At 38.9% G+C, this 72089-nt stretch overlaps 3 protein-coding genes and 1 long non-coding RNA gene across 13 annotated transcripts; 1 reads left to right on the forward strand and 3 right to left on the reverse strand.

The window, feature by feature from the left end:
* Positions 1–1330: 1330 nt before the first annotated feature.
* Positions 1331–9777, reverse strand: etsrp (ETS1-related protein). 2 transcript variants are annotated; one of them, XM_023837125.2, is made up of 8 exons: positions 9640–9777; positions 9210–9291; positions 5826–5933; positions 5170–5244; positions 4818–5015; positions 3499–3684; positions 3022–3140; positions 1331–2557 (listed from the first exon to the last, which is right to left on the reverse strand). In XM_023837125.2, the coding sequence occupies exons 2-8, from the start codon at positions 9289–9291 to the stop codon at positions 2267–2269; spliced, it is 1059 nt and encodes a 352-aa protein (XP_023692893.2). In that variant the 5' UTR covers positions 9640–9777; the 3' UTR covers positions 1331–2266. The 2 variants fall into 2 exon arrangements, with proteins under 2 accessions (XP_023692893.2, XP_023692892.2); XM_023837124.2 differs by having other exon boundaries at positions 3439–3684.
* Positions 9778–13670: 3893 nt separating this feature from the next.
* On the forward strand, positions 13671–38122 carry fli1rs (Fli-1 proto-oncogene, ETS transcription factor-related sequence). 3 transcript variants are annotated; one of them, XM_023837161.2, is made up of 10 exons: positions 13671–13850; positions 19934–20121; positions 20336–20505; positions 26067–26270; positions 27080–27151; positions 34290–34358; positions 34999–35061; positions 35261–35308; positions 36105–36188; positions 36388–38122. In XM_023837161.2, the coding sequence occupies exons 1-10, from the start codon at positions 13833–13835 to the stop codon at positions 36909–36911; spliced, it is 1440 nt and encodes a 479-aa protein (XP_023692929.1). In that variant the 5' UTR covers positions 13671–13832; the 3' UTR covers positions 36912–38122. The 3 variants fall into 3 exon arrangements, with proteins under 3 accessions (XP_023692929.1, XP_023692931.1, XP_023692930.1); XM_023837162.2 differs by lacking the exon at positions 13671–13850 and adding an exon at positions 14011–14405; XM_023837163.2 differs by lacking the exon at positions 36105–36188.
* Positions 23002–27822, reverse strand: LOC111856872 (uncharacterized). The gene is made up of 3 exons (XR_002841248.2): positions 27750–27822; positions 23423–23507; positions 23002–23109 (listed from the first exon to the last, which is right to left on the reverse strand). It is a non-coding gene; the product is annotated as an uncharacterized lncRNA (long non-coding RNA).
* A 25241-nt stretch (positions 38123–63363) lies between the features above and the next one.
* On the reverse strand, positions 63364–67963 carry LOC111856858 (zona pellucida sperm-binding protein 3-like). Of its 7 annotated transcripts, none has more exons than XM_023837137.2 (9): positions 67718–67963; positions 65832–65944; positions 65662–65765; positions 65392–65566; positions 64972–65083; positions 64802–64890; positions 64577–64644; positions 64099–64382; positions 63364–64006 (listed from the first exon to the last, which is right to left on the reverse strand). In XM_023837137.2, the coding sequence occupies exons 2-8, from the start codon at positions 65939–65941 to the stop codon at positions 64168–64170; spliced, it is 873 nt and encodes a 290-aa protein (XP_023692905.2). In that variant the 5' UTR covers positions 65942–65944; positions 67718–67963; the 3' UTR covers positions 63364–64006; positions 64099–64167. The 7 variants fall into 7 exon arrangements, with proteins under 7 accessions (XP_023692905.2, XP_023692904.2, XP_023692898.2 ...); XM_023837136.2 differs by lacking the exon at positions 67718–67963 and adding an exon at positions 67443–67658; XM_023837130.2 differs by lacking the exon at positions 67718–67963 and adding an exon at positions 66016–67424.
* Between the last annotated feature and the right edge of the window lie 4126 nt (positions 67964–72089).

Consider the following 72089-nt stretch of genomic DNA (forward strand, 5'->3'; position numbering starts at 1 on the left):
ATAATGGCAAGCAACACAGGCATCAATACAGCGGCCTGTACCTTGATTCAGCAATCATGGGGGAAAATGCTTCTCTTCTTAGCTTGTCGCCATCATGTACATGAAATCATCATCAGCAGCATTTTTGATACATTTTTTGCATCCAAAGGGCCTGACATTAGCCTCTTTGCACGGTTCAAGGCACACTGGCAATTACTGGACCGCAACAACTACTTACCTCTGGAGCTAGAAGCACTCACAGGAGCAGACTCTGATGTGACTAAAGCAGAGAGAAAGTGGCTGACTGAAACTCAATCCAAAATGGTTGAGTTTCTCAGTCATAAACTTTCAGGTGTGGACCAGCTAAGGGACGACTATAAGGAGTTCGTTGAACTCAGCCTAATCACATTAGGTGGAGTTCCTGCAACAGAAGTCTGCTTTTGCGCCCCAGGGGCTTGCCACCGTGCACGGTGGATGGGAAAGGGGATCTATTGTTTAAAGATCTATCTTTTCAGAAAGCAGTTCAAGCTTACTCCTGAAGAGCTGGATTCCCTTCGTCGCATCAACATATTCGCCTCCACCATTTAAGTCAAGCACTGGTTAGAGTCTTCAAATGAAGATTCTAACCATGTTTAGGATATTAGCATATAAACATGTGCAGTCTATCATCTTTCTCTGCTTCTATTATAGATCAGGACACAAACAGATGGAATAAAATGCATCTTCTAAACATACAGTATGATGTTGAGTCAGAGTATAGGAGGCTAATGTAGCTTAACATTAGCAAGACAGTTTTTGGTGGATTTCTGAAGGGAGGAGGAGCCACTGAGATCAGTCACAATGTAATGTGAAGAAGGGGTGTCCTACAAGAACTTGAGCAGCAGACAGGATTGGGCATGAACAAAGCAGGCTAAGGCCTGTTCTTTATGAGGAGGATCAGGTCATTTTATGTGTGCAGCAAGCTGCTAGAGATGTTCTACCAGTCTGTAGCAGCCATTGTGGACTGGTGGGTAAGCAGCATCAGTTCAGATAATGCCAAGTGTCTGAACAAAGTTATCATGATACCCAGATCTGGCACAGAACTGGCCATGCACCCAGTGGAGTTAAAGGGAAGAAGATGGTGAATAAAATCAGAGAACATCATGAAAAATTCTACCCAGCCCCTCCACAGAGTACTCTTTAGCTACTAGATTATCCCACCCACTAGAGTGCACTAAAAACAGTACTGGGGATCTTTTCTATATTGAGCCATTACACTTGGGCAATATCACCAATGTCTGTCTGTTTGTCTGTCTGCCTATTCTGGTAGTGTTTCCTTTTATCAAAACAGGTAGATAAAGTACATTGGATCTGGAATTTCCACAGTTTTTATTATTTACTGAAAGTTTTCTACTTCCAATACATTTTTGAAACAGATTATAACAAACAATTCTTCAGTTTTAAAATACAATCAATACAGCCAGTTGATTATTAAGTAAACATATAGTTAGTGCATATCTATGATCCTCTTTTTAACTGGTTCTTTGTCAAAGATCAAAATTGTTGATGCTGTTAATATCACTTCATAACTTTATACAACAGATATAAAAAGGGTTTACAGTTTACAGTTCTATCAGTTCTATTTGTGCTTCAGCAGAAGAGTTAGTAAGCTAGAGTTCAGACTTCAGAGTTAGGTGAAGTAATTTGATCCTAAACAGTGATAGGTACAGTACCAGTCAAACATCTGGACACACCTACTGAAAATAATTTGTTTTTCACCAAGATAATGTCCCTAAGCACACCTTGAGGTTATGTAGCAAGTATTATCGTGTGAACAAGGAAAGAGATGGAGTGCTGTGACAGATCACCTGGCCCCCACAAGAGTCTAATATTTGAGAAAAATTTAACGTATTGAACACAGTTTTTTTGGTCGTTACAGTATTTGATTTGCATTACGTCGTCACCTTGAGGCCTTTTACCATAAGGTGAATAACATAGTTAAATATAAAAGCAGGTGTGACTCACCTTTTGATTGTCACTCTAAATTTGGACTGTCATATGCCACTAACTCAAATTGCTTGGGTGAAAATGATTATGTTTCTCCCAATTTGTGATTCTAAATGCTATGTAAGTGATCTGACATAAAATGTTGATCCAGGGACCCTCTGAAACACTGAACACCATGGGGGCAGGTGGCATGCACTAATTTGACAGTTTCAGTAAGGAAGTTCCAGAGCCTTCATCAACTTCATTTCTAGAAATCACATGTTCTGCTGACCCTAGTAATTTAATAACTGTGATTGTGTTTTCATTCTACTGGGTCAACCATGCTTTCTCTGTGTTCTTCTGTCTCATGGTGTGGGACAGCAGGTGCTATATATTGTGAGGGCAGATTTACGGGTGAAATATTTAAACAGTTCTGAACTTCCTGAGCGGTTTTTCCCAGCATGCCCTGCACATCACATACAAAACGATACACATAGCGCTTTCCTGCTGTCTTGTGGATGATGTTCTTGTGGTAGTAGTAGCGTAGGCCACGGCTAAGCTTCTCATAGTTCATCTTGGGCTTATTTTTGCACTGACCCCACCGCTTAGCTACCTGGAACAGGATGAAATGGGCAATGGTATGAATATGACAGATAAAATGGCTGGGTAAGTGTGACATATAGTAATAAGATTAGGATAAGATACAAGGGTTATTGACTGGATAATAAAGCTGAAGAAAGACCAGTAGTTGTAATTATTGTTAATTAATGTAATTATTGTTTATGGAGAAGGAACAGCAAAATTCATACTTCAGTATGTTGGTCACATTTTTCACATATTATTTTGAGATTAGCTCATTTGTTTTGTAATCAGTGATTATGTTAATTGATGCTAAAATAATCTGATATCCAACTATAACAAGGATATTCAACATCATGTCTAAATCAGTCTACTCATGGACAGGGCTGGTCATTCCTACAGGCAATCTAATCTGAGGGGACGCCAGGTATCATATTGGAAGATGCTACTTGAACACAAAAAGACCTCTTGCATCTGGGAGAATTTTGGATTCCATACCTCAGCAGGGTCAGACATCTTGAATTCCCAGCCATCTCCTGTCCAGCTAATGAAAGAACGGCAGGCAGAGTCCAGGAGGAGTTCAAGCAGAAACTGCCACAGTTGCACTGGCCCTGAGCCTGGGTGAGTAATGGCAAGATGATCATAAAGATTCCATTTTCTCTGATAAATGCTTTATGGTAAAGCAGTATTTTTACACGTCATAATTAGTTATTTTTAAATGTAAGTAGTTGGAATCATCGAGTAAAGATTAGTATTTGGAAAGGAAAAATACAATTATCTTTACTCCTTTCATTTTTTACTTTTACAGCTGCAAACCCCAATAAAACTTGAAATATCATATAGAAACATGCCATTTCTCTGTATAATGGACAAAACTGACTTCCTTTGTAATGTACTGACAGGCTACTATCTAACCTGTGTAAGCTGACATTTCAGTCATTTCAGTGTTTGATTCTGTTTTTAGAGAGGCTGTACTTCTGTGCTTCACCACTTGAGGGCAGTGTTGATCAGAGGACTGAGAGTCAGCAGCCGAGGTACAAGATGGAGGTAGGCCTTCTGGAGGTGGGCAATAGCTAGGAGATGGATAGTCAGCCCAGAAGCATTTCTGGTGATCCGTCTCAAACCTCGTGGTACTACAGTGAATGTGGGTTCTGTCAGGATCTGTATAGATAGAAAATGATCAGCAATGGTAATGAATAATTCTGAAACCTATGATCATCTTACTTATTCTATTTTATGTAAATTCTAAATTGTCGACCAAAAAGTCTTTCTAAATTTGGCATATCATGCTGTGCATTACTGATTTATGCTGATATTAAACTTTAACATATTACAGTAAAATCCCGTTATAGTGAACTTGCTTGTAACGGAATAATGATCAGCAATGGTAATGAATAATTCTGAAACCTATGATCATCTTACTTATTCTATTTTATGTAAATTCTAAATTGTCGACCAAAAAGTCTTTCTAAATTTGGCATATCATGCTGTGCATTACTGATATATGCTGATATTAAACTTTAACATATTACAGTAAAATCCCGTTATAGTGAACTTGCTTGTAACGGAATATCGTCTATAACGGATGAGGTCTGCTGGTCCCAGCCGCGCGCCTTTAAGAACATGCAGAAAAAGCATTGGATATAGCGGACTCGCTTATGACGGAATTTCGCTTATGATGGACAAACAATTTGGTCCCTAGGGCCGCTTTTAGCTGTAGTTTTGTTTGGCTATAACGGACATGCAGGCTCTGCCTACAAGGCGCGTGGCATGCCGGTGATATCCAGCGCAGATACGTAGTTGGAATTATTAATAGTCACGCATCTGGTCAGTTAAAGTTGGATTACTACATGTACAATATAATAATGTAATATAATAATACCACAAATGTGTCTGCTGGGGTGTGGCATGAATAAATGGTGCCTGTAATTGTTTTCTGGGCATACGGCAACTCTGGATATAACGGACTTTGGATATAACGGACTGTTTTGCCAGGTCCATTGAAGTCTGTTATAACTGGATTTTACTGTATTTCCATTACCATTAACACTACCAAAAGTAATATTGATTAAAATGACCTGCAATCAAGAGCAACCATATAGGACATTTATTTGAACAGTTAAAGTGTATTGTTTTTCTTTGTAAATGTAATAAAATCACTGATTAGCAGCAACTATGTTTTATAGCTGAAAACCTTGTATTGTTATGTGTGTTGCATTCCATATTCTAGGCATGTATGGTACTTTTCTTTGTGTTTGTGTTAAGTATATTGCACATTTCTCACTCTTCCTCACCCAAGTGCTCCAGATTAGTCATGCTGTTGGCTTCCTCTTGGTAACTTTCTGTCCCTGGACGGTAATGGCCTTGTTCAACCACCACTTTGGAGCTGAACCCCCCCCCATTCTGTGTTTGAGGACAAGGCGGCAGCAGATTCTGATAGGTGGGTCCAGACCCCTGAAATCCCACTTGGAAGTTGTCCAGAGTTGTAGTACCTGAGGTAATATAATGATGATGATGATGATGGCAAAAACTATTATTATTATTATTATTATTATTATTATTAACAACAACAACAACAACAACAACAACAACAACAATAATAATAATAATAATACTTCATATCAATAACACAGGTTTAGAACTCACCATTTGTACAAGTTGCCCAGTAGTTGAATTCAGAGTATGGATCCAATCTGAGTGAAGTGGAGTTACTGAAACCAACTAAGAAAAAGAAAATAGATTTGGATACATTCCTGTTTTAGCTGAAAATACATTTTGTTACAATGAAAACATATCATAAAGACATGGCATGGTGGCCCACTCCTCCAAAACTGAGTGACAAATCCCAGCTGTGCTCCTGCGTTGTTCTCCCCATGTTGTTCTACCCGTTTTGTTCTCTCAGTGTTGCACGGATTTCCTCCAGTTATTCCCATTTCCTTCCACAGCCCAAAGACATGCACCAAGGCTCATTAATGTCTCTTAGTTGCCAGCAGTGTTTATCTGTGTGTGTGTGTGTGTGTGTGTGTGCGTGTGTGTGTGTGTGTGTGTGTGTATTTGCCCTGGTCATTATGGCCAGAGAGTAACACTGCCTTCTGCCTCGTGTTGCCTGGGATGGGCTGTGAGGGCCCCAGTGACACTGACCATAATACTTTGTTAGAAGATAGATTTTCATAGTATATACATGACAATAAAATCTCTTATATTCAATGTAATTATTGTTCATGAGGAAGTAATGGCAAATAACACATGTTCAGGATTATTGAAACAATATTTAGGCTTAAGGTTGAATATTTCCTGAATACCTTTATGGTCATATGATCTGAGAACTTTTGGATGTTCCCCATGGCTCATTGCATACTGCTGCTGCACTGACCCATTGGTATCTATCAGCAATGAGAGGTCTTCACCATCTAGAAACAGAAGTATGCACATATTGTATACACTGTATTCCAAGAGTTATATAATGACAATACCAACTTAATAGCTATTATAGTGCTCAAGATAGCATAGGGTGACCAGATAATCCATGTCAGGGAGGACACTCTGAGATAGGACAGGAATTGTAAATGACCATTTCAATTAAACTGACCTGGATTTCACTTGAGCACCGAGTTCTTGCTGTGTGTTGATTGGTCAGTCTCCTATAAGCATGCATGTGTCACTAATGCTAATGTAAAACAGCTGGATGAGTCTTTCAGTCAAGGAAACAAACCAGTCAAAGCACAAGAAGAGCTGAACTCTTTAGCCGAGCACAGGAGCCTTTTAATTTGGAAGTAGTTTGTAAAACCCGAAGTAGCTCAAAGTGTCCTCCCTGACATGGATTATCTGGTCACCCTAAAATAGCAAGATAGCAGTCAATGCCACCATTGTACACAGTTTTGAATCACCTATCATTACTCCTTTAAGCGCAAAAGAAAAAATGCCCAGTCTCGATGACACACATATCTATCTTTATGAAACAGGGTTATTATCGTTCACGAAAACTAACGAAATAACGGAAAACTAAATGATAAAAAACATCAACAAATTAAAATAACAACGAGGCTTCACGAAAAAACAATAACTGAAACCGTATAGTGTACATTTACAAAACAAACTAAAATAAACTAAAATTACAGAATAAATGTGTTCAGTTTTCATTTTTGTCAATGTATTTTATACATAACTCTAGGTGGATGATTTCCACCTGCTGTCGTCTGGCTTGAGAAACAGAACCGCATATGTGGAGCATGGTATGTGAGCGGAGCAGAACGGGAGCGAAAGTCATATTTGAAGAAAAAAACAGGAGCGTTACCTTATCTCTCGCTCTGACTCGCTCCACTTTCGCATACCATAGCGGTACCGGACCCACTCACAGAATGATTCTGAAGCATGACTGACCCAGAATCTATCTGTGTATTATTAGGTTACCTAGTGAGTCAGTGCCGCACCCATGTGTTAAGGGCTTTTTTGGAGCAAGCGGTGAGCGATTTCGTTGAGCATTTCGGGGAGTGATAATGAGCGGAGCGGTCTTGCAGTACTCTGTACATCGCGTTTTCCTAAAGATCAATAAGAAATTGTTGCTTGACTGAAGTACACTCGTCTCTCTCTCTCTCTCTCTCTCTCTCTCTCTCTCCCCTTTTATAGTTGTTCTGTTGTGGATGGTTGTTCATCTGTCTGTAAATACATTTTTGAAAACGGTGTACTTTGTTGAGTTTTATTACACATTTTTTTCTAACCTATTTGAATCGTGCCATGACAAATACCTTATATTACAAAAAACTAAAACTAACACTAAAACTAATCAAAACTAAACTAAAACGAAACATTTTCAAAAACTGAACTAAACTAGCAAATCTTAAAAGCTAATAAAAACTGAAAATGAAAACAAAACTGAAAATTAAATATAAAAATAAAAATAATGAAAAATGCACAAAAAATGGTGAAAAACTTTAAACAAGCCTTTTCTCTCTTACATCAAATCGCACTTACTGTTTATTAGATTAGATTGGTTTAAGATGTTATCATGATCCTGTTTGTGGATGTCAATGTAGCCTTCAACTGTATCACAGCAGAATTCTTTTACATCTAATTCTATAACTGTGGATCACCAGCTTCCTGAATAATAGGAAATATGTGTACCAGAGTTGTCATCTATATACCACAAGGTCATGTGATCTGCCCACTAATGTTCTTCGTCTATACAAATAATGGTACTCCAAGAACCTGTCAATCACAAAACTTATAAGTATGCTGAAGAGATCACTCTTGTAGACCTAATCACTAATACCCCTCTTGCCCATTCCCAGAGTCAAGCGTTTCTTTAGCTCATATTAAATTGACATGTTATTGATTTTAACATATTTATTAACCTAATATTCTATGTAGTATGTATACAATTCATTGCAAAATATTTATTTGTTGTCCATTAATTCTCTGCACAGCATCTCTTTGTGAAGGCAGGCGTCTGTATATACACTATATATATAACTTAGGAAATAGATCTTGCCAAAGTAACTTACAGGGGCTACAATTAAGGTAACTTACAAGAGTATTACAAGAGTATTAACAAGAGTTTGAATTGACAGATAAATCCCAGTCTGTACTGCTTTGATTACTTATAAAACATGAGGCTATAGTCCAGCTGGGATCCAGTTGAAATTCTAGCAAATAAATTTTCTTTTAATTAAGGTTAATTTGGATTTTAATTAAGCAGCCTATCCCAGGAAGCAGAAGGTCCTATATAGTGCACCCAAGCCTGAATACACAGAGCACTTGTAAACACTAAGGTCAATTTAAAGAACCAGTTTACCTAAACAATATATTCTCAGATGATGGGAGGAAAGAGCATGGAAACTCCACAAACATACAAAGCAAGGGCATGAATCCCACCCACAGCCTTTTTAAATGCTAAATATGTATAGGTATTGCCAAATATTATGCTAATTAATAAATATCAAAATGTGTTATGTTTTACACCATGTTTTTAGACTTTTCTTGTGTTTGATATGGAAAAAACATGAAACTGACGGAAGAACTGGATTGTTTTTGGAGAGGAAATAAAAAAGAATGCCCAAGACATTTACCTTAAAGTTGAATAAATAAACAACTGAAGCTAAAATGGCCATCCCACTGCTACTACAATATACTTTAATGGCTCCACTTCTTTATCTATTGTTATAACCATGCTTCATTTTTATGTGATATTTAAGGGCTAACAAAGAACCATTTTCATATTGATCAGGTTAATACAGCTTTAGTAAAACAAATGTTCCACCTCCTTGTTTCGCTCCTGAAACATTGAACAAATTTGGAAGTAAGAAGGAAATGATAGCAGAGGGACAGAGTTAGCATTGGGTGGAGAGGGGCACTCAGCAAGGGGAAGCAGGAAGCCTGGCGGAAGGGATTAGAAAAGACAGAGAGTAAAAAAGTCATCACCTTGACTGTCCTACATTTCTGTCTTCCCAGTTTAGATAAAATCCATTCTCAAAAATGCTTATTCCATAAACTACCGCATTACAGCCTCAGTGGAAACTAACAAGCAAAAATCTATTTTTCGGTTTTGCCACATCAAAATTCTGTCCTTTTCTGTGTAGGACGCAGGACGTATGATAAACACAGGCTAGCACAAAACAATGATTATGTTCTATTTGTGGTTAATTGTTTGTCAATTACAATACTATTGTATCGTTTTTCTCATTTCTTACCATATGACCCAAAGTCAAATCCAGCTGGGACTTCCTGCATTCTGAAATCCTCCAGGTTAAAGTCGGCCTGGTACATGTTCATCTGTCAGTCATCAGCGGAGGGACAGAGTGATATTAGCGCAATGACATGTGGACGATATTCCTTATCCTAAAATACTACAACGCAGCCCGTTCAAATGCATTCGCTCCCGAAAAGTGCATTCTTTTTTTCCAAAATCAACAATAGCATAATTAATAGTACAACTCACAATACTAAAATAAACATTGTATAACAAACAAGAAAAAGATTTTCTGTCTGTTATGACTTTTATTTTTAAAAATGTTTAAATTCATATGGGTATTGATGAGCGTTTGCCCATCCGTCACAATAGTAAATAATATTGTGCTAATACATTACAATAACAAGCAATGCAATTTCAACTTTTATTACCTGTGACTTTCTAATTATAACAGTTCTGACGATGTATATGAAGATTGCAGTCCGGACGCTGAGGTAGGAATTTGCTGCCTGTCTCTCTCTGTTTCGGGACAGTTATAAAGAGAAGGCGCGCGTAGGGGCGTAGCCAGAGCCACCCAGAATGAATGCGCACTGCTTCGTGACTTCTGTCCCCATCGTCTTAATGTTTTATGACGTCAGTTGTGTAGGTAGCCTCTATTACTATTACTTAAAATACTCCAACTAATTAGAAATACTAACACGATAGTCATTGAGATACCTGTATAGAGCATGTTGCATACTCAGTGTTGAAAATACATGTGTTGTAGTAGTTTGAATTAAAAATTTCGGTGAATGAAGATTTCCAAAATTTAAGCCTGTCTTAAATTCCAGATATCTTGAATAAATTATATTATCATTGTTGACTCAAGTAATATGTATGTTTTATAGCTTTAAATATGTATTGAGAAGTATATACAATTTTACAATTGTCATAATGGTAATCACATCCCACAACTGATCACATCACAACTGAACTGTAAGAAAAAACTAGGTTTAAGAGAAATCGTGATACTGCACATAGATATATCGTATATTACAATATAATGTAATGTAATGCAGAAACGAATACTACAAAACATAAGTAGTAGGGAAAAACATAAAACTTATATAAAATTTAATAAATTAGGAAAGGGTTTTAATCATAAGTCTCAAAATGACAAAACGTATCAATCTGAATTGTCAAAATCCTGCATGCTTTAAAAGCCAAGAAACAAAACAATGGAGAGCTGGACGAGTATACAACTATGAAATCACAGCCTGAGTGGCAAGGGTAGATAACACTGGTTCAAAGACCTTGTATAAACAAACTGTCTCTGAAGAAAAAAAACACATCTGGAAAAGTTTGTCTTCATGCGGAGCTCACGGCACAAGAGACTCGAGTCGTGATTGACTGAACCCCCCCCCCTCCCCCAACTCTCGAATACGAGGCACTTTCCGGATTACTATTGATATACAATAAAGAGCAGGAACTTTATTCTGTTTTTTTCTGTATAGTGTCCTTGTCAATACAATTATCTCACAGGTCTTAATTATTTAGCAATAATAGCATCCTTGACTTAAAACTCCCTTAATTTTTTCCACTGTAGTCAAAAAGATCCAGAGGATAACGTCGAGCATATATGGTAGACATCCCCAGGTCAATTAATTAATGAAGTTGTAGATGTTGCTGAAACTTAAGAACTGGGCATCTGAGAGGGATAGTCAACAGTCGGTTAGGCCGAACAGTTCAAAGGCATAGAACGAAACTTCTTGATGTCTTGATACCTTGCGTGTTTAGTGGGGTGGGGGTTCCAGGCTGATTTGGTCCCTGCCAAATCAAGTTGAAATCCAATTTAAGCCCGTGGACCATTGAACGTAGAGTTAATCTCTTCGGGTACGCAGTACAGGAAAGGTTATTGCTCATACCATGGGCGTCGCCGCCATTAAATCTGAGGTGGACGTGTCCCCCTCACATTTCATAATTATTCTTTTGGACCCCCCCACATTTAATATAAAATTTATGTTATGCTTATGTTATGTTATAAAATGTATGCCAGTGCACCCCCCCCCCCCCCCCCCACACACACACACACACACAAACACATTCAAAATGCTTCTGACGCCCCTGAGGCATAGCAGACACGCATGAAGTCATTCTGCAGCGGTTACTACAGGACCAGCACCGATAACGTAAAGTACAATGACGTGATTACAATACTATAATGAAAGTTAACAACAAGCAACATACGATAGAACGCTAAAAAAGAACACCATTCGCATAAATGCAAAGGTTATTTTAACTGGAAAATAATATATTTTGTAATATATTTTTAAATCGGTCCTGGCTGCAAATATTTTGCCATAAAAATAGAAATAATATAATCTTACAAGCACGACTAGAAAACAGAATTACAGCACAAATAAAATAACAGCAAACGAAGAGCACATTCGAATAAATTCAAAGAATAAATCTAGTCCTACTCCTTAAATATAACGGTGCCTTATTCGGTGCCTTATTCGAAAAATCGGTTCAAATTATGGACGTGTTAAAATTGTTAATATTAGGGACGTGGACTTTGTGCGTTTGGCAAATGATTAATTAAAACAGAAATGCCGTCCTAAATAATTCTACATTAGGGCTTATGTCAAGCGATATTTAACTGTTTAAGTATTTTCGGAAATCAAAATAATATGGTTATAAGAAAATCAACTTTTTGCGCCGTTTTATGCACGCTTCACTTAAGAAATTTTAAGTAGTATCATGTGTGATTGTTGCAACTTTTATAAATTAAGGTAATAGGGCAAATTTAAGGTAATAGGCCTAAACATTCGCCTATATTTATCTTGTACAACAGTTTTCGTTCAGCTTAGTTCTCATAAGGATTCTATCCATCAGGAATCATCATCAATGACCCCGATCGGGAGCGTTGTGCAAACCAAATTTGTGGGTAGGCATCATTTCAAAACCACACACAAGACATAAAAATACACATACGCAGATATTATTGTTCTTATTCTTGAAACTTTAAGCAACTATTATATGTAATAGTTAAATGAAGTAAGCTAGTTAACGTCAGCCAGAAAATAATTTGCTAGTTGTGTTCAAATACGTGTTCAAGTGACATGGAGATTGAAAAGGCTGTGCTGCATTGGTGTTTGTGGCTAGCTGGCAATACTGAAGGACAGTGTAATGTGTAGAAGCAAAACTACAAACTGAGTTGGTCTGCCTTCTCTCGTGCTGGCTAACGTTAGCTAACTAACATTAACGTACGTTAATAACGCAGCTTCACAGTATATCTGCGCTAGGACAGATTACTTACATGGGGGTAAACTATAGGGAGGGTGAGTGTTTATAACCTCAAACCCTCCAATGCTCAACCCAATGCCCTGGATTACAGCGCTACCCAAGCATACATGTGTGTGATATATTTTGACAGTTTTAAGCTAACGCAACATGTCTGCGGAACAAAAACGCAGAAACAATTCTGTTTTATAGGCCTACTAGCAGTGACACATTTACTTCGCTAGCAATTGTAAACTGCTAACGATTGCTAACTTTGTTCACTGCCTCTGTGAAGTGAGATGTGAATGTCACGACATGATGCAGAGATATCGGTAAAAGACTGGAATGATGAGGGATGGGAGGGGATTAAGAGATGCGAATTGACGGAGGAAGCTCGCTTATTGGCCAGATTACCCTGACTACAAATTTACTGTCAGTTTAACGACGTGTTATTTACAGTTATGTATGGACGTTATTCTTATAATTTGTTATTGTTGAATAATTTACACGTGATGTTTTTACAAAATATTGGGTAGTGTATGCCTAAATTGATTGCCACTGTTCGAGACAAAATGCTTAAATTGAAGGAAAAAATAGCTTTGTTGGCTACGTTTTTAAAGTCCATAGTAAAAAAAAATGCAAGAATCTGAAAAAATGCCAAAATATCCGTCAGAATTCTCCATTGTGGACCCCTGCCATCCATCCATCTATCCTTCCATCTATGCAAAACTATCCATCCTTCTGACAGCTTATTCTGGTCAGGGCTGCGAGGATTAAGATTCCAATCTTTATTAAAGACATTTATGATTAATACAGAATAACAAAAAAAGAAAGAATAGAAGAGAAAAATGCGGAGCTTGCAAGTAGGGTTGGCTGAGTCTTTGATTTTAAGCATCTTGTCCACTAGCGGAGTTCTTTCTTATTATAATGGAGTTGTTGAAAATGGATGGACACGTTCTATTAAATTAATCTATATCAAATAATGTATGTTTGTGTGCATTTAACCATGTATAATTATGTCCATTGTCCACACAATCTGTTTGTTTCAAGACAAGTGTGCCTTGAAAATAAACAAAATAGTTTGTGATTTTCTAAGAAACTAATATGACTTATTCACCAATAAGAAACTAGCTTAGATGGTTAGTGTGACTTCACTTCCCAATTTTAGACGACAGAGAGCGAAAAAAACATCGTCATCCGGTTATGGTCTTAGCTAGAATTGTTGCTGCAATGGTTTGCGCCGAAGCTTAAATGCGCCTGTGCAGAGAAGTCGATGTGGTTCACACTGGGCATCAAAGCCAATTAGGTATAAAGGACCAATTAAACCTGATACATGAACTACACAAACTGAGTGCCTGCTGCAATGGACTGTACGATTAAGGTAGGCGGTCGATGTGGCTGTGTTGCTTTTTAATGTCGCTTCTGAAAATGAGTAGAAATGCATATCCACCCACTGAGTCGGTTAGCAGATCTGTCTGCAGAGTGAGAGAGACGAGGCGGTGATGCGAGGTCCCCACTCTTTCCTTCTTGTACAAAATTTCCTCTTCCTTCCCGTTCGTGGTTGTATGTCGGCTCTTTAATAACACAAGAAACCACTACATCTTTTAGACTCAGATAAAAACTAAATGGTGTCCAGAACGTCTTTAGAATGGGATCCTTGAATTTCTTGTTCACGTTCGTTTTACTCAAGTTACTTTTCGGGATCAATTGGAATTAGTGAATTAATTTGACAGACTAGTTTTAAACTGTAGTTATTAAGTCTGCAACGCGTCGAGAATAGCAATTTTATAAAGAACGAAATGATATTACTTATCATTAAGCTGTCGCTTTGTGAAACTCAAGGGCGCACCCGAAGCAGGTGGCTCCCGCGCAACACAACTTGTGCTAAGGAGATTAATTCCAAAAGACTGGAGGATCTTATTCTGCGATATGACGGGTACATGTGTCTTGATTTTCCTTATATTTTATTCTGAACAGAAAATGCTAATGTGTTGCTGAAATGAGTTTTATGTTTTGTGTCCAAGATAATGAAACAATAGAATTACCATTCATTATAGTTCTTGGATAAATTCAGTTCGTAGACACAACATAGATTGCATTGTATTATCCTTGTTTAGAACTTTGTCAGTTAAGTACGCAGATTTCTTGTTTTTTTTTTTATTTAAAAAAACTAAAAACTGCACATACATTTACACATCTACACAGTAAACGCTTCTTTATATTTGCTTGCTTTAAGTTGATCGTGAGTAAAGATGAGTAAAAAAATGACTAAAAGGAAAAAAGCAAATTTATATGAAAATGCTCCTAAATTAAATTATTTCAACGCATTAATATCACGAACGATCAACTTTTTTTGACGTTGTTTATCACGTAATTTAATAGGTTGAATTTAACTCATTAGCTTTAACAAACTTACTAATCTTCACCGACGTTACTTCAGACAACTTTCTGTTATAAAATTTTGAACTAAAATGAATTAGTTTAGTTGTATCGAAACATTAATGTAACTCGTGATTATGTCGTTAAACAAAATTCACGAAATAAACGTCTGTATGACATTATGAAAAATGCTTAATAAGGCAAATCACCCAACTATCAAAAGTATGACGAAATATAGCCAAAGTATGTAAAAGGCTTTTAATAATACCAATAAAATATTTCTGAGCGCCGCAAACGTTATAAGCTTAGTAATACCACGATGGCGATTTCCTGTTTTTGAAACCTAGCTAAGCCCTGTTGCTCTACAAGTGTAGCTATATATAAAAAGATATCTGAGTGCGCGCGCGCGTGCGTGTATGTATCGGCAGGCTACTTGTTTATACAGGTGTGGCAATACTAATATGTGCAAAACAACTGGGTAAAGGGAAAAAAACTGCGGAGATGCGTGCAGGGTGGGGTCATAATTAAAGAATTCTTACAACTTCTCTCTTCGTTGTGCGCTGTATATAATATTGTATTTTATCCCTAATAAAATTTCTTTTGAACATATTACGACTGGTTTAAGGAAAGTTGGCACTAACTGTTTATCACCATTAAAATAGGTGTATGATTAAATGTAATTATTGTACTTAATAGTTCACATAGGCCTACACTGTACTTCAAATAGATGTAACTATTTCGAAATTTATATATGGAGAAATATTACATTTCGAATCATAAACTTTAACTGGATGTCGTGCTTTAAAAAATCCTTTTAGACCTTTATCTGACGTAGGCTACTATTTTTTGGAAACGGTAAAATGTTACTGTACTGCATTTAGTAAGTTACATGTTAGAATTAGTGTGGCTGTATTACCAAGAACTTCATAAAACTATGTATTATATAATGTATAACGTTTTCGTGTTGTGTTTCTAAGCATATTCAACCCTGTTATGAAAGACATTAATGCATAAACTAAGTTTTCAGAAATTAAACGAGCGCGTCACATTGTAATTAGGACTACATGACCAAAAAGTTTCGTTACTTATCGAATAAAGGAACAAGTCTGTTTAAACGCTAGTTAATTATTGTTTTGTTTTGTAAACATATTATCTATTTAAATTCTGACGGGTAGGCGTAAATGTCGCTGACCAAAGCATCTAGATTAATTCATGGCAGTGTTGTATTTACTTGCAAATAACTGTCACGTGTTTTTGCTGTCACATCCAGCACTGCTTAAATTGCGACCCGCTACCTGACTACGCGCTGCGTACAAAGGTTCGGTCTGGCCCATAGTATTCTTAAATATGTATAATTATATTGAACAGCGCACGTCCGTACTTCATGCCAAACCAAATATTCAATAGTTAATGTTTATAGATTTTAATTTAACTAAGGAAATTAAACCTTTGCATGTTTTTCGAGTGTCTGTTCAGAAAATAAGTAATACGTGTTTTTTTAACTACAATATGTAGGTACGACTACCACCCCACTATGTTCAGGGGCAGGCAGAGTTATTTAAAGAATAATTTGTACTTTATAGTGCTTGTCAGGTGTCGTTATCTTAACTCAACAGGCTTCCTGTTTCTAAACCTCAGACTTTCCGCACACATTTCCTCCCCTTTCAAATAAAAGGGAAAGAAAAAATAAAATTAAGAAATAAGACAAACACATAGCCTACGTACACAACCATATATACGGACATCATATGTAAATAAAGAGCAAAAAACGTATTAACGCCGTCATTCTTTGCAAAAATTTGTTTGTTTTTTTGTCTCTAAGGAGCAACCCGCGCTTTTTTCACCACCGCTGCTTGCTGCATGCATGAAAAAAAATTGTGAAAACCACATCATGTTTTTGCAGTTTAGGGTGCAGCTGCTCATCCCTTTGCAGAATCAGTTCGACCTTTTAATTTACTTCTGCTTTCTTAATGCTAACATTTCTTTATCCACTAGGGAGACTAACAGCCAAAAGCCATAGGTCTAATGATTAAGCTCATGGGCGTCGTTAGGTCCGATCATTCAGGGCTATGGCACCGAATATTTTAAGCGTAGCCCCGAGTATTTTAGCCCCGATGCCGGTTATCTTCCTTCCTAAAAAAGTCTAGCCCCAGATAAACTTTCAATAGCGTGAAACGCCCCTGTTTAAGCTAAATATTGCCGGTATGATTAAAATTAAATATCCAAATTATTTTTTCTGGAGCATAATGAAAGAACTTGCAACTAAAGGGAAAAGCAATATTCTCGAGGGTGACCTCATCAGCATACTGCATGAATGCTAAGTGAACGAAAAATAGTGTAAACAACCAAAATGACATCAACTTAGAAAAACAGAAATGCCCCACCAAAAACCAATGAACACTGAAACCTTTAAAATAAGCTTGTACATCAGTATCACACTAACAGTGGTTTTATATAATGAACATATGTAAATGCCCTGGCATAGACTTGAGCTCCACCAAGATAGTGGGTTATATAACTACCTACACCAAAAAGGGCAAATAATTTGTTTTAATGGCAGAAGCTGTATATATATATTTTGTTTGATTCATAATAGCTACAGGTAGAATCATGCTGGTTAACACATGGACATAAACCTGCCACTGTCTGTATTAAATTCTCTAAAGGATACTGATGCTCTTAGTGAACAGTAAATAAACTGAGATGAATGTATCACATATCATTTTGGCTCAGGTCATACATATTTTCTTACATAAGAAGTTAATTTTTCTGTTGCAAATTTAGCAACATGGCCTTGCTGTACAAGAGCTTCATAAACATTAAGTGCTTTATCCGAGGGATATTTGCATGATGAGTGATTTTAAGGAGCTGCCCAAAAGTCCATAAAAAATCTAATTTTGAAAACTGCATGCTCAGTATCGGGGTGGGGTGCTGGAGTCTATTCTGGCAGCATAGGACACAAGATTGGGGAACATGTTTTACACAGTGCAGGTCTGCAGGCAGGGTGCACACATACACTATCTGCACTTTAGGGAGAACCTGATCCCCAAGTTCAGAAGTAACCTTCAAATTCTGCAAACCCAGTAATTAAACTACAATACTAATTATATGCATAAATACATCATGTTCTCACCAATATGTATGCTTGTACTTAATTACTGATTCTACTATGTATACAAAAACCATACTAAATTATTTCATAAGGAAGTAATTGCTATTATTGTGTTTCAGTCCATTTGTTAGGTAGGTACAAAAAATGGATGGAAGAATGAATAGACTTTATTGCATAGAGATTTGCCCTAAATTATTAATAGGGAGATTAGGTCAGCCTCCCATGCTGAAATTTAGTACTATCATTGGTGACTATTTAAAAATATAAGGTATATTTTAAAAATCTTAGTTGAAGCTTAGTTATGTTGAATCTTAGTTATAATTGTATAAAAATTAAATGACTTTTAGGAAAATACCTACATTTGATAAGATTTTGTAATCTACAGTCTCATATTTAGTTTTTAAAACGCTTATATGAATGCTGTGTTGTTTCATGGTAACAACCATTCTTCCAAGAAAAAAAAATCAATTTCATGAAAACTTTGGATGTTTAATCCTGGTTTTGTTCAAGCTACTATAAAAATCTCATCTCATTTGCAGAATATGTGCCAACTGAGCATACAGTTGTCATTGTCGGATAACTGGGACTGATGTGAAACTCAATGAACAGGAAGTCTGTTGTGGTAGTGGTGGCCAGGCTTCAATTCTGCATGTGTATTTCAGTTTTAGAGACAGCGAGAAAAGAGGGGCCGAGAGTTTGTGTGTTTGTGTCGGTTTGTGTGTGTTTATCTGTGGCTGTGGTTAGGTGTGCACATGTGCAAAGATGTGACTGCTAGTGCATCTCCAGCCCAAGAACTATTCATGCTTCTTGCAACAGAATGTATCGTTTGTCATATGAAACAATTTTTCCCTCGGACTTCAAAGTGAGCTCAATTTGTGAAGTAAAAAAAAAAAACATATATATTAATTTGGGTAAGGAAAGAACAGAGCTGCTACATTGCACTGAGCATTTATAGCACCCACTGCAGTTTCACCTCTGATAATCGTACCAGATTGAAGTCATTGTGTTGCCATTTTCTTGGTTGTTTCACTTCTCCAATAGGCGAGGAAAAGGGCAAATCAGCAAATGAGCTATTTTAGCTTGACAGGCACATGCTAAAATGCAAGTCTAAATATATTAATTAATTTGGATTGAATGTCTTGTATTTTGATGCTGACCTTGTTGTGGTTGTAATACACATTCTGTTGAATTATAGCATATATTGTGCATCAAGCCAAGGTCTTAGGGTTGTGTCCATTTAGCAAGTTAGCTCCACATATGCTTAAATAACAATGACTTGAAAATAATTAAAACAATGAAGTAACACAGCACAGACTTTAATAAAGGCTGTTTCCTTTCAAATCACATAAAACAGCCCCCACAACCAACCTATGACCTATTCAGTACAATTTTGTTTTCCAATATTATATGACCCACATTTCCCAACCCCTGCCCTATTCCAAAAGGTTACTGTGCACAAAGAGCTGGAGATTTCCTGTAGGACTGTAGAATGTCCACTTGTGACATACAGGCATTAAAGACAATATCAGACACTCCAGCACCCTTCACAGCACATTACACATAAGTGTGCTACTCCTTCCCTCTACCCTAACCCTCACACAGATAACAGCTAGCAATTTTAAAGACAGGAAGTTGCAAAGGAACGGTTTCTACAATCTTGATTTAAGTCCACTGGTTCTTACCTTCATTGCAATCTCCTCCAGAGTTTTGCCTGTATTTTGGGCAGGTTTTTTTTTTTTAATAGAGTTTGTTTTGAGTTTTTTCCAGCTCTAAGTTTTCAAAAGACAAAGATCACTGTGAGAACCCATGTTGTACACAATGGAGCTCTAGCGGGCATGCTAAGTACAAAGTGAATGCTAAGTGAATGCAGACATATGTCTGCCTACCCAGAAAAGTTCATCCCTTACTTTATGCATCACCACTGTCCATGTCTACCTGTAACACTTAGCCCATTTTTGTGTGCATGTCCACAGGAAGCTCTTTCTGTGGTAAGTGAGGACCAGTCCATTTTTGAATCATCCTACGGGCCCCCAGCAATGCACATGAAAGAGGAGATGACGTCTTCCAGGGAGTTTAGTCAGACCTCTAAGGAGAGCCCTGAGCCCACAGAGCCAGAGTGGAACCCTGCCAAGACTGAAGCAGAGCACATGAATGGCTCCAGGTATGTTAGATAAATACCCATCCATACATCCATCCATTTTTCATACCTGTTTGTCTTAAGTTTTATAAGAATATAAATATAAAATGCTTTAAATATGTCTAATACTTTTATATTTAACAATGCATGCAACTAAATATATTAATTGCATTGGGTTTTATCTGCTTGACGAATTACAGATTCATTTTTTCCCTGTGTGTTTCTTCCAATTCTATAGCAGAGAGTCCCCTGTAGACTGCAGCCTTACCAAACGATCCCGGCACATAAGCGGCAGTGAGGCCGGACAGCTGGCCTACCAGGCCTCATTTTCTGACACCCGCACCAGTCCCCAGACAACCGCTGCTCATAACAGCACCACTGATGAAAAGAGAGTCATTGTGCCTGCAGGTATGTCATGCAACTGCAAAGTACGTGTAAAAAGGTGTTACAAAATAAATGGAAGAGTGGTTCTGCACACCTTGCATATTGATAGTTAAATAAGTAAATGTGCCAAAGCAGACTTTAGTGTTTAAAAACCACAATTACATGAGTGTGTTGAAGTAGAAAGTTTAACTGCAGTTTTGAACCACAGCATTGTCTGTTATATTAGGAAACTAACATTTTGTTCTTAATTGTGCTATTAATAGTTATTTTGCGATAGAAACAAATATAATGAATATTTTAAGAACTTAGAGGCACCCTCCAAGGATTACATGAAAATGTGAAAAATACTATAGCTTTTTTTTCTGCAAGATTTGTTTATTTGAGCATTTGAGTATAAGGTTATGTGGCCAACACCAGTGTTATGCAAGATACTGAAAATTAGTAATTAGTTACAGTTGCCAGTTATTTAATTGAAAAGTGATTCAATTACTTTACCAATTACTACATAGAAAAAAAGTAGTTACTAGGAAAAGTAATTTTTGCATTACTTCTATTCTCTTGTTAATGCATACATACCCAGACAGCACACAAACATTGCCGTGACGTTGCTTTAAGATGGGAATGTCATTGAATTATTTCAATCCAATTTGTCTTAACAATATTTAAATTATTAAATATGTTAAAGTGAGGGGCGGCATGGTGGTGCAGTGGTTAGCACTGTTGCCTCACACCTCTGGGACCTGGGTTCAAGTCTCCACTTGGGTCACATGTGTGTGGAGTTTGCATGTTCTCCCCATGTCATCATGGGGTTTCTTCCAGGTAGCCCAGTTTCTCCTCACAGTCCAAAGACATGCTGAGGTTAATTGGAGTTGTTAAATTGTCCTTAGGTGTGCATTTGTGAGTGAATGGTGTGTGAGTGTGCCTTGCAATGGGCTGCCCCCCCCATCCAGGGTTGTTCCCTGCCTCATGCCCATTGCTTCCAGGATAGGCTCCAGACCCCCACAACCCAGTAGCATAAGCAGGTTGGACAATGGACAGATGGATGGATGTTAAAGTGTATTTCAGCACAATATATGCTATAGTACAACAGAACATGTACTAACAACCACAACAAATTTAGTATCAAAATACAAGATATCTAGTCCAAATTAATTAATATGTTTAGACTTGCATTTCAACATGTGCCTGACAAGCTGAAATAGCTCATCTGCTTTTTCGATACTTGTTTTAATCAGTTCAGTACAAGTGTCTATTGTTATTTGTTCTGTCATGGCAATATTTAAAATAAACATGTTTTAATCAGTCAAATTGTTTGTATTGTGGGTTATACAACTTGATTGGGAAAAATAACGGGAGGCTAAAGGTGACATAGTAATACCAAGATCATTGTCTTGTTGAAATACATTGTGCAGGCATCAGGGGAATGTCAAATCAGTATTTGGTAGCAATGTCTCAGCGATATTGCCAGTGAACAAATGACCTCAGAGATGCTTTGCCAATGGACTTAAAGCATCATTGAGACATCATGCCTATGCATCCGTGTCTGGGTAGTTCTATTATTTTAGTGTTGCTCCTGTAACAGTGTGAGACAACGCAACTGTCAAATTTTATCTATCACTGTCCCTAATATCACCCACTCATTACAGCAACCATAAGGTCAGACGACATTAGACTATAAACAGGAAATTAAGGGAATAGGCTGTACTTGTCCGTGAATATTTTCAAGCAATCCAATAGTAATGGAACCATTTAAAATTTCAGTACTTTTAATTGCATTTTTTTAATTTGAAAAGGTAGTTAGTTATATTACTGGTTACTTACAAAAGTAGTGGAATTATAGTAACGAGTTACCAACACTGTCTAACATAGGATAGCATGCTTGGCAAAAATGACTCATATGAAACACATTGCTGTGCATCACCAGCAGATCATGACATATGCTTTCATTCCATGCATTTATGAATGTAAGATCTGGACTTTGTGGTTACTCAACTCCTGCTGTAACAATGAGGAACACTGAGCCATAGAGTGAGAACTGGCTACCGTACTTTGGTGTATCACCTGTACTTTCATTTTAGATCATTTCTTTTGTCAGTTATAACATTTTACTAGAAAGTACATTTTGTGATGTAGAAGTCACAATTAATTTCAATTCAATTATTTAAAACTAGTCTTAGAGTAGATGTTTACATTTTTCCACAGTGTTTCCCCCAGGTATAAATGGATTATAGCGGTTAAAATACCAATGTTGAAAAGATCATAATTATATATGGTGGTGATCAAAATTAGAGAACAAGAGATGTTTTTATAATATACAAAGTCACCACTTATCCGAATTAAGTTATTCTAACATGAAGAGATGTATTTTAATCATATTTCATCAGTGAAAGCTATGGCACAAAATAAATGGTTTCAACAAGAAATCTGAAGAAGGTATGTGATTAAAATGATTTGTTATACTTCAGTTTTTTTTTATTTAATCTGAAATATCTTGAAATATCTGGCAACCAAAATCTATTTGGCAACACTTGTAAGCATTTTGCATGATGGTGGACCTCTCCAAGGTGCCTGAAACCCTTTGACGACAGGTTATTCAGAAGAAGGCTAATGGGATGACCCTCTTAGCCACTGGAAGAGAAGAGGAGAACTGGTCCAAAGTTAATTTCAGTGATGAAAACAAGTTTAATTTAGTTGGCACATTATTTGTGGCATTGATTTCAGGAAAGACTCCACTAAAAGTGTGCGAAAGTCAGAAAAGTTGGGAGGGCTAAGTGTCATGGTGTGAGGTATGTTCTCTGCCACTGGAGTCAGGCCTCGCATATGGCTACATGGTAAGGTGAATGCTAATTAGTATCAGAATCTCCATCATCAACATGTGGTTGATTCCTTACAAGCATTACCAAGTCAGCCAGTCATTTTTGCACAAGATAATGCCCCTTACCTTACTGCAAAATGGGTGAGGCAATTCCTCAAAGCTGAGAACATTAAGAAGATGATATGGTTAGCCCAGAGTCCTCATCTGAACCCTGTCAAAAATATTTGGAAGGTAATTAGTGACAAAATTTATGGCGAACAAACCTACTACAGTTACCAAATTGTGGAAGAAACTGGAAGAAGAGTGGAACAAAATCAGAGCAGTGTGAGAAATTGGTTATGTCTTGTAAGTGCCGATGTGCCAATCATTGAAAGCAAGGGCCTCTATGCTTCCTATTAATTTCCAAAAGTTGCAATCATCAAAAGTTGACAAAATTAATTTGTAGGCTTCTTCTATTACAATAAACAAACCACTCTAATTTTGATTGCATGCCTTCAAATTTGCTTAAGCAATTTATTCAGTGATGTGGCATACTTTTCACTGATGACATGATTAATACACATCTCTTCTATTCATGATAGAATAACTTTGAATTTGAAACTTTGTACATTACAAAAACAACCCTTGTTCTCCAATTTTGATTGCCATTGTATCTCTTGTTCTGAAGAGTTGTATCACTAGCCTATGCTGACTTATGCTAAACTCATGAGAATAATGGATACACTTTTATAGTTGAATTGTCTGACTAAAAAACATTTCTAACAAACATCCCATGTAACACCATAAATACAATGAATTTTTACCAAGTTTGTTTAGAAAATAGCCTGTATATGTGGCTCTCCATTTCAAATCCTGTGGTCGGCAGAGTGATGTGACCATTAGACCCTTGAGCAAGGCCCTTAACCCCAATCACTCTATGGACTGGCAGACCCTGTATTCTTAATAATATATTGCTTTTGACAAAAATATCTGCCAAGTAAATAATTGCTAGTCTCTTACTTAAATACAAAGCAGATAATGTTAAACAAGCATAATAAGCGCTATTTTATTTATATATGAGCAATAGAGAAACGTCAGCCTTACAGACATTCCTCCATTAACCCATATTTGAAAAATAACATGTTGAAATGATATTAGCTTAAGATTTGAATCATTCAATTACAAATGTTTCTAATCAGCTACTCTGACATTACAAAATGATGATTTTTTTAAATGAAGTGAATTGGTACTTTGTCATTTGTCCAAGTATGACTAAAGGTACACAAGAATTCTTTAGTTTACGCATATCCCATCATCCTCTCCTTTTGACACATGCATATAAACAGGTGAGAGTGAAGTTTGGGGTCTGAGCACATGGTCAAGCCATTTAACTGGCATTCCAGGAGCCTTTTGTTGGGCAAAAGGTCCTCATATCCCCAAGGTGACAGTTCACTGGCACACTATCAAGGGTCCAGGCTTGCCTTGAGCAACATGACCCAACATGACCCAACCGCAGCACAAATTTATAGATTTTAGATGATGAACTGGCAGCATGTAAGTAAAGCTTTCACTTTCTCATTTGCCAAAATAGACAATATCCTCGAATATTGTGAGGCATATGGTTTCATATGCAGCCGTTATAGAACAGATTTTAGGGCATTACAATGTGGAGTTACAGGGAAGTGTTATTCCTAAGAGTCGACCATAAAAACTATTTTTGTCAACATAATACAAGGATATTATGTCACTGTTGTATGCTAAACAAGAACAATGAAAATGCAGAAGCCAACACCCCAGCTACACCAAACAATTGCTGTGGTAACATTTTTCTACTTTGGACAGTTTTACCAGCTTAATGAGCAAATCTATTTAATACACATCAGACAATTCAGTAATGTGTGACATTTAAGAAAAAAATCTTCTCTTAATCTTTTTAAAAATAGCTAGCCATTGAGCAACATTAAATACATACACAATCACATACTAAGTGCAAGCGATGCCACGCATGCAGCATGAGGGTAACATCAACTATAAATTCAAAGCCCTAACCCTGGAGGTGTGAGGTCACAGTGCTACCCAATGCACCACTGTGACACCATCATGCTTTTATAAAAGTCTCAGGTTTTAATTGCAAATTTATGGATTGCCTTTAAACTCATTACAAACAGTTGCTAGGTGACATTTTACACTATATCTTTTTGGATGCTTAATGTTTGTCATTGCACACAATATGCAGTAAACAATTCGCTGTATTATACTTACAGTAAAATTATGTATTGGTAAAAGACACAATAGTGGTGTTGGTGGACTTCCATTTTTCTGGTTTTACCACATTAATAGAATAATCTGAATATATGATATTAATCAAAGTATATCCTTATCTAATATTCAATTCAATTCAATTCAATTTTATTTATATAGCGCATTATCACAATAGTACATTGTCTCAATGCGCTTTACATTTCTGTCACGTAAGGACCCCCCATTGAGTAAGCCAAAGGCAACGGTGGCAAGGAAAAACTCCCTAAGAGGAAGAAACCTTGGGAGGAACCAGACCCAAAGGGGGAGCCCATCCTCCAGGGGCCAGCAGATGAGGCAAACAAAACAAGATGATATGACTAAGCTAATACAGGGGTTGAAATATCAGTCTCAATGCAGCGTCCGACCAATATGCAAGGGCTGTACATTTTTCATTTTGTTGTACCACCCAAACATCATTTGGTTTCTTGGAAGACATTCTCATGCCTTAGGCTGTATGCCTCATGGTGTCTCCCCCCTCCCCCATTTTCAGACCCTGAGGTGTGGATGCAGGACCACGTGAGGCAGTGGCTGGAGTGGGCAATTAAAGAGTACTGCCTAGTGGACGTCGATGTGTCTCTCTTCCACTCAGTGGATGGAAAGGCTCTCTGCAAAATGACCAAAGACGACCTGATGCACCTCACCTCAGAGTTTAACACCGACATCCTCCTCTCACACCTCAACTACCTCCGTGAGAGTAAGAAGCCATATTTGCACAACACTAACACTAGGGTGACCAGATAATCCATGTCAGTGAGGACACTTTCTGCTAGAACAGGGTGTGTAAATTACCATTTCAATTAAAAGGCTCTGGATTTAATTTAAGCACAGAGATCTTGCTATGTGCTGATTGGTCAGTCTCCTATAATCATGCATGTGTCACTAATATTAGTGTGAAACAGCTGGATGAGTCTTTCATTCAAAGAATTTAGTGATTAATTGTCATTGTTAACACTCCACAATGAAATGTTCTCTGCATTTAACCCATATGTGATATAGCAGGGGACAGCTAATTCAGCACCCAGGGAGCAGTACTTGGGGGTGGTACTTCCATGCTCCACTGAACTCTTTAGCTAAGAACAGGAGTCAGTTTTAAAGCGGTTTGCAAAATCTGAAGTAGCTAAAACTGTCCCTGACATGGAATATCAGGTCATCCTAACCAACACTAAAATGTACAATGTACGATATGTACATGGACTGACGCATTTATATGTAAATTCTACAGCAAAATACGAGATGCAATCCACACTTTTATTTTAGCGAAGTACTTTTCTTGAACTAAACTCTTACAGAAACTGTTTCTGTATTTAAGTATTTATGACAGAGGTATATTTTGCTGTTACTAGCTTTGGTCAATCTGATGAATACATCTGTCACCTCCCTACACAGCAGCGTTTAACAGTCAGGATGAGCAATAGTTTCTTGAAATTGGCATTGCTTTTAAGAGTGGTTTCTCGAAAGCCTACCTAACTATATGTTTCAAGAATCCTTTCTGTCTCATTCTAGGTAGCCCCACCTTCTCCTGTACCACAACACCAACCAACACACAGCAGCAGCCCCGCCTACAGGTCAAAGCAGGTAATAAACACCAAACTTGAACTTCACTGTTGCACAACTAAACACTCCAGGGCAAAAAAATTTGCCAAACCCAAATTGCACAACATTAAGCTTTGGCCCATTTCTTTCCACAGGAGTGTGCAACCTTTCATTGTCAGTGAGATATAGGGAAAATATATTTTTTTTAAATTAAGATTTAAAAGTATATTAAAGAACATAAGGTTGTGGTAGTCATGTCATCTCAAAATGGCAACTGTACATGTAAAGCATGCAGCAAACATAAAACAGTCTGTTCAGAGTCATTTGCAATGACATCAACCATACCACAAACAGAAATATGGAATTTGGCTGACACATTAGCATACAAGGACAACTGTGGAGATTGATTTTAAATGCATCTTTGAGCTCTACATTGAATAATCACTCCTGTAATTACAGTGATAAGGAATAACTAGGTGAACCCTGTGGAATTACCTAGTTTTCTGCATCACATTCTCTCCCCGGATTATGATGGGGTTACATTCTGGCAAACCTATCATAAGGAGAAAACGCAGTACATCTAACCTAACAAACATCATAGCCCAGCCTAGCCTACCTAAAACATGCTTAGAACACTTACATGTCACAGCAGGGCATAGTGAAAGCAGGAAATAAAGATGATGATCCACTGGTGGCTCTGAAACAGAGAAGGGGGTTATTAAACAAAAACAGGGCACACTGGGAAACCACAAAATAAAGGGACCACAGGGGGTCAGAGCTCAATAGAAAAAATAACTAAAGAAGCTATAAATAAACAAACTAGGACAAACAAGGCAACACAGAAAACAGAACTAGAAAGACAAATCAAAGCAACTACACGCAGTAACATAGTAGAGCACAGGTGCCTAATAAATTGACTTACTGAACAGCAGGACAAAGGCTGGCACTTAAATACAGTGAACGGAGATGGAATATTATATCTTAGATTTATTAGCTCCGTATAGTAGAAGTCCAACTAGGCAAAGTCGGGCTCTCACAGCCACACAGACAATGTTCATTACCTTGAGATATTTTGCAAGCAGCACTTTTTTGTATACTGTAGGCGATGCGGAAAATATATCAAAGAGTACAGTTTGCCAGGCAATGAGGAAAATCTGTTTGGGCCTGAAATATTTCGTTCAGGTTGTCATTGTTTTTCCCAGACACCTGCGAGTGCAGGCAATTAAAGAGGCATTTTATGCCTTTGCAGGTAATGTATACACAATTAAAGTTACAGTTCTATGCCTTTTTCTTCTTAGCTTCAAACGGAATGTTTTACGGAAGATTTCATATACATAAAATTAAGAAACACACGCACACACATATATATATATAACGATTGATCCTTTATTGTCCATGTGGGAAAATTCTTTTTTACCCCTCCCTCAACTTGCTCTTCATAGAACAAGCTGTCTGTGAAGGGCAGCCACCTGCTGGGGTTAAGGGACTTGCTAAAGGAACCACAGATGTCCTGAGCCTGGGTTTGAACTGGTGACCTTGTGATTATAGGCACACAGGCTTAGCCCACTGAGAGACACACACACACACACACACACACACACACACACACACACACACACACACACACACACACACACACACACACACACACACACACACACACACACACACACACACACACACACACACCCCCAATATATATTAGGGCTGTCAAAATTAACGGGTTACCGCAGATTAATCCATTATCATGATTAATCTGATTAAAATTTTTAACGCAATTAACCCATCTGCAGCGCAGAATGATTCAAAATCACTGAAATGTCTCTGTCAACCCATTTGGGGCAGTTTTGGTGCGTTCCATTTCCCCTCGGAACTTGTATTCCGAGTCGAATTCCGGAGTTTTGGAGAAGGGTCTGGCTGCAGATCTCCACCAGGAGGATCTCCACCAGGAGGATCTCCACTAGAGGAACGGAAGCACGTGATCTCCACTAACGAATCCGGACATGACGTTATGCAAACATGCCATGGAGGTGGTACCAGATATCACATAACCCTCACACACAACCCAGACTTTAACTCGAACGAACAGAAATCTAGTCTTTTAAAGTATACACTTATTATTTTGGTGATCGATTTACATTATATTTAACATTGGAAACGGACGTTAATAATGTATTTTAATTCTACAAGAAGGGACGTTAATAGCATATGTTAATTTTATTATTTCGGAACGTGTGAAATTCTTACTTTAATACGGACCCCCGAATTCCCATAGGGTTTTAAATCGTGTGCGCACAAGTTATTCTGTGCACATATGATAATTTACTCTGTGTTTGAGGCCGAGAGTAATATGAAAACTATGTCTACCAAAACTATGTCTCAGCGTCTAAACAAATCGAACTGGAGAGCCATTCATTTACAGTCAACAATGAATGCTGACTGTACATGACATTTTTTTAATGCTGCAAACTGATTCTTTGGTATTAAGGCTGAATTATACAGTCCGTGTGTATGGGCGCGACAGAGGTGAAGCGACATGACAATATATAATCATAATAATAATACACTATGATAAACGGGTACAGTAAATGCAATAGGTGTCAGTTGTCACGCCCCGATCGTGCCAATCCTCCTGTGCCACGCCCCCCTCGTTAACCTCATGTGGATTCCCTGTGTTTTATGGCTGTTTCTGATTGCTGTCATTAGTCCAGTGTATTAGTCCGCGTTTCCGTTCGTTTCCCCAGTCCGGTCATTAACTTCACGTGTCTTGATGTGTGTTACCCCAGAAAATAAATCCCTTTTGTGCATATTCACGGCTTCCTTCGCCTGCTTCCGCGTTTATCGCATGACATCAGTAATATCAAAAAATGTTAGTTGAACTCGGTGAGGTGAACAAATCAGCAAACCGATTAAAGTTGCAAACATAATCTGTCTTAACGCAACCGAACAAAACATCAGTGTAATTTGCTAATCATATTCAAATAATCAAAAATACTACATAACTTATATAACTTGGTCACAATTTATTGCACGCAGGCTGTATTTTGTGCATCTTTAACATTGTTGACACTCATGTTTGGCAGTGGTGTAAAGTACTTGAGTAAATGGACTTCGTTACTGTACTTAAGTATTTTTTTGGCTACTTTGTACTTGTACTGAGTATCAAAAATATAAGCAACTTTTACTCTCTACTCCACTACATTTGTGACTGAATATATGTACTCTTTACTCCACTACATTTGAACGGACGCTTACCGTTACTCGCTACATTGTGATTGCGTGCGACAAGTCAGGATCTTTATCTACCACGGCTAATTTCTTCAAGTATGTCTGGCTGCAGCCTGCAGGAGGGCGGGGTTGGACATCCAACCCCGCCCACATCCAACCCGGCCCATTCGTACCGCGAAAGCCACGCCCTTGTCCAACACGTCTTAAAGCGGAAGCCAAAGCGAACTCGCAGAACGGAATCGTTGTAGTACCTGTTATGTCATTAAGTTAAAAATCTTTAGTATCCCAGTGTAATAACAGTGCTATCTATTATTTATTATTTTGTTTGTTAATGTTTCTGCTAGACACACTATTGACTGTCAATTACTGCACAAAGATTTTACTGTGGGACCCGCATGGTTGTTTGTGGTTGTTTTGCTGCTGGTTAAACGTTTCCATCAGTTAGCTGACTATCTAGCCGACTCACTACCAAAACTATGGTAACTAGGTAAAGACCTTCTTGCTGATAATATAGCTTCCATGTAGTTAACAAGACTTGACACTTAAAGACTTTGTGCGTCATCAGATATTACTGTCTGCTCAAACGACTGTTCAGCTTGCTTCCTATGGGTTACTAGTTATTAGCTAGTTAGCAAAGCCACTGTGGTAGCATCCATTAAGGCTGTGCGATATAGCAAAAATATTTTTATCATGATCATATCAAACGATATTGATAATTATCATGGTGTAATTCAAGTCATTATTTTATTACTAGGAGTGCTCCATTTTTGCTTGAAATACCCTTAAGAATTGCCCTTAAGACACCATTAAAGTCAGCTCTGAATTTGTTTTTTTATTAGTTTTTTTATTGTTTTACCTTTTTTTTGAACATTTGAGTTTGACTGAGACTGACTTTTTGTTCTATTTTCTTCTTCTGCCATTTTGAAACATTGAGGTGTTCAATTTAATGTCTATATTAGGAAATAAAGCCTCATAAATAAATAGTTCCTTGTTTTCCACATTTCTTGGTGTTCTTTGAGCCTACATTCAGTACGAGTAAAATACTTAAGTTCTTTTAAAATTGGATACTTTACGACTTTTACTCAAGTCTTATTGGAATTGGTGACTTGTAACTTGTAATGGAGTAATTTATACAGTAAGGTATCTGTACTCTTACTCAAGTATGGTTTTCAGGTACTCTTTACACCTCTGATGTTTGGTTCGGTCGCGTCAAGATATACTATGTTTTCCACTTTACTCGGTTTGTTGATTTGTTCGCCTAACATTTCTTGTCATTACTGACAGCTATTTATTGTACCTGTGTATACCTGTTTTATTATTGACTACCGATAATGAAGAAAAAAAGTATTAATTGTTCTTGGTGCCTATTCACACGGACTATACCTCAGCCTTAATGTCAAAGTAGTGCGCGGCAGCGTTGTATTTACTCCTTCCAGTAATATTAATTGCAAGGCTATTGTATCTTATTGTACCCTACTGCCAGGTCTAGCAAACATAGTACCGCGTGCTGAAATAAACCACTTACATTAACATGACAGCTATACGCAGCTAACCTGTTCCTTCCAAATAATAACTTGTGCGCAAAAGACAATTATTTATAAATGTAGTTATAAATTTATAAAAAAAAATTCTTTTTCAGTAGACAGTCAGTCTAAGCTTAAGTATTCAATTTAAAGCTAAATTTGGAGAAGAAAAAAAAATCACCGGTCGAATGCTACCGTTGTTGCTTGTTCTACCCACTATTTTCTTTCGACAAAGCTAAACACTCTCCCACTGACAAATCCAGGCTGTGCGTGGAGATCATGTGATTTCTGGTACTGCCTCCATGGCGTAAGTTTGCATAACGTCATGTCAGATGCTCTTGGGAGTTTTGAAGCCGGAAGTGACTACATGCGCTCCCGTTTCTCGGACATCCGAGAAATATCTCGGAGCAGCACAGTGGATCCCGACTCCCGAGTTCAGAATCCAAGATGGCTGCGCCCTTTATCAACAGAAGGGAAAGTTGTAGTCTTATACTGTTTAAGCACTACTTCTCATTTGTGGCTCATTAAATCGGTCGCACACGCTATACCGTCCAACTTATCTGTGGATGTGTTGCTATGGAGTTTTATATGTAAAGCACCGCACGTAATGTGTTATCAACTGATATTGCTAACAATGGCAATTAACCGGGCTAGAATTGGACTTCATGATTAGTTGGATTATTTGTCCGATTTACGGTAGTTTGTGCTAATTGTAAGCGAACGAAGATAAAGACCATTTAAACTGAGGTACCTTAAATCCGACAAGTTGTCCGGCTAAGCAAAAAATCTTTCTTTTTGATATGGGTCCATGGTATTGCACTTCTGTGGCAGATGGAATGCATCCGACTCATGTTCAAGATGTTTAATAAACATGTTAAGTGCATATATATTCCCTTTTTTCTTGAGTCTGTTTGCTCATGCAAAATTAAATGTGATTAATATACATTAAAAATGAATGATTGATTAATCAAAATTAATCCACAGGAACCCTGTGATTAATCTGATTAAAAATTTTAATCATTTGACAGCACTAATATATATATATATATATATATATATATATATATATGAATGAAATGTCGTGTTTACCAGTTTGAAGTATATTTTTGTACTTCACTTTAACTTGTTCCCATGTCCTGCATGATTATGCATTTGATCTGTAATAATGACAATAAGATAATAATGAAATATTGGAAACGTAATACTACATTCAAGTGATAATACAATAACTAAAAACTGCTTACACATTTAATTTGTTGGACACTTTTTGCCAGCCGTTTATTCTGGTTTGGGCCGTTTTTGATGTGTTTCCTTTAGTGCTTTGAATTCATCATACCCCTCTAAAGAAAGGTCCTGCTCGGATTGCATGAAAAATTGCGCCCTGTTTTTTGACCAATGGGAGACTTGCTGATCAAGTTTTGTAGACTCGATATATATGGGCTTTTCAAGCAGCACAGGCGCGCACAATCGTGTCAGATGAATGGATCCAGCTAGCCTAATCTACTACACAGCTGCATTTGAAAAACTGACTTATCCTGGATGAGTTTCACCGACCTTAACTCATCCAAGATGAGGCATTTCATCTCGGATGATTTAAGCGACGTACGGAAAATACCCCCTAGGAAGGAGTTAAACTAGGAACACAAACACAAACAGAACAGAATCAAACCAGACACAAGTAGGATAAACCAAAACAGGGAAGCAAGGAACTAATAAACACTAAAAAAACTTAGTTGATTATGAAAGCCAATAAACAAAAAAAAAAACAAGTAAGGCTGGGAAATGTCTGCCCATGACTGCATGGTTACAACACCTGCTGTCCAAATGGGCACGAAACACTTCGGATAGGCATGGGCAGACACCAACCCTGACAACATTGGCCCACAGTTGGGCAAATTCATGAACACAAAACCTATTTTAGAATAAGGAATTGAATATCTCTTGTAATTTATTGAATAATCATACCCATCATAAGGTCAAAATATCGTAACACAGACCATTGTAATCTGGGGAGCATCTGTATTACAGCTGTTAAAGTATGTTTGGCTGATTGCATGCTGCCAATTAATGTTCTATGAATGCATTATAAAGGCATTATGAAGCTGCAGTTAACGTAATGCGTTACCCAATAATTTGTGTTATCAGTAAAAATGTAAAAGATTGTATTTGTTCATTATTGTAACTTAAATAAAAAATTAATGCAGAAAACTAGATAATTCCAAAAGGTTCACATAGTTCTTTTACTATTGCATCATGTCCATGCTCCATAGTCTGTACAACTACACTCTTTCTATACCATTATCGTCATTCCTCTTTTCTACAGATTCATTATTTGTACTTGCAGATTTGCTGGGTTTTGTGTATTTCTGTCTATATTGCTAGTATATGTCAGTTAATGCCATTCCATGCTTTCCATTTAATTGCTACAGAGAACAACTTTGAGGAAATCAGCAGGAGGAACAGCTGGTCAGCCACACCTTTATCCACTGTACAGAAAGGTACAAAACAGCAAATAGTTCAAGGGTGCAACAGCAGCTGCTTAAAATTAAGAGCAAATTTCCAAAACGCACTGAACTTTTTGTTGTTTTGGAGATGAGGCCACCAATGACCAATGATACAGTAACATTGGTGCCAGAATAAATCAGATGGCTGAGGGGGGGGGGGGGGTGTTGACCAGGGTGGTGACAGTAAAAATTGTCGACTGGGTGTGGTTGGCAAACCATTGGGTGGACAAACGATCTGAATGCCAGTGTTAGAAATCAAAAGTCATTCAGTCCTCATGTAATTCAATGACAACCATTCAGAAAATTTCCAAAACTCACCATGTTCTTAGAACTTTTCCAAAAAACACATCTAGTGCACTGAGCTAGTTAGGCCTGCCACCTTTTTACCAGTGTTTAAACCATTTATATCGATCAGGCATAAAGGTAGCACATGCATTTTTGGTAAACTTAAAATATTTTAGAATTTCAACCTTGAGAAGTTTGATTGTTGGATTTTGAGCTGTAACTTTGGTATGTAAAAACATCAAAATCAATAAGGACTTCATAATGTAGTAATAGGAATGACAGGCAAAAACTGGAATATACAGAATGCTGACATTTTCTGAATCACTAGCATATGACCATACTTATCCAGGTTCCCCAATAGAACACCAGCACAGCAGCAGAGTGACAGAGGCCCCACCTCGACATGTAACAGGTACAGATCAAAGCTTCTCCATACTGCACTTACTGCCAAAATACTGACCACTGGAGATAATATACCTAACCACTGGAGTATAACGTAGCTGACCATTGCAGTGTAATATAGCAGACCACTGGAGTATAAAATAGCTGAACATTGGTCTGTAATGTGATCAGTATAGCTGCAAAACTTCTATAATGTTGTACTTTATCAGATCCTTACCAAGCACTTGGGCCCATCAGCAGTCGTTTATCGAACCCAGGTAAGAACTGACTTTACATATAATGTAAAGCTAATATGTCCCTTAGACTTCCTACTGAAATAAATAACACAAAATAAACATTTTTCAATTGGAATTAATGCTTCACTTTTAATCTACTGCAGTCATGTGTTGCTTAACAACAGGGATACATTCTGAGAAATGCACTGCTAGGCAATTTTGTCTTTGTGTGATCATAGAGTGTGTTTACACAAACCTATATGGTATAGCATACCTAGGCTACAGTAAACTTTTTTGTAAGTAGAAAAAGTACACTCTAACAAAAAAAAGTACAGCATAGTAAATACATAAACCAGTAACATAGTTGTTTATTATCATTATCAAGCATTACGTAATGTACATAATTGCATGTGATATACTTTTACATAACTGGCAGCACAATATATTTGTTTACACCAGCATCATCACAAACACATAAGTAATGTGTTGCATTATGATGTTATGACGGCTACAATGGAATTTTTCAGTATAATCTTATAGGACTAGTTATACATGTGGTCCATCATTGACTAAAATGTCATTATGTGGCACATGACTGTACAACAAATTAAGTGACAAAAAACAGTGCTTGACTAAAAGAATGACAAATGTGACCTTTTACTGTCTGCTTTGCCAAAACAAATAAGAAGGCGTGATGTGACAGGGCAAAATGCTTAAATAGTACAGATGCAGTTTTCTGTACATTATACTGTCAGTCTCAGCCTATGTTTACACTCCTGAAAATATGGAGCCTACAGCTTGGGACCCAAATGACCCATCTGCCCATGTCTCATCACAGAATCCCCAGCACTCCACTCCAAGAGCCATCAAGTTAAACATAATTCACACAAGCTGTCTGACACTGGCACACACAGGATTGTGGGTAGGTTCATAACCAAATATAAAAAACAATATATTCTGTTTTCTCCTCAAAGCATATAGCAAAAGCGGTCACATTTGTTTAAATCTTTTGTATAACTTTAGAGCAGTGCAAACCATAATACAATGAGTTTCTGTTTAAAGTTTAATTATTGTGTGTCAGATACTGTTTAGACTGTTCATTTCACAACTTTATCTAAAAGGTTCTGGGCAAATCCAGCTATGGCAGTTCCTTCTGGAGCTTTTGTCAGACAACAACAATGCAAACATCATCACCTGGGAAGGCTCTAATGGCGAGTTCAAGATGACAGACCCAGACGAGGTGGCACGGCGCTGGGGTGAGCGCAAGAGCAAGCCCAACATGAACTATGACAAGCTGAGCCGTGCCTTGCGCTACTACTATGACAAGAACATCATGACCAAGGTGCACGGCAAGCGATATGCTTACAAGTTTGACTTCCACGGCATTTCTCAGGCACACCACAACCACGCTAATGAGGGCAGCGTCCTCAAGTACCAGCCGGAAACAGCATACATGCAGCCCTACCACAGCCACCAGCCTAAGATGAACTTCATGACCTCCCACCCCTCTCCTCTGCCAGTCTCCTCTGGGAACTTTTTTAGCCCCTCCTCCACATACTGGAACACAGTGTCCAATCCCATCTACCCTGCCTCCACAATGCCCCGACACCCAGGAAGCCATTCCCACTTGGGGTCATACTACTGAAGGTACATATCCTAGCTGTTCTCAGAGTTCATTCTCCACCACCCCTGATGTATCTCTCACTTCCTTTTCTAGGTGGTGATATCAAATGATGTGGTGTCAATATACAGGTCAATGTATTTTTACTGTCCTTGATGTAGGAGACTATGGAAAATGTAGCTATTGATGTTTGGTTTCATATGTTCACTCCAGGGCAGAAACAGACTCCTAGGCTGCTTTCACTGCAGGGATTCTTTCAAAAAACCCATTCTTCAGTGGGTAAAAATGCTACATATTTTGGGGCCTTTCAGATAAATATTTAACTGTGTGCTATTATTATATATTTCAAACAAAGCTCGTATACTTGCTGGCAATGTTTGAGTTTAGGCCAAAAGCCATGCTGTGCATTTCATAATCAAGGTGTTTTAATGGACATTTCATGGACCATAACTGATGTTTGGTATCAAGTTTGGAGTGTGGCTGGAAAAAAACACATGACTAGACTAAGTAATTGTGTCTTGTGCAGCCTATTCAAACCATATAGTGCCCCTCTGAGCACTGTAAATCATATTACAAAAAAGCACAATATGTTAATGCAGGGGTCTCTACACCCTTGACACAAAATTATTTCAAATGGGGTGGTGATGGTTAAATGAATTCTAATTTCAAGTACACTCTGCAAAGTGGATATACACAGAATTAACATAATTGACCTGATTTCCAAAAAGTGTTATGCAAGCTATATACATTGGCTCCTGTGGACAGCTCACAGGTAATGCATTATATTATAGGTGCCATACTGAACATAAAAGGACATGGAAAGTCTTCATTTACTTGATCAGGCTTGTAGTTTGGTTAATTTTACATTAATATGCAGTAATAAAGTTTAACTGTCCATCAAAGTGATATATTTCATGACCCTCCACCCCTCAGTAAAAATTAAAGAATAAGATTTTTACTTTGATAAGGATGTTCTCACTGTGTGTCATACTAAACACAAAGAAAATGTCACATTCATTTTTAATAAATATTTTTGCCATCTGCAAAATGTCTGAGAGACAGAAGTTCTTAAACAGTTACAAATGCTTAATGTTAGGACTCAGTGTGTACATATACTTTTGTAGCATATTTTCTACATTAATGCATAATGCTTGTACATTTTGAATTCATTACATTTTTGTTTCATTCAGGCTCTACAACTAATTGTGTATATTTAATAAAATGTTTAAACAAAATGTCCCACTTATGTTTTCAGGTAATTTTTGAATTTGCTAGAATGGAATAGGCATCATACTGTTTATAAAACTGATCACAGAATCAAATAACACAGTGCTATCACTGCTATATATTTTTGAATGATATATGCATAGATTGTTTGCTTGTTACAGTACAGATGGCCTGACACCCAGACCCCAGAGCTGTGATTAATTCTGATTGATCTCTGTAAATCTCCTTTATTGTTTGGTTGCGTATGTAATGTGATTCACTGGTATCCTGTATAGGGTCTACTATATGGCGTCAAATCAGACTCACCACAACCTGAATTTGAATGAAAGAACCCAAACTTGAATATGTTTACCTGAACTTGAATTAGAGACACCAAATTTGAACTCATTACCCGAACTTAAATTTATGTTGCTTGTGTGGCAATAAAAATTCAAGTTCAGGTTGTAAAATTCAGCTCTTGAAAGCTCGGGTTATAGGAAGATTCACATTGAGAAAATTTGCATTAAAAAATTCAGATTCAGAAAAACATTTGTGATACTCAGAAAGAGCAAATGAGCATAGATCCAGTCAAGCACAATCCCTGCCAATCACAAGACAGGTCATCAGTCATTTAGGATGGGATTTTGTACTTTAATACGGTGGTTAATGTCAAGATACGGGGTGAGTTTCCCGAAACCTTCTTAACGCTACGTTGTTCGTTAGTTCTACATTAAAAAATAGAACTTACGAATGATATAGTGTCAACAATGCTTCGGGAAACTCACACATGGTTTTTGATCCATATTGCCAGCACATAAAGAAATGGGGCTGTGTGTGGCTCAGTGGGCTGTGCCTGTAATCAGAAAGTCACTGGTTCAAACCTAGCCTAAGCACATCTGCAGCTCCTTGAGCAAGGCCTTTAACCCACAGCTCCCTGGATGCTGCAAGAGGTAGCTATCCTTTGCAAGCAGCTTACTCTACAAAGAGAAAGTTGAGGGAGACATAAAGACAATTTACCCATGGGGATCAATAAAGTATCAATTATAAATGGTGAATGCTCATATGGATTAAGTACAATTATTTTCTTACTTGCCTATAATGTATAAACAAGTCATATAGCATATGAAAGGCTATGCTCAGACAAAATAATTTAAACTTTTACTGTACAATTTCCAAGAAAATGGTACAAGTCATTTCTCCAAATTTTCCTATAAGGTATAAACTAGGGGTGGGACTTGATTAAAAAAATAATCTAATTAATTAGAAGCTTTGTAATTAATTAATCAAAATTTATCACATTTTAATCACATTTCAATATTTGACACGCGAAATAAGAAATTTAAGTTTGGCTGACGAATGAATCAATATACATCAGAGATGTTCACAAGTCATTTTTTCCAAGTCCAAGTCAAGTCTCAAGTCTTTGTGCTCGAGTCCAAGTCAAGTCTCAAGTCTTTGAGTGGCAATGTCAAGTCTAGTCTCAAGTCTTTAGTCCCAAGTCCAAGTCAAGTCTCAAGTCTCAAATGACTGAAATGAATGTTCTCTCATCAGATGCTATCTAAGATAATACTGCATTGCTGTATGTTTTAGATTAAAAGCATGTACTGTACTATATCATCTATTATTATACACTACAGTATCAAAATTGATCAGAACATGCACTTCAGAGGGCTATTTCAATGTGCAGTGTCAAAAAACATCATGAAAGCTTTGAGCTTGATAAATGTATTTTGAAATCACATGAAAAGACAGGATACATTAAGAAACTTATTTAACAGCCTTTCCATTCTTAAGGTCTAAAATCCGTTCTGATAATATTCTACCACCAATCATAGTGCCAAAGGCACTAAACTGGCAATTTCCTTGTCTTTTAACAACTGCAAATAATGAGGAAAATAACAAAATAAAGCAATTACAAAGTCTGCCAAAAGGTGACCAATACATATACGCCAAAACACCTGTGGGAACAAACCTTTAAACATTATCCTGGGAAAGGGTTTAGACAACATAATAGTTGCATTTCAAAAACATTAACTCTGACAGTGTCTTTGCACTTAGTCTGGCTCTGTGAGGGCGCATGATGATCCCACCGTGGCTGAACACCCTCTCCACAGGTGCACTGGTGGCAGGCACAGCCAGGACCCTCATAGCCACAAGATAAAGCCTTGGGAAAGCCTTCTGATGCCTTTGCCAAAAGTCCAGACATCCTTCGTCCTCTCCACTAGCTGACAACTGAATATAGCGGATCAGCTCTGCCTTCACAGATGAGCCATGGTCAATGGTTTTCTTGCTTTTTTTGTATCCAGAGAAGAGATGTGGAATTTTTGGTGGTGATGGCTCTTGGTCATCATCACCACTACTGCTGCTGTCTGGTACAGTGACTTTGCGTGCCTCAGCCAAGACAAGTTCTTAAAAAGTTCAATAAATCCACACTTAGTTATATTATAATGACAATAATACAGAGTAACACAGAGTTGAGGGTAAAGTTATTGTTTTGTGTTTGTGTTGGCTTTTAGCAAGGCTGTGTATACCTACCTATAATCATCTCCTTCACCTCACTCTTAACTTCGTCTGGCCCTTGGACATCTTGCTCTAGCCAAAAGAAGCAAAATGATGGGTCTAGCAATGCAGACATCATGTAGACAGTATCTCCAAATGGAAGATCCACTGCCAGGTCACTGGAGTCATCCATTCTGACATTCACAAACATCCCCTCAAACCGGATCTGGAGGGACTTCTGTAGTGCTAATACTAAACCCACCAGGTGGCGCGTCGTGCTCAGCATCCTGATGAGGTGACTGTTCAGTGAGAGTACACAAGGGAGCGCTGCACTAAGGGTCACCACTTTCTCCCCTTGAGTAAGGTCTGTGGCTTGATGAAATGGGGTCAAAACTTCCACAAGCTCTTTCAGCTGACCCCATTCTCTGGCTGACAGACACAGGCTTTTATGACCTTGGGCTTCCAGGAGTGCATTTAGACTTTGGAGGTCCAAGTTAGTGACTGACTCCACAAGGCGGAGAGTACTGTTCCATCGTGTTGATACCGCTGAGGGGATGCTGCGGTTGGCTCTATACTCTGTCTCAAATGCTTCTTTTAGCCCACAAGTGGAATGTAGTAAACTGCAGAATTTGGTCACCTTTGCCATGGCACTGCTCAGAACTTTTGTCTCTTTCAGTCCGTCTCGCACAACAAGCTGAAGTGAATGAGCAAAGCACTGCAGCCGTTGTTGTCGGCAACTGCTCCGGATGGTTTCCATATCATCCTGGTACTCTTCACTTAGGTCTTCCCAGAGGTAACCATTTTCCAGGCCTTCATCATCATCTTCATTACTTGTACCAGAGGGAAAACAAACAGTGAAGGCTTTCTTCATGTTGGATGCGTTGTCACAGATAATGTAATCTATTTTGTGCTTGATGTAAAAGTAGTCACATATTTCTTCAAACGCATCACTAATTCTTTGACCAGTGTGTGACCCTGTGAATCTCTCACAACTTAATAGAACTGTTTGGAGTCTTGGGTTACTTCTGTCGATCTCCATGAAGTGGGCTGTTACCCCTAAAAAGCCACGCATGTTCCTGTCTGTCCAAATGTCCACAGTCACACATAGAGTGTCTGTCTTTTCTAGTTTTGATTTGATAGAGGTCTGTTTCTCTAATGCTAGGTCACTCACACGTCTTGTAATCGTATATCGACTCACTGGATTATATCTCTCCTCTGTCACTGATAAAAATTTCCTGAAGTTGGGGTGCTCAATTAAAGACAGGGGCAAATTGCATCCAATGACGAGGTCATTGACTATTGACTCAGTGATGATCCTCTGTCTAGGATGCCCCTGGTGGTATACTTGCACACCTCTTGTCTGAACCAAGAAATGCTGCTCTGTCCCTCCTCACTGGTCCCTTTCTTTGCTTTGCTGAATTCTGCATACCTGTAGATGAAGATGTAAATTAATTTACTTGCTTACTATCTAAAATATGGATGATAAAGCTAATAATATTGTTGTTTATATAAAATTACTACATGTGGAAGTACCTTTACAAAAAAAGCTGCTGTTATTTTATGTTAACTGCATTGCTGCAATATTTTTTAGACCATATTGCATTTTTGCAGTAGACTATGCTAGTTTGTACGGAGCCCGGGAGGGGTCATGTTAGTAAATATTTTTATTGCGTTCCCTCGCAATACCTTTTTGTGTTCCTTTTTGTGTACCTTTTTTTGTTTTTTTAATCTTTCTTTAACCATTATTATTATTATTATTATTATTATTATATTTGACTATATCTATCAGGATACACTATAAAGTTTTATAGAAAGTTATAAAATCCACAAAATCCACAAATCAGCAGCGGCTGAATCCTAAATGGCTCGGACACAGAGTGCACTGAGAATGCTGAAGAAGCGCATTACCTCTCACTCAAACTAGTGACCCTATATAGGCAGCATATAGCATAGTGCGATTTGACATCTATTCGGTAATAGAATCGGCTAGCGAAATAATAGTTTTAGAAAGACAATACAAAAATACCATTAGACTATCTATCCACCATATGTTTTCTTTGTTTGTTTAAATAACAAGTAACAAAACAATAACAAGTGATGTTCTAAGCATAAAGCTTAGATGTATCATAATGTGTACGTCTCCATAGGCTGGAAATATGGAGCCCTGGGAGGAGGGGAACGCTATATACATTCGGTTTGTAACTGTCCTAGGCAAAATATAATACAGCTGAACGGAGTTTTAGGCTACCAGGTGCACTGATTAATCCTATGCATTAAGTAAGGGATAATGAATGGAACGCCGGGTACTTACTGGTAAAATAAGAAATATTATTCAAATAAAATGGTAACGTCGGGAGGGGAAAAATAAAGCTCTAATCTACAAGTAGCCTACAACTGTGGTCAACTGTGGCTCGATTAGTTTGCTAGCGGTAAGTTTACCTTCCCATACATGCTAAGTTTCTCTTTTTCACCTGACCCACTAACCTATCCTTGTGCGTTTTGAGGTGCCTGATGAAGTTGGACGTAGTTGAACCGGCATCATTTATCCTGACGCCACACTCTTTGCAAGTGGCTGTTCGCTTGTTAGCTGTCTGTGCGAAGGCTTTGTAACCAAATGAGATAACAAATGGCACAGATGAACTTGCCGTCGCCATCACTGTTGATTTGAAATCTGTGGCTGCACGCATGCGTGACGTTGCGCGTATTATCAGGGACGGAAAATCAGTCTGCCTGTGGGTTTTTAAATAAAGCTGGGCAACACGTTGGAAAACTGAAATTAATGAAATAATGAAATAAATAATTCCATGAAATGAACATTGTTTACGAGTTATGACTCACGAGTCACAACACCCAAGTCCGAGTCAAGTCTCAAGTCATTGAGGGCAAGTCTAAAGTCAAGTCACAAGTCTTTGTTTGTGCGACTTAAGTGTGACTCGAGTCCAAGTCTCAGACTCGAGTCCCCATCTCTGATATACATAAGCTTAAACTACAAAATCTTGTTTATTTTCCCATCAGTCTACTGCACAGACCAATGGATGAGTGCAGAAAAACACAGAGCAAAGGGTTTTCAGAACACTGGAAATTTTGACCAAAAATGCCACAGTACTGATTTACTTCAATTGTTCCCATTTTTCAAACAACGTATATGAAAAACCAGAAAAACCAAACAATCTCATTTCAGTCAAAAACTCCCTCAAGTGTCCCTGGCCAAAAACAAGCAGACCAACAGTTCAAGAACAAGTGCTATGTCTACCATCTAAAATGGTATAAAAAATACATCCTCTGATTGACTTCAGTTCTTCTTATTCTTCCAATATCCTGAATAAAACTCCCAACATTAAACAACAACAACATAGGACATGACAATTTGATCAACATTTAGTGTTTAACAGTTAGTAACACAAACCCATTGGCCTCATGATAGTATCTACTTCTCCCTTAGCCATTTGCTGAGATGAACTAGCCTTTCGACATTTTCAGAGGTCAACGCTTCCATCTTTTTCTGAACTATGTTACCAGCAAGTGAGAAAAGTCTCTCACAAGGGACAGACGTGGCAGGGCTGGCCAGATATTTTCGGGCCAGGGCAGACAGTTGTGGATGGGCACCTGCAAGACATGACCACCACTGCAGTGAGCATGCTGTCTTACTGATGGTGGGCTCTGCTCTGTAGAGGCTCAGAGTCCTGTTAGCCCCTGTTCTTCTGAAGAAGAAGAGTCAGAGGCAAACAGCAGGAAGCTCTTCTTCTTTGCTGGCTCATCTGTGGTCTGTAGAGTAATGCTGCTGGGTTCTTGCAGCAATGCCTCAAGGCTATTCCACACCCCTTCTTGCTCTCCTTTGAGTAGACACTTTAAGTTCTTAAAGAATAGGTTGAGTGCAGATGCAATCTTGTGCCATCCATGGTTAAGCATAGCTTTGCGTTGGGATGGGTCCTTTGGGAAGGCAGCTTTAAATCGAATCACATAGGCTGTGTCTTCATCCGAGACCTCCAGGGTGCGTTCCAGGTGGTAGACAGCAGGTAACACCACAGAGCATGAGACATAAGTCTTGGCCCCAAGGAGCTTGGTTACATATCTGCAGTTGAAAATTTACGAGACGCTTGATCATATACAGTGTAGAGTTCCACTTTGTGCGAACGTCTTGGACCAAGTGCTGTTTGCTGCTGGTGTAGTTCCTCTGTATTGGCAGGGCTATGTTTGAAGTGACCCACTATCTTGCAACACTTAGCCAAGATGTCATTGAAGTCACTGTCAAGAAGATAAACACTGAGGGTTCTCTGCAACGTGTGAGCAACGCACAGCATGTGCTGGAAAGGGAGCTGTCTAGCTGCAACTATCATGTTTTGGGCACTGTCTGTTCCTATTTTGGTGACCTTTTCTTTAACTTTCCAGACCTCTGTCACAGACATAAAGTCCTCCGCGCAGGCATCTCCAAAGTGCCTAGAGGTGGTCTTCTGCATGCTCAAAGCAAATGACTGGATTTTTCATTCATCATCTATAATATGAGCTGTCACACCGAGGTAATTCATGTTGCTAACAGAGATCCAGTGATCCCCAGTCAGTCTCTCTACCATAACCTGTTTTACTTCCCTTTCATCATCATACAGCTGCTGGATTTTTTTCGATATTGCCTTTCTGGACAGCAGTTTGTAACTTGCATCAGCTGAAGCAATCTGCAACGCCTCTTTTAACCCTTTATCTTCGACCACAGAGAGTGGTCTACAGTCCTCAGCAATCCATCTCCCTAGTGAATTGGTTAATTTGTCCGACATGGACTTTGACGTTTTATTTCTGAATGTGAACACTCGACATGTGGTCGAGTGTTGACTGGTGACACTGTGTGCTCGTACTAGGAATGCACGCTAGCTCCAACATGTGTTGCGTTGAGGTGATAACGAAGGGTGAAAGTGCTTCTGTGATAAGCAAACTCCTTCTTGCATGAAGTGCAAATAACAGCATTTTTGTTTGTATTTCCTTCTGGAAATTTCTTATATTTCAATTTCCCATCCACCAGCATAGTCTCATCTGTCTTCTCCGTCATGTTCATCACATTGTGCGTCGATATAATCTGTATGCGGTGCAAATTAAAGTGGAAGTAAAATGTGTTCATTTTTTTAATTTGTTATTTTTTCCATAATTTATTAATCGAAATTAACATGTTAAAGTTCCAGCCCTAGTATAAACATGTCTTATACCTTTTTACTCCAGTTTGATTTTTACTCCAGTTTGACAGACCATTTCTCAGAATTTTCCCATAAGGTATAAACACATCTTATACCTTCTGAAAGCTAAGGTCCATTAGCTTTCAGAAGGTATAAGGCTATTTCCAGTTCAAATTTGCTCAACATTTGCTGTGCTATTTTCAAGAAAATGTACTTTGAAATTCATACATATTTTTAAGCCAAGTTTGACAGGCTTTACCTCAGCATTTTCCCATAAGGCATCAACAAATAGGTATATCAGTGGGATTCTGGAGATCTTCAAAATATACCTTCTACTGAAAATGTTGCAGTAAAACTTTGACAGGAAACTGCCTGTCCCTCATCTCCGCTGTAAGGTCCGTAAGGCTGAGTGAAATGGACCAAAAACATCTTTAATGTGTAACATTATTTTTAGGCAGATTACTGATACACAATATTTTCCATGAAGTGTGGTAAATGTTAAGATTCAGTCGAAACTATAGAAACAGTTTTACTAAAACAATATGTGGTCAAAACGAAATCTAAATACAGGGCATCGTTACCTGCAAATATACAACTACTCAGTATAGATATTTTTTAATCCAAATAGAAGTCTCAAATTAAGGACAAAAATAAATTATGTCTGATTCCTGTTTCAAATAAAGCAGCCACAACATAAAAGCATTTCACTCCACTGCCTTTTTTTATTGATTATGATACTCTCACGTGGAAGTTTTTCTTTCTGTTCATAAACCTATTTCATAAATGGCTCATAAAAAGAGACGTCTGATAACCATCAAAAGTGCATGTAATTCCTGGAAAGTAATTAAAGCAATAGCCTTCAATAAAAGAAAAACACAATAATTGGATATGATATGTTCAATATGACTGCGCAATGATTTATATCAATGAGCCAAATAACAAAAGCCCTGTTCACACAAAGATTCATCCTCTCCATCAAATTCCGAGTGAGATGGAAATGCTGTGAATACAAGGATTTTGTGCAACGTCATCCACACAGTTCTCGCATTCCGTACAGCCAGTTATGAATACTACTGGTCTCTATTAAAAATCTTTGAGAGCCCCAATTTTAATACACAATAAAAGTAAATATATTGATACTGTAAACACCTCTCCTGGAGCCGACACCTTATCGTGGTGGAGGGGTTTGCGAGTTCCAATTATCCCAGGAGCTAAGATGCCCGGGGCATCTTAGCCCCTGGGATAATTGGGTGACCCTACCAGGGGCATCTTAGCCCCTGGTAGGGTCACCCAAGGCAAACAGGTCCTGAGTGAGGAACCAGACAAAGTGCAGCTCATTAGACCCCTTATGAAGAAAAACAACATAGATTCACGTTTTCTCTTGCCTGGACGCGGGTCACTGGGGCCCCCCCTGGAGCCAGGCCTGGGGGTGGGGTTCGATGGTGAGCTCCTGGTGGCCAGGCTTGCACCCATAGGGCCTGGCCGGGCACAGCCCAAAGAAGGCATGTGGGTCCCCCCTCCAATGGGCTCACCACCTGTAGGAGCAGCCAAGCAATGTGAGTTGGGCGGTGGCCGAAGGCAGGGACCTTGGCGGTCCAATCCTCGGCTGCAGAAGCTACCTCTTGGAACCTGGAATGTCACCTGCCTGGTGGGGAAGGAGCCTGAGCTGGTGCACGAGGTTATAGTTGGGCTCACCTTCACGCATGGCTTGGGCTCTGGAACCAGTCTCCTTGAGGGGGGTTGGACCCTCTTCCACTCTGGAGTTGCTCACGGGGAGAGGCACCGAGCAGGGGTGGGCATACTTATTGCACCCTGGCTGGGCGCCTGTGCATTGGGGTTTACTGCAGTGGACAAGAGGATACCCTCCCTTCGCCTTCGGGTGGGGGGATGGGTCCTGACTGTTTGCGCTTATGCACCGCCAAACAGCAGTTCAGAATACCCACCCTTTTTGGAATCCCTGGAAGGGGTGTTGGAGAGCACTCCTCCTAGGGACTCTTTTGTTGTGCTGGTGGACTTCAATGCTCATGTGGGCAATGACAGTGAGACCTGGAGGGGGGAGGAACAGCACCTCCGATCTAAACCGGAGAGGTGTTTTGTTAGTGGACTTCTGTGCTCGTCACGGATTGTCTATAATGAACACCATATTCATACATAAGGGTGTCCATATGTGCACTTGGCACCAGGACACCCTAGACCACAGTTCGATGATCGACTTTATGGTCATGTCATCGGACTTGTGGCCACATGTATTAAATACCATCCAAATGCAGCACCGCAAGGCCACCGCGCCGCACTTCTGGGCCTGCAGTTGGAAGCCAGCAGTGTTATGCCGGAAGTTACATACAGTAAGAACATAAGAACTATACAAACGAGAGGAGGCCATTCGGCCCATCGAGCTCGCTTGGGGAGAACTTAACTAATAGCTCAGAGTTGTTAAAATCTTATCTAGCTCTGATTTAAAGGAACCCAAGGATTCAGCTTGCACTACGTTATCAGGAAGACTATTCCATACTCTGACTACACGCTGTGTAAAGAAGTGCTTCCTTAAATCCAGTTTGAAATGTTCTCCCGCTAATTTCCACATATGGCCACGAGTTCTTGTATTTGAACTAATGCTGAAGTAACTATTCGGTTGAACAGCATCCAAACCTGTTAGAATCTTATAGACCTGGATCATGTCCCCCCTCAGTCTCCTTTGCTTGAGGCTGAACAGATTTAGCTCAAATAACCTTTCCTCGTATGACATAACTCTAAGACCAGGAATCATTCTTGTGGTCCTACGCTGCACCTTTTCTAAGGCCGCTATGTCCTTTTTAAGATATGGTGACCAAACCTGTACACAATATTCTAGGTGAGGTCTCACCAAGGAATTGTATAATCTTAGCATTACCTCCCTTGACTTAAACTCCACACACCTGGAGATATACCCCAACATCCTATTGGCCTTTTTTATTGCTTCCCCGCACTGGCGAGAATGAGACATGGAAGCATAAACATACACACCAAGGTCTTTCTCATAATCAGCTACCTTTATTTCAGTAGGTCCCATAAAATACCTGTACTTTATATTTCTGCTCCCTACATGGAGTACCTTGCATTTGTCTATGTTAAATTTCATCTGCCAGGTGTCAGCCCAGTCACTAATTAAATTAAGATCCCGCTGTAGCTGCTGAGCCGCTAGTTCAGTATCTGCTACACCACCCACCTTGGTGTCATCTGCAAATTTCACCAGTTTACTGTATATATTGGTGTCTATATCATTTATGTAAATTAGGAACAAAAGTGGTCCTAAAATTGAACCCTGCGGTACCCCACTATGAACACAGGCCCACTGTGACATTGAGCCTCTTATAACTACTCGCTGCTTCCTATCCGTTAATCAGTTATCAATCCAGGTCGCTACAGTTTCTAAAATACCTGTCGCTTTGAGTTTAAGTGAGAGCCTCTTGTGGGGAACAACATCAAAAACCTTTTGGAAATCTAAGTTGATGACATCATAGGCCTTCTTATCATCAACTTCCTGAGTAGCTTCCTCAAAAAACTCCAACAGATTTGTTAAACAGGATCTACCTCTCCTAAATCCATGCTGGCTATCCCTCAAAATGTTATTTGAGTCCAGGTAATCTAGCATTTTCTCTTTGATTATAGCCTCCATAACTTTACCAGTTATACAAGTTACACTGATTGGCCTATAGTTTGACAAATTACTTCTATCCCCTTTTTTGAAAATGGGCGTTATGTTGGCATGCTTCCAATCAGAAGGTACCACACCTTCAGATAAGGATTTTTGAAACAGTAATGTTAAGGGTCGGCAAATAATATCCCTCATCTCTTTTAACACTATAGGTAAGATGCCATCAGGGCCCTGTGATTTATTTATTTTGAGCTTAGCTAGGCTTTGCAAAACATCAGCTTCAGTTATATATATATATATTAGTTATAGACAATGTTGGATTAGTAATAAGAACTGGTAAGTTACTAGTGTCCTCAACAGTGAATACCCGTGCAAAACTATCATTGAACTCATTTACTATGTCAATGTCGTTTTCAATTATAAGACCCTTACTATCCTGCAGATTAGTAATTTCAGCTTTTAGAGCTCTTTTAGAGTTAAAATACTGGAAGAAACTTTTAACGTCATCCTTAGCCTCCAATGCGATCTTCCTTTCGACATTCCTTTTAGCTCGTCTAATGTCATTTTTTAATTCAGCCTGTAGATTTAGATACTCTTGCTTTATTATGTCATCATCAGTTATTTTCCATCTCTGGAACAAAGCCCTTTTCCTCCTTACTTTATACTTTATTTCCCTATTAAACCACCTAGGTTGCAATTTCCTAGATTTATTCTTGCTGGAAACAGGTATGAAGTCCTCTTGCACTTGCAATAATGTGCTTTTAAAAAATTCCCATGCCTCTTCAACAGTTTTGTTATTTAACTCCATCCAGTTCACAGTTTCTAGTTTTAATCTCATACAATTGAAGTTAGCCTTCCTAACATTATATATTTTTGATTTGGACTTTGCTCTTCGGGCACTAAACTTAACCTCAAATTTAACCGCTGTATTAGGCACAAGTTTCGTCGCTGCGGTTTCAGAACGGCAAATTTCTAGTCTTGTACGCCACTATTGTAACCTATGAACCGAGTAGAAAATTATAGTATACTACATTATTATATTACTATACTATATTATATAAAATATTATAGAGATAGTGGAAAATGGTATTATACGGATAGCCGTTACTTCTGTTCAAAACAGTCCTGTTTTGAAAGTCAGTTTTGTTCCTTTTTAAGATACAGCATGCATATATATAAATCTAACGTGTAAACTTTTTTTATCAGATGCAATTCTAACAGCAAAGACAGGTCCATCTACAACCCATAATTTGAAGCATAGCTGCTATGCACAAAGGGAAAGACCACAAAATAATATTAAAAACCTATGTCAAAAATGTCTTCCTCTGTAATAAACCTGCTCTTTGGAGTACTTTAGAAAATGATTGTCAGTAAACAGTTCCTTAAAACTTCCCTATATCCAACATAAAAATCTACCTCACAAAGTATTAGCTGTTAATTAGAAACATCCAGAAAACCTTTTCTCAACAAAATTAATCTAAAATGAATGTTCATAAAGGCTACACAAAGTCCTGCTTTTAGCTTGTTTTTGTAGAAAAACCTGAACCAACTAGATGATTAGATGGAAGTGCCTGTAGGACAGACTGGTCTGTCTTTGAGAACATGGTACCAAATGACACAAAAAGAACATCAAAACCCAGACTTGAGCAGAGGACTGGAGCATCTAAAGTCCTGTATTAGACTATTCTCTGTTTCAACTATTTAAGGTAAAGGGTAAGCTCACCACAAAATCATAGGAATCACAGTAAAAGATGTACAGTACATTTATACAAGAAATGATTTAGTAAAACAATTTAAAAGCTCTATTTAATTATGTTTTTTTTAATTGGCTTGTAAAGGCATTATAATAAACTAACTAATATGACCTCACAACTAAGACCAATATTTCAAATGAAGGGGCAGATGCAATAAGATTGCATCAAATTATATTTTAATGAAAAATACAACAAAAATGAAAACTTCAAATAAACAAATTAAGTAAACAATGTAATCTATAAAATTATTCTAAAACTACTCATACATGCAATTAATCTTTAATCGAATTTTGTTCCCACATTCAACAATAAAAAGTTCCATGTCTTCCTGATTTTGAAAGACAAATAAAAACGATTCTTTGGCCTCGATGCTTGGGGAATCGTAAACCTTCTGCACAGCTCTCCTCTGAGCTTCCTCCTACATCTCTTGTTAAAGGTGTCTCCTTAAAAAATGACCATGAACCAAAGAAAACACATTGGTTTGGCTCATGCCTATATAATAGGGCTGCACGATATTGGGAATAAATCACATTGCAATATTTATTCTTTCTGCGATATATATTGCGATATTGGGATTTTAAAAATTCTAATTAGTTCAATAGCTCTATTGCAGGGGTATTCAACTAAAATTTAAAGAGGTCCAGTTAGAGAAAATTTCTTGAAGCAAAGGTCCGGAAGATCATAATGTCTAACTATTTAGTGTGATGTATATTTAAGTAGCATATCAGTTGTATCAACATTGCATGTAATCAGTTACCTGACTGTCAAATCAAATTAATTCAGTGCAATTCAATTCGAGATGTCTGAACACACATGTAACAGTTCTTACCTTGTAAATAGTATGCTTTTGTATTTAACCATGTAAACACACTTTTGACGTAGCTCATTTTAGGTTTATAATGGAATAATATAGATTTGCCGTAAGATTTCCTGCGCAAGTCTGAAATCATGAGTGGCGTGCCAGATGCTGAAAACGTACAATTTTTGTTTCACCTGAGTTGATCTATATAACAGATAATATTACTTTATACATATGTTAAAAAGCGGAAACTTCCACGAACATGAAATCACCAATAAACTATGTCTATTTATCCAACATGTTATATAATACATACTGTATTTGAAAACTTTTCAGTTATATGATTTCAGGACAGACCAGCCACTCTCTTAGGAACATTACGGCTTTTTGGTCGCTTTGCTGCTGTTATTAACACTAATGGCACATTAGCGCAGACAAAGGGTTGCATACGCCGAACTACGCTTCGCAGTTAAAGGCGTTTGACGTGCATTGGTGTGGGAAGCGGCAGTTCTAGTGCTAAACCACTACCGAAAAGACTACAAAAGCTGTGGCGGTTAAAATAGAAGGGCCCCATCAGGTTTTAAATCATAACTTTCTGTTTTGGCTATCGGTCCAGGTCCGTATGGGACAGCTTCTGGGTCCGGGTCCGGTGCGGTCCGCCTTTTAGTGACCGCTGCTCTATTGGTATAATTAATCATTCTAGAAAGATTGACCTGATTTAGCCCAAATATAATGGTAATGATAACTTAATCAGTACTAAACAGAGCATGAGCATTAAACTATGGAAGCTTATCGCATATGAGAGTTAACATGAGTGACAAAATAACGCTGGGTTAAATGGTTAGAATGTTTGTGCTTGGTGGTTCGTTCTGTGATCGACATGTTTGTTAGCTGCCGGTGCAAAGCTGCGTGTCCACTCCGTATCCAAAAACCTTTAAATTGATTTAAATTATGTTAGACAGACTTTTGTGGATTGTTTAAGAATAAGAACAGTGTGACATTTGTTAGTTCAGCAAAAACACCAAAAGCGTTGTCCACGCCGCTTAATTTAATTTGCGTTACTTAACATTGCACATCCTGCGATGTGACTATTGCACGTGCGTACATCGCGATGACGATGCTGAAACGATATATCGTGCAGCCCTACTATATAAATGTATAAAACACAAAAGATATTACAACAATACAAAGGAATACCTCCTCAATGCTCTCAAGAGTCCCTTTCAAATCAGAGATCCACGGTGTTTCTGTCCTATAACAAAATATTTACATTTAAACCACACCTACAACAAAACATGATTAAGAAAGATAAACCATACAGGGAGAGGGAGGAAGAGAGAAAGATTTATCTTCGAACAGCGAAATTCTCAATTAAAATAAGGCACCACCATCTCCTGATTAGTCATACTACCAAGCAGAGGGGAAAAACAATGGCTTACCCAATCAGTCATAATTATACATATATGAATTAAAATCAGCTGAAAACTTACAGAGTTGAAGTCAAAGGGTGCCCCCAGGACACAATGTAGAGCATACTGGATAGAAGGGGCACATACAATATTGATTTATTTAAGATAAAAAATTATGTACTTATATATACACACACACAAACACTATATTCCTCACCATCAACATAAATACACCACAGTCCACTGATCTGGCCAATTGCTGAGGAAGATCCTAAAATTGAAATGTAATTAATATTATCTGATGCAAAAATGGCCAATAAATAAATGTAGTCCATCTAATGTTAATAAGACAATCCTAACCTTGTTTTTTTATCAGGATCCATTTGCCTGAAGCAATTTGTGATGTCAATCTGCTGTAAAGAAATATACAAGTATTATACATGAAAATGTAAGTTTCAGATGTGTTGGAACTATACAGCCTAGGGTGTTTTACTGTACATAATACTGTTGTCTGACAGTGGGGACAGTGAAAATGAAGCGATGGACGACAGCCTAATCCACATCTGTGGATTGTGAAACCTACAAGAAATAACATAACATATACTGTGTAGTAATGCTCTGTAAAACAGTGTTCTAAGTATGTGTTCAACTTTGCATATATATTGAACAACACATCTTAACAAAGTATGACTCACCTTCATGGACAACAGTCTTGTTAAAGTGAGTTTTCAAGTGATTTTTTAATTTGTCCAGTCTTGTGGGTTTAAAGATCGTGGCACTGCAGAAAGGGCAATGAAACCAGTTACAACATTAAGAAAGGGGACCGGAGGGTGTGTTCCAACTATAGGGGGATCACACTCCTCAGCCTCCCTGGTAAGGTCTATTCGGGGGTCCTGGAGAGGAGGGTCCATCAGACTGTCGAACCTCGGATTCAGGAGGAGAAGTGTGGTTTTCACCCGGGCCATGGAACAGTGGACCAACTCTATACTCTCAGCAGGGTCCTGGAGGGGGCATGGGAGTTTGCCCATCCAGTCTATATGTGCTTTGTGGAGTTGGAGAAGGCATTCGACTGTGTCCCTCGGGGAGTCCTGTGGGGAGTGCTCCGGGAGTATGGGGTACCGGGCCTCCTTATAAAGGCTGTTCGATCCCTGTATGACCGGTGTCAGAGCCTGGTCCAAATTGTCAGTAGTAAGTCGGACTCGTTTCCGGTGAGGATTGGACTCTGCCAGGGCTGCCCTTTGTCACGATTCTGTTCATAACTTTTATTGACAGAATTTCTAGGTGTAGCCAGGGCGTTGAGGTTGTCCGGTTTGGTGACCTCAGGATTAGGTCTCTGCTTTTTGCAGATGACGTGATTCTGTTGGCTTCATTGGACTGTGACCTTCAGCTCTCACTGGAGTAGTTCACAGCCGAGTGTGAAGCAGCTGGGATGAGAATCAGCACCTCCAAATCCGAGACCATGGACCTCAGCCGGAAAAAGGTGGAGTGCTCTCCCCAGGCCGGGGAGGGGGTCCTTCCCTAAATGGAGGAGTTTAAGTATCTCGGGGTCTTGTTCACGAGTGTAGGAAGGAAGGAGCGAGAGATCGACAGGCGGATCAGCAGTGATGCAGGCGCTGCATCGGTCTGTCATGGTGAAGAAGGAGCTGAGCCAAAAGGCAAAGCTCTCAATATACCAGTCGATCTACTTTCCTTCCCTCACCTATGGTCATGAGCTTTGGGTAGTGTCGGAAAGAACAAGGTCACAAATACAAGCGGCCAAAATAGGTTTCCTCTGCAGGGTGGCTGGGCTCTCCCTTAGAGATAGGGTGAGAAGCTCGGCCATTCGGGAGGGACTAAGAGTGCTCCTCTGCATAGAGAGGAGCCAGATGAGGTGGCTCTAGCATTTGGTCAGGATGCTTCCTGAACGCCTCCCTGGTGAGGTGTTCTGGGCATATCCCACTGGGAGGAGGCCCCGGTGGAAGACCCAGGACATGCTGGAGAGACTATGTCTCTCGGCTGGCCTGGGAATGCCTCGGCAATTACCCCAGAAGAGCTGGACCAAGTGGCTGGGGAGAGGGAAGTCTGGGTTTCCCTGCTTAGACTGCTGCACCCGCGACCCAACCCAGAAAAGAGGTAGGAGATGGATGGACTGTAAAGATTCGACATTCCACTCAGCCCTAACAGTTCGTCTTGTTCCATTATACCCCAGAAACTTCCGTTGTGTTGGGAGCGAATTTGCAGGGTATTTTTTTTGCATGTGTTGATTGGAATTTGTAGTTTCTGAGTTTGCAATGTGTTTTCTGCCACCTTATTAAGGTGGAGGATGTACAAAACCCCACCCCAAATGATTGATGACCTATCTTGTGATTGGCCAGGATTGTGTTTGATTACATCTGTGCTCTTTTGCTTTTTCTGAATAACCCGGATGTTTTTCTTGTTGTTTCTGAACCTAATTTCTCAACCCAAGTTTTCTTGACCTGAATCTTACAACCCAAACTTTGAAGACCTGAATTTTGCGGTAAATAAATTGAACTTTAGGTTGTGGAGAGTCTGATTTGATGCCTTAGTACCCCACCCCTGTGATGGACTGGTATTCCATCTTTGCTCTGGTGTTTCCTGGGATAGGCTCCAGGCTGTATTATATACTCAGCAAAAAAAGAAACGTCCCTTTTTCAGGACTGTGTATTTCAACAATAATGTAAAAATCCAAATAACTTTACAGATTTTCATTGTAAAGGGTTTAAACAATGTTTTCCATGCATGTTCAATTAACCATAGTCAATTAATTAACATGCACCTGTGGAATGGTCGTTAAGACCTTAACAGCTTACAGAAAGTAGGCATTTAAGGTCACAGTTCTAAAAACGCAGGACACTAAAGAGACTTGTCTACCGACTGTGAAAAACACCCAAAGAAAGATGCCCAGGGTCCCTGCTCATCTGCGTGAACGTGCATTAGGCATGCTGCAGGGAGGCATGAGGACTGCTGATGTGGCTAGGGCAATAAATTGCCATGTCCGCACTGTGAGACGCCTAAGACAGCACTACAGGGAGACAGGAAGGACAGCTGATCAACCTCGAAGTGGAAGACCACGTGTAACAACACCTGCACAGGATCGGTACATCCGAATATCACACCTGCGTGACAGGTACAGGATGGCCACAACAACTGCCCGAGTCACACCAGGAACACACAATCCCTCCATCAGTGCTCAGACTGTCCGCAATAGGCTGAGAGAGGCTGGACTGAGGGCTTGTGTGTTCCTGGTGTGACTCGGGCAGTTGTTGTGGCCATCCTGTACCTGTCACGTAGGTGTGATATTCGGATGTGCATGTTAATTAATTGATTATGGTTAATTGAACATGCATGGAAAACATTGTTTAGACCCTTTACAATGAAGATCTGTAAAGTTATTTGGATTTTTACAACATTATTGTTGAAATACACAGTCCTGAAAAAGGGACGTTTCTTTTTTTGCTGAGTATATATAATAAAATATCATTCTTCAGTTTATGCATTTTTAATGAAAGGATTTGAACAGAGGTGTAAAGAGTACCTGAAAACCATACTTGAGTAAGAGTACAGATACCTTACTGTATAAATTACTCCATTACAAGTTACAAGTCACCAATTCCAATAAGACTTGAGTAAAAGTCGTAAAGTATCCAATTTTAAAAGAACTTAAGTATTTTACTCGTACTGAATGTAGGCTCAAAGAACACCAAGAAATGTGGAAAACAAGGAACTATTTATTTATGAGGCTTTATTTCCTAATATAGACATTAAATTGAACACCTCAATGTTTCAAAATGGCAGAAGAAGAAAATAGAACAAAAAGTCAGTCTCAGTCAAACTCAAATGTTCAAAAAAAAGGTAAAACAATAAAAAAAACTAATAAAAAAACAAATTCAGAGCTGACTTTAATGGTGTCTTAAGGGCAATTCTTAAGGGCAATTCTTAAGGGTATTTCAAGCAAAAATGGAGCACTCCTAGTAATAAAATAATGACTTGAATTACACCATGATAATTATCAATATCGTTTGATATGATCATGATAAAAATATTTTTGCTATATCGCACAGCCTTAATGGATGCTACCACAGTGGCTTTGCTAACTAGCTAATAACTAGTAACCCATAGGAAGCAAGCTGAACAGTCGTTTGAGCAGACAGTAATATCTGATGACGCACAAAGTCTTTAAGTGTCAAGTCTTGTTAACTACATGGAAGCTATATTATCAGCAAGAAGGTCTTTACCTAGTTACCATAGTTTTGGTAGTGAGTCGGCTAGATAGTCAGCTAACTGATGGAAACGTTTAACCAGCAGCAAAACAACCACAAACAACCATGCGGGTCCCACAGTAAAATCTTTGTGCAGTAATTGACAGTCAATAGTGTGTCTAGCAGAAACATTAACAAACAAAATAATAAATAATAGATAGCACTGTTATTACACTGGGATACTAAAGATTTTTAACTTAATGACATAACAGGTACTACAACGATTCCGTTCTGCGAGTTCGCTTTGGCTTCCGCTTTAAGACGTGTTGGACAAGGGCGTGGCTTTCGCGGTACGAATGGGCCGGGTTGGATGTGGGCGGGGTTGGATGTCCAACCCCGCCCTCCTGCAGGCTGCAGCCAGACATACTTGAAGAAATTAGCCGTGGTAGATAAAGATCCTGACTTGTCGCACGCAATCACAATGTAGCGAGTAACGGTAAGCGTCCGTTCAAATGTAGTGGAGTAAAGAGTACATATATTCAGTCACAAATGTAGTGGAGTAGAGAGTAAAAGTTGCTTATATTTTTGATACTCAGTACAAGTACAAAGTAGCCAAAAAAATACTTAAGTACAGTAACGAAGTCCATTTACTCAAGTACTTTACACCACTGGATTTGAAAATATTTTTTGAAGTACTATGCTATACAGACATGGACAAATTTGTTGGTGCTCATACAGCTCATTGAAACAATGCTTCATTTCCCCTGAAAAGAGAATCAATTAAAATCAATTGTCTGATGCATACCTACATGCATTTAGTATGTTATAGAGTAAACCAATAAAATTGTGAAAAGAAATGATTTGTCGTTTATTTTACAAATATTTGCTAAAATAGTATGTACGGATTTCTTGGTACCCCTCAAAACACTATTTATCATTGCATTATAGTCATTTTTCAAAATAAGTATTTAACCTTAATTAATACAAAGGTGCCTTCTGTCATGACACGAAGAACACGGACCAGGGAAACAGGCGGACGAAATCAGGAACGGGGTTAAATAAAAGGGTTTAATTGGGGAACTAAGGGGCATAACAGGGAAAACAACAACATGGAACTACACGACTATAATAACGCATGACACTACAATGACAGAACTAGGGAAACAAACTCTGACGTGGACTTAAATACGTCGAACTAATACAGACAATGGAAAACAGCCGTGAAACACTGGGAATCGACATGAGGTTAACGAGGGGGGTGTGGCACAGAAGGATCAGCACGATCGGGGTGTGACACCTTCAAGCTTTTCATCAGTCTTTCAGTTTGTTTCAAGGGAAAGAACATGCTATTTTATTGTTTGGTATCATTGTGCGCACCACTCTGATCATGTCCCAGGGAAAGCAAAGGAGAGAGCTGTTTGAGGAGCTCTGAAAGAAGATTATAGATAACCATGTTAAAGATAAAGGCTATAAGATCATCTCCAAGCGGCTTCATGTTCCTATCACCATAGTTGCCAATATTAATAAAAAGTATAAGGTTCATGGCAACCTCCCAGGACGTGGACACAAGAGGAAATGCAACCCCAGGTTGATCAGGAGGATAGTGTGGATGGTTGAAAAAGAGCAAAGGAAAACCATACAAAACCATTCAAGCTGAGCTGGAAAGTCAAGGTACATCACTTTCTGATTGCACCATCCTTTGCATTTTGAACAATAATGGACTCCATGGAAGAAGACCGAGGAGGGCTCCACATCACTAGTCACATCAGCTCTATGTTTACAGAAGGAAAAATTAAGCTTTAAAAGAAAATAACACCAACCTATTGTGAAACATGGAGGGGGCTCGGTTTTGTTTTGGGGCTGCTTTGCTGCATCTGGCATGGGGAACCTTGAATTTGTGCAGGGCAGAATTAAATCTCAAGACTACCAAGGCATCCTGGAGCAAAACATACTGCCCAGTGTCAAAAAGCTCAGCCTGTCACAGGTCATGGGTCCTCCAACAGGATAATGACCCATAACATTATCAGCTAAAAGCACTCAAGAATGGCTAAGAAAAAAAACATTGGACTATTCTTCAATGGCCCTCCATGAGCCCAGATCTTTAGCCTATTGAACATCTATGGAAAGGTCTGAAAACTGTAGTGTGGAGAAGTCACCCTTCAAACCTGAGCAGTTTGTCAGGAAGTCAAACTACCTGTTGACAAATGCAGACGTCTCATTGTGAAGTACAGAGATTGCTTGTTGGCAATGACTGCTGCGAAAGGTGATGCCAAAATCTGTCCCATTTTCATTTGTTTAATTATATAATATATTCAACTGAATCAATAATCAAAAGTAGTCTGATTTGTGACCCGTCCCAAGATCATCAGCTTCCACTGCAGCGATCACATGGGTAGGACTCGACGCAACACTTGAGGAGCCGCCCACCTCAGGCAGGATACCCTGCCGAATCAGCTCATCTGAAAGAACCTGTTCAATCGCTCGCTTAGAAGCTTCAGCGTGGACAACCACAGTCTGCTATTGATAGCACGTCATCCTTACGGCACTTATCGAATTGCTTGAGTGTGGGAAAAAGGGTGAAAGCGACGAGGTCGTACTGGGCCATAATCACTAATACTAACACCACCCCCCACACAAAAAAATCCGCCAGGCAGACCCGCGAAAAGAAACAAGAACGAAGCTCCCAACTACCGGAAAACAGCAGACAGAAAGGCAACAAAAAGCAAGGAAAGGAGGAACCCAGAAACCCCCGAGGCACACGCACCGAAAAACAGAATAGAGGAATGGACGAGCCCCCAATTTCTGTTACGATCCCCAGTCTAGGGTTGAGGATCGACAGAAAGGTAAGGGAAAGGGAAGACGAGACAAGCGGGGAATGGGAGAAGGGAACACAGGAAACACAGGGGATCTTTTTTTGTAGTTTTTTTTTTATTTATTCACAAACACTTCACCAACACTAGGTGCAACAGACTTCGGGAGTGACAAAGGCCAAAATATCAAACAAAACAGCTAACAAACATGTCCCAAACTAAGCTAACTCTAAATATAGTGAAAACAAGAGGAAACGAAATGACAAAGACTTATTCTAACTCCCTAACTAAAACAACAGTAATCACCACTATCGCAAAAACAAAAAGGCAGCCACTCCTTATGCACCTGACACACATATACAGCAAACACACAGTCCAAAACATGGTATCCAAAGGGGCGAGCAAAGACAGTAGTCGGGAGCTGAGCGAGGGTTCAAAACCAGGAGATAAATATACTGAAGGCAAAGGTACAAAAGGGGCGAAGCAAAAAATCAGAAACCGAGAAACCAAAACAGAAGTCAATCAGAAACAGCAAACTAACATAGCAATAGCAAAAGACAGAGCTTGAGCAACAGCTCCAGCAGGTGATGATCAGCAGGCTTTTCTCTTCATCACCCGGAACTCAGGGCCAGGGCAGAGGGCGAAAGAAGCGGGGCCGGAAACCGGGAGGCAGGCAGAAGCAGCAGCTGGCGAGTGGAGCTTGGGACTGAAGACTCACGTGTCCTGTATACACCCCCAGAACTCTTACGGTACGGTAAGTCAGCGCTGCATCTATTTCCCACCAAGAGCAGATCTGCAGGAGAGGGGCGAGTGGGTGCCCAGGCATAAGGATGGGACAGGGCAGAGCATTTCATAGGCTTCACCAGCACTGAGTGAAGGGAACTCCCCAGGAGAGGGAATGGCAGGGAGACAGAGTGAAGGTCACAGCAGAGGGAAACACAAGGATGAGGTGGTTGAGGAGCATGTGCTGGTGCAGCATGTTGCCGCACCCACCACATGGCGAAACTCCTCGGGATCCCAGCTGGCAACCCCCCAGACAGATACACAGTCTGGTTCCACCCACCGGAAATGGCTACAGGCAGGTATTACATGGGTATCCCCTCGACCTGGTCCAGCCCCTTGGGTCCTCAATAATGAGGATCCTGTGAGCCAGATCACTCTCAGGGAAACGCTCCACATAACAATTCCCTCACAATTCAAGTAATGTGCCTCATTTGGGACTGCTCTAGCAACTGCTCATTCGACACAAGGTCAAACCAGCAGTACCCAAGGATTCTCCAAAGAGACACAGTACCAAAGGAGTCCAGTCTTCGTCTCAGCTCACTGGATAACTTCCATGTTTAACAGCCATACAGCAAGACAAGGAGAAGCCACAGCAACAGCTACTCCCTGAGTATGGCAGGCATCAAAGCGACCAGACCAAAAGTAGGTGTACCCACCTACAGAGATCTGATCATTCACTGGTCTGCGTACCTCAGAGAGTGCTGCTACCTAAATGCGGAGTTTACGAAGTTCCCCTGACAGCAGAGGAAGATGGTCATCTTGCTGGAGAGACAAGACGTTCCCCGTGCCTAACCGAATGGGCCACTTCAAATTGGGGCTCAAGTGTTACCATGCAGCTGGCGATTCCTCAGCCCCAGACCAGCCCTGACTCCCAACAGGCCTGACCCTATTAGCTCTCCAATGGTTTTGACTCTTCCAGGGATGAGGCTGCCAAAGCCTTTCCCCCATCCCCTTCCAGTTACATGCAGCCTTCCTGTGGGCAGCTACAGCAGAACTACTCTTGCAGAGAACATAAGGGTGTTGTGCCTGTTTAGACTGAGCTGCTATGAAGTGTTTTACGGTGACTGAAGTGCCAAACCTGCCACCAACCCCCAAAATTGTTTCACTGCAAGTTGGGGGACCGCTTTAAGGGCCGGATGCAGTTTAACGTCATACCCAGGACAAGGGTGAGGGGCAGTAGTAAATGTGAAAAGTAATAAGATGAACAGAAAGAAATAGGAATCAGATACATATAAAGGGTGATAATTAAGTGACCAATAGCAGCCCATCCAATTATTCAACAAAGTGGGCCTAGCTGGTAACAAAAGCAAACCTGCTCCTGATCCCTGGCCATCTATGGAGAGCTCAAGACACAATAGGGGGAAATGGCCAACACAAGGACGGATGGGGAAAAAACAGTCACACTTAGGTTTTGCATTGCATTAGGTTTTGCAGCGCTCTGTGACCCATGAGCCTGACCAGGATAAAGAGGTGGATTGATGATGGATGGGAGGATTTTAGGGTCAGTCAACAGGAAGCTTGTTTGGGGAGAACTCAACTAATAGCTCAGAGTTGTTCAAATCTTATCTAGCTCTGGGGTTTTAGCTTGCACTGCACTAAACAGGAAGACTATTCTATACTCTAACTACACGCTGTGTAAAGAAGTGCTGTCTGAAATCCATTTTAAAATGTTCTCCTGCTAATTTCCACCTATGGCCATGAGTTCTAGTATTTAAACTAATATTGAAGTAGCCATTTGGCTGAACAGCATCCAGACCTGTTAGAATCTTGTATACCTGGATCATGTCCCCCCTTAGTCTCCTTTGCTCAAGGGCCGAATGGCCTCCTCTCGTTTGTATAGTTCTTATGTTCTTAAGGCTGAACTCAGCTAACTTCTCCTCATATCATTCTTGTAGCCCTACATTGAACCATTTCCAAGGCAGCAATGTCCTTTTTAAGGTATGGTGACCAGACCTGCATACAATATTCCAAGTGGGGTCTTACCAAGGAATTGTATAATCTTAGCATCACCTCCCTTGATGTAGACTCCAGACACCTAGTGATGTAACCCAACATCCTATTGGCCTTCTTAATTGCTTCCCCGCACTGGCGAGAATGAGACATGGAAGCATCAACATACACACCGAGGTCTGGTCATTGCTGATAGAAAGTCAAGAAAATATTTAAGGGGTGGACAAAAGGCAAAAACAGCACATTAAAAAGGAATTTAAAAGTAACACGGAAGCATGGAAAATGATGTTTTATTATAATTCAATCCAACTATTATTGCATGAGTTTTCAATAGCAGTGTACCATTCGGTTTAAATCAAGGAGGCAATTCTTTCCGCTATTTTACCACCTTTCAGAGTATTCATTTCAGGCTAACCTCAGCTGGGTTATGGGTGGGGGGCGGGGGGGAGAGAAGAGGAAGACACCTAGTTTAAAATGAGAACACAGTCAATGGACAGGCAGGTATACCGTATAGAGGACACCCATTGACTGTGTCCTCTATAAACCTGCCTGTCCATAGGATTTTTAGTTATTTTCTTGTGTAATAAGTCAAACATTTCAGTACAGGCACCCAAAATAAATTCCCTAGGCTTTAACCTAATTTAACAGAGGTGCTATTGCAAAGTCCCATTAAGCAACAGTAGCAGGAGAGAGAGTACACACGGTCCATAGGGATAGTTCAACTGATTAGAGCTACAAGATCATCAATTCAGAAACTAACATACTCAAAACTTGATTTCTCCCCAGTCTGAGGCTGAGACTAAGAAAGTCTTGGCTCTATGAAGATGGATTGATGTTTAAGAAGCCAATGAGTAGAGGGAAATAGTAACTTTAATGAATTGAAAATGTTCCTCATAGGAGTCCAGGGTGGGATGGTCCTGGATAAAAGGGGAAAGGAAAGTTAGATCTGTAGGTTTGCATTTGATGTAACAAAGGCTCTTATTTTTATGTGCACCAAACTTTAATATACCTTTTTATTTAATGGAATACCATCCCCAATATTTGCCAGCTACTTCCAGGAACTAGTTATTTCATCTTCTTATTTCTCCTGCCACATAGAAGGCTCTCCCACCAACTTCTCTAGAGGATCTTCCCAAGTCTTCTTTGAAAGATCTTTCAGTAGTGGCACCTTCTTGGCTTCCACAGTATTGCCCTCATTTACAGGGAACACCACTATATCATGGCCTTGTCTGGAGATCATCCATGGCCCATTAGTGATCATAGTATTTATAGATGGGGCCACAGTGTCAATTCCTGAATACAAGAATTTAATCCACAAGGTGGGAATGAAAAAATTTGGGATTAAATACTTGGGAAGAAACTTTCATTTTAAAAGTAAACTCCAAACTTACATACTTTTGGCTAGTCACATCTCATTATCAATACCAACACAGATTAAAAGTTTTACCCAGTTTAAGGGAGCATTTCAGAGTTCACTGTGTACTTACTAAATTCTCCACCACACACATAATCACAGCAGGAACACACAGAGGATGGCCCATGCAGCTCCTCCCAGCTTAAACAAGACAAATCCAGTAGTGACCGTATATATTGTGCAATACACTCAGCTCCACAGGTTTCTGTACATTTGAACAATGTGGAAACCCTTATTTTTTTATATTATATACATGTGCATGCATCTTAACGAATGACTGCATGAAGCTATTCCTTACCTTTTGGATTTCCTGTTGAAGTTGCATGACTTAGCACTTTGAGTCACAGCTCTCTTCCCAACAGCAATTGAACAATGCAGGTAGAGATGCTATAAAACCAAAAGTTGTTAATGACATTTCATGCATATTGAAGGAGGAGTAAAATAAAGAATAAAGTCAAAGAAATTTACCTTTGCAGAAATATTTGGAAAAGCAAATGCATCGATTGTGAATCGTAGGACATTCATTTTGTAAGAAAGAAACTTGGACCGACTCCTCCTCCTCTTGCTGTCCACCATGCACCTATAATCATAGTGTATAGCGAGTAAAAAAAATAAATAAAAAAGAATTATATATTTTTTTATTTTATATATATATATATATATATATATATATATATATATATATATATATATATATATATATATATATATATATATATATATATATATATATATATATATATATATATATATATATACACACACACACACACACACACACACACACACACACACATACACACACACACATACACACACACACACACACACACAAAATAAATAAATCACACAAAAACAGAGACACAGATTAACTGTATGTAACATTACCCAAAATTCTTAATAACATCCACCCGAGGCATAGATGCCGGTTTCTTTGACGGTGAAGCATAACAAGAGTTTACAAACACTTGCTCATTTTTGGCTATAAAATTTGTGCTGGCCTCAAAGTATATAGGTTCACCAAGTACAAATCCTTCATTTGCCAGAGGACTCTCCCAACGTGCTGTGGAAAGGAAGGCGGGGGTGGGGAGGAATCATTAAAAACTTCCAGCTGCAACTTCCAATTATACCAAACAATTAGAGAAACAGCACAATTACCATTGTAAGCAATGAGCTTAAATGTACGCTTGCTCTTAAGACTCTTGAAGAGGGTGCTTTTGTTTACCTCAGGTAAGTAACCAACCTTGTAAGTGTAGTGAAACCTGAGAAAGAGACAACAATTATCACCCATGTCCTGTTAGATGCTGGAAAAGCCATGCATGATGTACCTGTTGTAGTGGCACTGTATGGAGAGTGAAAGTGGCTGAGCTCTCATAACTGGTCCATCAACTTCAGGGCTATAACGGAGCATGTTTGAATACACCAGGTGCCCATTCATTGTCTGGAAATAAAGTTTCAGTCTGTACATGCTGTAACAGTAACTAAACAAAAATTCAAGTAGTACAATCTCACCATTCGCTTAGTTCCACACTGATTAAGGCTGTATTGGAAGTAATGGTAGTTTTTAGTAGATTGAGTAACACCACAAGTTCCCAGGTATATCATGGATGACACAGACCTAAAGCCTAGCAATTGCTTATTCACACGCACTGAGAGCTTGTTGGAACCACACCACACCTCTACTCCTTTTGGGTTCTGGACAGGAGCCATTGAACCATGCCACAAATTAAAAGGAGGAACCAGAAGACGTGTTATACTGCTAGGTATAGGTCTTCTGCCAACAACAGGCCTGAGGAGCTCTACATCTAAAAGAGGAGCCTCTGCTTGCAGAAACACAGGAAGAAAGTGATAGGACCACAATCTGGGCAGGGTGCCATTAGTCTCATTGTCCCATGATCCTGGCCTGAGCACCTCAACTGCTGGCACTTTCTCTAAGAGCTGCTGCTCCATGGAAAGGTCACTGTGATTTGGACTACCACTGCCATACACACCTACTCTGGCCTCAACCAACTGGGGTGCACATAAAAAGAGAATAAAACAACATGCTACTGTGCAAAACAGCAACATATTCACACCACCATAAGCCAAAGACTAGACAACCAATGTCCCTAACCAACCTATCGCCATTAAGTATTTCCAAACACATCACAAAAAACCTATTAATATCTGACACAGGTGCATCTCAATTTACTATACAATTACAATCACCTGGTGTCGGAAAACGCTAAATTTATTTAGTTCGAACTACTGTATTTAACCGAATGAAATAAGTAATTACCGCCGCAATGTCTTTGCATGGGTCAGTATAAGCAGAAATACTCCGCTGTTCACGCGTTGCAATTTATATATGGACTTTAGATTTGTTCTTTATTTATTACAATGACTTCATGTAAAGAAACTCCATTAGTATAAGCGGAACATGAAACCATTATATTTCAAAGGGGGAAAAACTAATGAAAAAAACTCTCCAATTATCAAAAAAAAACATAAAATAACTACTTCAAAGGAGGACACAATAACCGAGTTCTTATGATTGCGTTAGCCAGGGTTCTCCAAGAGGGTGTTTTTCGTATGTCGCGTAACACATCCAAGATTAGAGGACTTATCTCGGATCTTCTAATTGTGGATACGATGCTATTTCGGTTCTCCAAATCACAACAGAATTGGATTAGAAAGGTGAATTTAATCATCTGAGATAATTGCGCACTCCAGCGGCCATTGACTAGGCTACATATACAGACACTCAAAACCATGGTCGGCTGCCTAAAACTGCAAAAGCGCAATGCTTCATCCCAGCAAATGATACGCACCATAGGAAACACAGCGTACCAAACAAACGCGGCCAAAACATGACGACGACTAGCAAAAAGTAACAAGTACTTGTTAATAAAGATAGTAATATTCATTTTAAGAGATGTTAAATCATTTATTGAGTCAACCTTTCTCTGCAATACATTCACCACCTTCATCTCCCGCATCGAAAACTCTGCGCCCTCAAAAAAAAAAAAATACTGTAACCGGCCGCGTTTACATGTCCCGGCATGCCCCGCGTGTAATTTTAAATAGCCTTTATATTGTTATAGTTTAGCTGCATTCTCTATTGTGGCGCCTGTGTTGCCCGTGTCTTATGTGCACCCTGTACGATCCTCGCGTGTTTCTAGTGTTGTATAAATTACCCACCGTGAGTGTCCCTGACGGTCCAACGTTTGATTACCTTGTGTTTCCGTTAATGTGCTGGTAAAATGTGGGTTATATGCCTGTATAGAACTGTACGTTAAGGAACGTGTTTTATGTTCTTGTTCTTTGCTGCTCTCGAGATGTCTCAGTTCGCCTGGGATCTGGGATGTGATCCGATTGGTACAGGTTAGTCATGTTAAGCTTGACACCGAAACTCTGAGGCATGTGTCAAAAAAAAACGATACAGTGCGTTCTGAAGCAGACCTTCGATGCTTCTTCCGTTCTACCCTAAACACGTGACCATGGTGAGCCGAAGCTTCGTTCTGCGCTCAACCACGTGACTACTTCAGAAACGTGAAAATGAGGCGCGAACCTCAGTGACCCCAATATACCACATACTGAAGACCCTTTGAGGTTCTGGGATATGCACCAGGCTGTGTATCCACACTTATATGAACTTGCAGTAAAGTTTTTATGCACTCCAGCGTCCTCCGTTCCATGTGAGCGGGTATTCTCCAAAGCAGAAGTGGTGAATAAAAAACGTAACCAACTTAGCCCCCGCACTGTTGAACAAATACTGTTCCTGAATAAAAATCTGTAGACTAATGGCCCTCTTCCGTTACACAAATACCCTTTCCCAGTTAATTCAATGGTTTCCCAGTCCACAAGAAGTCACATTCAATTTCACCAGGTCATTAATGTCCATGACGCACTACAGACCATTAGAATTTTTGCCAATTTATAAATATTCAGATTCACTGCACTCACTCAAAATTAAGTGTTATTTCCTTATTTGACCACTTGGTGTGACTAATGGTCAGCAATTCGGAAGGCTTCGAGTACTGAACCATTTTTCGACACACTTGAAAAGGAAGCTTCAGTGCTTTGAAAAGCTTCGTTTTGCCATCACTAGTGACAGGCTACACACCGCAGTATACATCAGTAAAATAATTTTATTAACATTACTTAGATTTATATGAAGCAGTTGCCTCAGCTTGGGCTTACGTGTCTGTGTTGTTGTCCGCCTTAATTTAACAATTAAAACTTGCCGAAAGTCCCTGCCCTTCCGCTACGCAGTCAAAATGGCGTCCGTTTAATGCGAGTAGTGTCTGACAGTCTGACTCTGATCATCTGATGTCACTACACGATCGAGAAGGGTCCAGCACTCCAGCTGCAGACGCCTGTAGAGTGGACCTCCACCGGAAATACGTCACCTCCACAGGAAACACGTGGCCTCAACTTTTTTTTATTTTTTTTTTATTTTAGTCTTTGCACACATTTACAAACTCTCATCGGGAGATAACATTAGTGCAACAACATCATGAGAGAAAAATTGGGAAAATAGGGAAAAAGGAAAAATAAATAAACAATATAAAAATGTGAAGGCCATTCTTTGACATTTAACATTTCCCTTTCTGGCAACACATTAACATACATGCGGCTTATTTGGTACAACAAATGAAACACAGTCATTTAAGGGATAGAAACTGGGTTACATTCTCACATGTCAAAGCAGCAGCTTTACATGACTCCTTCAATAATTCTAAAGATGAGAAAAAAGACTTTAGTTCAATCTTCAACTGTCACGTTTCAGGACTAGGCGAGCCGGGAAGCAGGCAATCGGAGCCGTAAATGCGGACAGAAGGGGTTTATTGTAGGCTGACAGACGAGGAAACAGGACCAACGCATGACACTACAATGACAGATCTGGGGTACACTGACTTAGACACGGACTAAATACAAGAGACAGGCTAAGGGTAACGAATCACAGGTGAGAACAATCAGGGCGAAACAGGAGGTAATGAGGTGGGCGTGGCACACATTGAGAGCGGACGGAGCGGGGCGTGACATCAACCCACATAGGGAAGGTCTTTTGTTTTGCCATTTACACTTATGGATGTGGTATTTGCCCATAATTATTACCACATTGTAAAGCATGGCAAGTTCCTTAGACAGAATATCATTATTGTATAAAACCTGTGTTAGGGTCAGTGGGGTCATCCCATCTATTCCTACACTCATCCAGTTTACCAGATCCTGCCAGAAGTTAGTTGTTACTGAACAGGAAAAAAACAAATGATCAATACTTTCTTCATTTCGTAAACAAAATCCACATGGCTCCACCTCAAACCCAAACCTTTTTTTAAGCATTTCTGCTGCTGGGTAATATCTAATTATTTTAAATTGCATTTCTTTAACTTTGGGGGGGATAGGCCATTTAAAAAAATGTGTATATTTGTTCATTATTTTAACATTACTCCCTTTTAATTTTGTGTTACTATTAACATCGTGAAATAATATATTTTTAAATATTTCGTTTATGATTTTATTATTACACTTTTTATTAGTTAAAGGAATCTGATTTAGCTGTAAAGAAGGTAAACTTATTTGTCCCTTAGAGTAATATAAATAACCTTGTATCAAACTCAACAGAGGTAAAGGGATCGCATTACAAATTTGGCATTGAAAACACCTATTTTGAGAAACTGCCCCTTCTCATCAAGTAAATCTGTTATGAAGATAATGTTTTTTTCATACCACTCTTTAATGAATAATGATTTCCTATTAATTGTAATGGTCCTGTTATTCCACAAGGTGGAGCCATGAGGCGTGAAGTTATGTCCTTATACCTCCTTTGGTGTAATCTTTGACGAGTTGTGATTTTTTAATGTAATGTGTTTTATTGCGCCAAATGAACTGATAGATTATGGAGTTAATCTTTTTAATACTTTTCAGGGTAATGTATAATGAATAGGCTGGATAGACCATCTTTGAGACACCCTCTGATTTGGATAATAAATTGCGTCCAAAAATTGTGATATCTCTCATTAATCAATGATTTAATGTTTTGGACATACCATCAATTTTTTTGACTCTCTAGTTTTGATATCTTTATTTAAATAAATGCCTAAATATTTTACTTCATTTTTCACTGGAATCGTCCTTATGCTATTTTCCAAAAAATCATAAAGTGGTAAAAGTTCACATTTCTTTAGATTCAGATACAGGCCTGAAGCTTTAGAAAAAACTGAAATTACAGTCAATGCTTTCTTAAGTATTAATTTATCCTTCAAAAATATTACTGTATCATCCGCGAACTGTCATATTTTCAGTTCAGTATCAAATATATTTATTCCTTCAATGTCTGGATGGTTCACTATGAGGTAGGCCATTAATTGAGTGCAAAGAATAAATAATTTTGGAGAAATTGGACAACCTTGCCGAATTCCACAGGATACGTCTATTCTAGGTGTCTAGGTGCCTGGGTTGAGAGAAACATAACTATAGATCTGGTTGTAAAACAGTTTGATCACTTTGCAAAATTTGTTTCCAAATTCAAAAAGTTCTAAAGATCTAAATAAAAAATCATGGTCTATTGAATCAAATGCTTTAAAAAAATCACTAAATAATATTAAACTTTCTGTATTAATAAAGGATCGGTAGTCTATCATATCTAATATTAATCTTATGTTATTATGAATCTGCCTTCCTTTAATAAACGCTGACTGATACTCGTCAATTAGTTTTGTTAAGACGCTTTTAATCCTATTTGCATATGCTAAGGCTAATAATTTCTAATCGTTACATAAAAGTGTTATGGGTCTCCAATTATCTAGCACTTTTAAATTTTTGTTTGGTTTGGGCAATAAAGTTATTAATCCTGTTTTCATTGTTGGAGATTTTTGTTGTTTTTCATTATTTAAACAATCCAAAAAGGCTTTAAATAACAAATCTTTAATGTCTTGCCAAAAAGTCTTATAAAATTCAATCGTTAGGCCGTCAATTCCAGGCGATTTTCCATTTTTAATTTGTTTTAGGGCTGTTTCTATTTCAGATATATACAAATCTTCTTCTAACCATAATTTATCTTCCTCTTCCAATTTTTTAACCTGGTCTTTGATCATATCAAAAAGGATATCTGCATTCTCTTTTTGGATCCTTGGTTTATACAAATTGCTATAAAATATGTTAATTTCCTCACTTATTTGTTTTGGGTCCTCTAACATAGTGCCATCCTTACTCAATTTAGTTATTTTTTTCTTTGTTTGTCTACGTTTCTCTAGACCATAGAAATAAGATGAATTTTTTTCTCCATGTTCAATCCACTTGGCTTTAGACCTTACATATGCTCCTTTAGCCTTAATCAGGTACACATCATCTAGTTGTTTTTGTAAGGATTGTAAGCTTTCTGACTCTTCTTCAGTCATATAAGGTTTACTACATAACAAATGTATTTGTTCAATTAGTTCTTCTGTTTATGTATGTATAGGGCAGATTCTTTCTTTCCTGTTTCTATAGCTAGTTGTTTAACACTATATTTAAACCATTCCCATTTACTGACATTAGTCATCATCATATTATTAATTTCTAATTTAATTTTTTTAACTTGTGTACAGAAGTCTTTGTTC

This window comes from Paramormyrops kingsleyae, chromosome 9, assembly GCF_048594095.1.
Source record: "Paramormyrops kingsleyae isolate MSU_618 chromosome 9, PKINGS_0.4, whole genome shotgun sequence".
Taxonomy (NCBI): Eukaryota; Metazoa; Chordata; class Actinopteri; order Osteoglossiformes; family Mormyridae; genus Paramormyrops; species Paramormyrops kingsleyae.

Bases quoted from the DNA above. Each gene is read 5' to 3' on its own strand.
- etsrp (XM_023837124.2), bottom strand. From the start codon at position 9,291: ATGAACATGTACCAGGCCGACTTTAACCTGGAGGATTTCAGAATGCAG. The intron at 5,934-9,209 runs GTAAGAAATGAG...TTCTGTTTCTAG, and splicing joins ATTTGACTTTGGGTCATATG to ATGGTGAAGACCTCTCATTG. The intron at 5,016-5,169 runs GTGAGTTCTAAA...ATATTACCTCAG, and splicing joins CTGGGCAACTTGTACAAATG to GTACTACAACTCTGGACAAC.
- fli1rs (XM_023837161.2), top strand. The intron at 26,271-27,079 runs GTAAGAAGCCAT...GTCTCATTCTAG, and splicing joins CCTCAACTACCTCCGTGAGA to GTAGCCCCACCTTCTCCTGT. The intron at 34,359-34,998 runs GTACAAAACAGC...ATACTTATCCAG, and splicing joins TTTATCCACTGTACAGAAAG to GTTCCCCAATAGAACACCAG.
- LOC111856858 (XM_023837130.2), bottom strand. From the start codon at position 66,570: ATGTTGCTGTTTTGCACAGTAGCATGTTGTTTTATTCTCTTTTTATGT. The intron at 65,766-65,831 runs GTACATCATGCA...TCTCTTTCTCAG, and splicing joins ATACAGTGCCACTACAACAG to GTTTCACTACACTTACAAGG. The intron at 65,084-65,391 runs GTAATGTTACAT...CTATGATTATAG, and splicing joins GATGTTATTAAGAATTTTGG to GTGCATGGTGGACAGCAAGA.